Source organism: Lytechinus pictus, chromosome 19, assembly GCF_037042905.1.
Source record: "Lytechinus pictus isolate F3 Inbred chromosome 19, Lp3.0, whole genome shotgun sequence".
Classification (NCBI taxonomy): domain Eukaryota; kingdom Metazoa; phylum Echinodermata; class Echinoidea; order Temnopleuroida; family Toxopneustidae; genus Lytechinus; species Lytechinus pictus.
The window spans coordinates 12,784,887-12,856,975 of NC_087263.1; the positions used below are offsets into that span (position 1 = coordinate 12,784,887).

The window sequence follows — 72,089 nt, forward strand, 5'->3', positions numbered from 1 at the left end:
CAGTGTCTTACTAACAAACTATTTGTTAGTAAGAGTAGTAGGTCCACGGTAAGAGAAGGTGAAGATTGGGAGAACTGGTGTATTGGTATGTACTGTTTTCCAAACAAATATCTATATACTAACGTCCAGTACTGACCGCACAGAACCATTGTTAGCGCTAGCAATGCGCTAACAGAGGCCCTGTTACAACCGGTATATTGTGGCAGTGATGCCTAATGTTACAACAATGCATTTGGCCTACTTACACATTGAAATAAATATTTTGACTTCATAATCCGAAAGATGTGACTATATGTTTACTGTTAGCGGTCTTTCCGGCTCACAACATTTTTTGTGCGGCCAGCACAGGTCTAAACTAACACCGTATATGAAAAGGACGTGTGGCATGGTTGTCGATCCGCTCGCGCTTTCTATCCATAGGGGGGGGGGGTGGCGTTTGTATTATTACGCAATAATATCCCCCCCCCCCGGATGAATAGAACTTTCTGCGGGTCGACACCATTGACGTGTGGAGTAGTAACTTTGTTTCTTCATGGTAAGAACCCAAGTCAACCTGGATCCCGTACCATATGTATGTTGATATTTAGTTGAAAGTTTTGAATAATCATGTGACTTGTAAATAGACAGTCATGCTGATTTATATTACTCATAGACTTTCTTGGATTGTAATTTTGTAATGAGAAGCTTGATTAATTTTTTTTTAGAATTATTTTTGCAGATTTTAAATATGTAATTTAAAATTGTTAATCATTATGATCATTTATGTACATATTTGATACTACGAGCAAAGAATTCTCTGGTTATTTTTGTATTTTATTCTTAGTTGAGGTATCTAGCTATTGAGATATTTGTGTCAGTAAAGAAAGTTTGATTTAAATATGAAACAGGGAGTAACGCTCTTTATGACGGTAAAGGTGTTTCTTTAAGAGAAAGATATTTGTACAACTTTCCATCATATACAATGTAGTATGGTTGATATTTAAATCATTTGGAATTAACTTCAATTCAAATAAAAAAAATAGTTTTAGATTGTCCATATCTAATTAGTTAATTTCACCGTCCTAATATTGTAAATATTGTATGTAAAGGATTTGTATTCATATAATAAAATGAAGCGCCTTGAAGCAGTTGTATCAAATGGTATATGCATATTGCATTCTTATCATAATAATAATATTGTTTTGACTACCATCATTTGTATAGGCTTTATCATTATTATAACTGGCACCAATAATTATATTTTGCACCATCATGGAAATTAGAATCAGTATGATGATTGTGATTATCATTTTTTTTGTGTTATTATTACAAATGTTGTTGTTTTGCTATCAATGTTATCATTAGTATTATTTCAATTTTTATTGTAGTATTTTTTTCGTCGTTGTAAACATTTTTAAGATTATCAACTTTAATGCTATTGATCCAGGTATGCTATAAACATAACTGACTGATTGATGCTTGGTATAAATGTTCTTGTCCTATACTTAAGGTAATACAATAAATTATATTCGTGATATGCACATTTAATAATGTATACTTTCTGGAAGAAAATGAAGGGCCAAGGGGGGGGGGGTACTATGCCACAAATTTGAGGGTAGATCAATACCTTTCTGATAGTTTGTTAGAACATCTGTATCAGTTATCATATAAGAATGATACGATGATATACTCGTGTCAATTTTTTGTGAAGTGCCTTGTAATTGCTAATAAATGGGCGTTGGCTCACGTAGATATTTCTGATTATAATATTGTATAGCATCACTGTATTTCCTCAGCTTTTCTTGTGTTATTGTCATTTCATTTTAAACTGACCAATTCATCATTCCTGAAATATAGCACCAGAAAGTACAAAGGAAACACACAATGGAATACAAATATATATTTCCGAATTTCTGAAGAATATCAGTATTCCATTTAAGTTGATTAATTTCACTTGAACGTGGTAAAAATCCCATTCAATCAGCCGGTTGCAGATTTCAACGTTTTGATATCTCAATGGCTACACAGAAATTGAGTATAATACGGTGGAGGTATTATTCCTGATTTATATACTAGCTAATGAAGTATAAATCTTACCATTTTATAAACAATCCTCGAGTGGAAAGAGGGTGGGGGAAGAGAGAGAGAGAGAGGGAGAGAGAGAAAGAGAGAGAGAGAGCGGATGGATTGAGGGTTAAAACACCTTTTCTGCTTTTGAACTTTAGATCCACATGCCATCAGATTTTTTTGTATCCTTTCTTCCATCTTGCGCAAGAAAAAAGGTAACTGACTTGTGAAAAAAATTTATCTCTTTTGAAATAAAATGGTCAAAAAAGAGAAACGAAAAAGCAGTATAACAAAATGGTGAAAGTCTTCCAGCTTCAACCGATGACTAAATATATATATATATTTATACACATAGTGCTTATAAAAGAAAAGTTCACACTTAGAAGTAAACCTGCAATGGAAACATTGGTGCAGATCTCTTTAAGCAAATGACAATATAACTGTCGAAAAATCTTTTCGTTTGAGTAAGCACCACTTACTTTTGAAACGTTCGTGAAAAGGATTTGCGCAGAGCTAGGAAATAGTTAAAAAAGTATACGTTAATCATGAAGAACACATGGACTTTAACTAGGAAGATTGATTTGAAGATATCTTTTACCCTTTTAACTTGTTTCTTGCCCAAAACACTTCATAGATCACCATTATTAGTTTCATGTGGACAGTATGTTGCCCAGGGTTGGTAAAAATTTTGGCATTTTTTGCTTAACTATTTTTAGAGTGTGAGACCAAACCCGAAGAATATACGTGAAAATATTATCCCCGTGTTGTTTATTTTTCAATTCCCGGGACTTTTTCAAACCTCTTCCACGTCAAACTCTTTATTGATACTGTATATATACATATATATATATATATATATATATATATATATATATAGTGATGACAATATATGCAGTGTTGACAGTAGAAGTAATGATGGTGAATAATGATAATTCTAATAATGATAAAATTATGAATGGTAAAAACAATGTTATTCATCTGCTGTAATCTTCAAAGGGCTCTGCAGCCTATCTCGAAGATGAAATTAAACTTGGACGCACGTTATGAGGAGGAGTGAGGGATATTTTCAAGGTGATTTTGCAGAAGCTTTTGGAAGCTGTCAAGCGAAACTGCATGAACTATTTGAAGAGGGAGTTTATTCCATTCAGGTACAAATCGTTGGGTAGAGGCAAATTTGTCAATATTGCCTCTTGGACGATATGTCTGAAAACACTTGTTGTGATTTCTCCTATTGACAGTGGTGGTTAAGGAAAAGAATTTGTCTTGGGGTATTGCAGCAAGGTCATTCACAATCATATACACCATGCTGAGTCTGCTTACAGTGCGTCGAGAAGACAGACTAGGCCACTTCAGCTTGGTGAGCATGCTGGTTACGCTGCTGGTTCTACGGTAATCAGCTAAAACATAGCAAGCCGCTTGCCTTTGTATTCTTTCCAAAATCTGTGTATCCATGATAGAGTGAGGATCCCAAACACTGCAGAAGTACTCTAAGTGAGGGCGTATAAGGGACTTGTATGCTGCCTCTCTGAATGATTGGGGCAGAAACCTTGTATTACGCCTGACAAAGCCTAGCTGTTGGGTAGCTTTCTTGCAGATCAGTGAGACATGGGTTGACCATTTGAAGTCGTTGGATAGGGTAATTCCGAGATATTTTCCACTCTTACAAAATTGAAGAGCAGTGTCGTGGATGAAGTAACTGTAGTTCACTGAAGACCGAGAAGGGCAGAACCTCAGTACAAAGCATTTTCCAGGGTTGAATGACATTAGCCAGGTGTTGTCCCACTTCTGGAGTGCATCATGATCTTTCTGTAACATCCGAGCATCAGAACTACTTGAGATTTCTCAATACAACATGCAATCGTCGGCAAAGAGCCGGGTTGCAGATGAGACTTGTTGGGGAAGATCATTAACATACAGCAGAAAGAGTGTGGGGCCGAGGACAGTCCCCCGGGGGACGCCCGATGCAACGGTACATGCTTTAGATACAACGCCTTCAAGAACTACCGACTGCTCACGATCAGTTAAGAAGCTCTGTATCCACTTGAGGTTGCGATCTTGGATCCCATAATGTCTCAAAGTCAGGATGAGACGGTTATGTGGGACCTTGTCAAAGGCTTTGCTAAAGTCCATCATAATCCTGTCAACTTGCCTTTTACCCCTGTACGATTCAGCAAGGTCATGGGATGTTAGCAACAGTTGCATCTCACAAGAGTGTTTTCTTCTAAATCCATGTTGGCAGGGGGACAAGATGGAGTGAGAGTCAAGGTGCTTCATCACTGACGACACAACTATGTGCTCCAGTGTCTTGGAGATTATACTGGTTAAAGAGATAGGACGGTAATTTTCAGCTAACGTCTTGTCGCCCTTCTTGAAGACCGGAGCTATATGGGCTTTTTCGAATCCTTTGGAAGAACTCCAGATTTCAATGATTGGTTAAAGATGAAGGTGAGAATAGAAACTACTTCTGAGGCCGTCTCTTTCAAAAGGCTGGCTGGGATGTTATCCGGACCAGTGGCTTTGGATGCGTCTAGTCCCCTCAGAAGCTTCTCAACACCATTGACATGGACTGAAATATCTTCCATTGATGGATATCGAGAAGGAAGAATGTTAGGCAGAAGGACATTATCCGGTTCTGTAGTGAAAACCGATTCAAACTGACGACTAAGGATGTCTGCATTTTCTTGGCTGCAAGATTTCAGGCATCCTTCAGAAAGAAGTTGCTGAATAGCTGTCTTACTAGGGATATACTTCTCCTTTAGGTATGTCAATTTACATTTCAATGATTCCCAGTTCAAATTGACAGACTTGGCGCCAGGACTGTTGATAAAGAATTCTTCAGAGAAGGACCGAAGCTCAGATCTGATCTGAGCAAAGTCTGCTTTCTTATAATTGTAGACTCTGTGAGCTTTACTTTTTTGATGTTTGACAGTACCGGTGAAGTCAATCTGTACAACAAAATCATGATCGGTGATCCCCGGAATCGGCTTGACAGAGTCAATCAATGTAGGGTTAGTAGTAAATAAAATATCTAGCATATTCTGTTGTCTCGTTGGGAAGTTCACGACCTGTTGGTGATTATGGTGGCTAGCAATATTAAGAAGAAGGGTACATGGTTGGGCACTACTTTTGTAGACTCTTGCAGGGCAAGGCTTGACTTAATCAGAGTCCTAATCAATGTCCGGCATGTTAAAATCACCAGCAAGTACCTTGTTAGCATCAGGAGGAAGTTTACCAAAGGAAACATTCAGGAAGTTTACCCAAGGAAACTTCAAGCCCAGGAAGGCCATTAGGATCATTATAATGAGGGTTGTAAAACACTCCGAGATATACATCTTTCTGGCCGTGGGACCTCAGCTTAGTCCATAGTACTTCGAAATCAGCGTCATATTCAGGAAGAGCTACTGCGAGCAGCGTTTTCCTAATAACTTCAATGAGGACACCCCCATGACCATCATTGCGGTCTTTCCGCCATATGTCATACGTATCAAGATGTGCTGGAAAAAGCTCAGAGTTAGTAATAGTATCGTTTCCCCAAGTTTCAATATTATATCTGGATGAACAGAATTGATAAGATTGGTTAGGGATTCGACTTTGTTTCTGAGACCTTGGAAATTGATGACTACAGCTCTCAGTTTCCTATTACCAGATTGCGGAGACTTCTTACAAGAAGGTGAAGGAGGCTTGCCACCACTCGTACTCGTTGGTGAGGACATATCAATTGGTGCGAAGAGACTTGTCCTCAAGTAGAGATGAAAAACTGTTCGAACATTCAATCTCAGAGGAGCTATCGAATAAGGACGATGCAAAGTTTGGCATGCCGCATGAATAGGAGATCCAACTAACATTCGATGCCTGAAGGCCTTCTTACGACGATGTGTGCATGTTCAGACATTTTACATAGTACCAAATATCATAAGAATCACAGCATATACCACGTTGATTCAATCTTACCGATTTCTTGCACAGACCACATGGATATTTAATAGGGCCTGGATTAATCTGAACATCATTAGATAATGTCAAGGCAAGAAGCAGGACACAGGATGGAAGCTTAGCTTTATCAATCTTTACATAAATATCAGGATTATGACAGAGTGTAACCTTGATCAGATTTCCACACTTCAAGTTAAGCACACACAACTCTCTAATTTGAGATTGCAGAAATAATGGAAAGTTTTTACTTGAGATTTGTTGATAACTAGTATGAGACTGGTTGAATTTGATGTGACCGGTGACAGTGTCATAGCTGGAAAATTCTGTAGATGTAGGAAGCAGGCTGGAAATGATGAGTATGAATGTGAGCAGAAACAAAGCTGGTGTAAAATAAATCATGATGACCAAGTCCCAAAATTGCAGAAACAGATGAAGAAAATTAAAGTATATAGTCCGCCAGGTCCTTGTATTGAAGCAAAAACAATGTCCAAACTGGATTCAAAATGGCAGAATTCCCGCCGGGAAGTGCATACGTCATAGATGGAGGGAGACGCACAAAACATTAGAAGTTATGGATGGGACTGTAGCATTCCATTGCACACATCGGGCTGGTAGGATCAAATTTTGAAAGTCTATTTTACACTATATCCTTGGACTCAAAAGGGCTAAAATGTGCTCCAATATCATGACGAAACGTAATCCAACAAAAAGATGAGTCCATTAAATTAACAAAAAATTAAAAATAAAGACAATTAAACAAAAAACGGGCAGTGCCCGCAGCACGTCCTCCTCACACGCGCGTCCGTCTAACCTTAACAGTAATGATGATTTTATAAACAAGGGTGACTACGATGAATTAATATACCTTTATACGTGTACATAGTTCTAAGTAATAAATTTAGGCTATCATATTGTATTCTTTGCTTTATGCTTACGGTCCCGATGAAGATCGAAAGCTAGACTACTAACAAAGGAGGACTTTATATAAACTACGACAGTCTCATAGCCAATTTATTGCATTTACACACACTTACACACACTTTCAGCTTTCAATCGTATCTCATTTAATGGTTAGCTTTTGGCCAGTTCGGCCTTCATCAGGCATTTATGTATTCAAACAAAACAGAACAGAATAAAACCATACAAACAAAATCGTAATATCAACAAAGTAAATAAAGGGTAACAAAAAGTACAGAACAGAAGGGTAACAGTAAAATAACAAAAATAATAACAAAAGAGGGTGTAATGAATTAAACGAGATGGTTGTGTACAATTGAAAGCGTTTTGGTAACTTAAACTGTGAAGAAAGACAAGGTATTTACCGGCAAAGGAGATTAACTGGGGTTTCTGGGCATCTGTAAGGGTGGTTAGTCTTGTGTAGTATGTACTGAAATTAAAATAAAGGATAACGAATCATGTGAAATGACATCTAGTTTCAGTATTACATATTTAAACACATAAATATATATATTGATATATTTATACGTTTACATAATATTCAAATAATCAAGATATATATATAAAGGAAGAGGGCCCTTTGCACAACGTATGTTGCAGCGCGTCATGTTCTATGTATAGGCGTAAAATAACCCAGGCATTAGACACTAGACGTAGCTTTCATGGTTTAATCTCATTTAATGCTAGCCTTCGGCCAATAGGGCCTTCATCAGGCCGGCAAAGGAGATTAACTTGGGTTTCTGGGCATCTGGAGGGGTTAGTCTTGTGTAGTATGTACTAATATTCCAGTGCAGGAGAGAGTGTGTCAAAGGTCGACAGCGGAGTCCCGGGGTCAGGCGGGCACGCTGTGATGAGCAGTCGTACGTACGTGAAAGCACGGGATTTTCTCATGTCACAACTTGCGAATGACATTCATGGTGTCGCATGCGTTGATCTAGACATGTCGCTGTATCTGTCCCCAAAGATAGGGGGACTAGGGGCTGGAAACGTTTAAAAGCAAAAAAAAAAAAAGGTTTCCACTCAAAATGTAAGGTCATTTAGTCCAAAATAAGAGCTCACTTGCAAAAGGGGTTACGTCCATTTTTCATCAAATTTTATGTTGATGTCTTATTGTATATACATTTTTAGTAGCTTTATAAGATTATACAAAAAAAATTGAAATTCCTATTAAAAAGTGAACTAAAATGGCAAACAAAAATCACTTTTTTTCAAAAGGGGTTAGGTCACTCTGATGATACCAAAGACAATTTGAGATTCAAATGAAAACGTGAATGAAAGTGGCAAAGAAAATTCCCTTTTTTAATCAAAAGAGATTGGATTCATTTCAGTTTACTTGCAAAAGGGGTTAGGTCCACAATGATAATTAATTTTTAATATATAGAAAAAAATTGAAGACAGGTAGATTTCTTTTATACCCAATTTTATGGTCACATGATAGGGTAGTACATCATGACAATTTAGTTTCTCATAAGAATATTGCAATAAGTGAAAATAAAAAACATGGTTTTTCTCAGAATGGTCCAAAGTGGTCCTTTTGCAACTAAACTCTTCGATTGTGAATGATGTATTTTTCTCCATCATAAAAGACCAAAAATAGTATAGAGGACATTTGATATTGTATCCCCGTACTACTTTTGGTAGGGGGGACGCGTCCCCCTGTCCCCCATGGGATTTCCGCCCATGATACCATATATGTAGTATCAACAAAAAATTATGCACACGAACCGCAGATCTAATGTTGCCGTACTCGAGGTTGCTGAAAGTGTCCAGTTGTCGCTCTGCGACGTACGGATACCGTAAATGTATTGAAAACGTCCGACAAAGAAAAGCTATGAGGTCTTTGCCAAAAATGGGTAAACCGAAACAACAGTTTCATCCTAAATTCCAGAACTGAAGTAAAATTGCAAAATGTCGTTTGTCCAGAGTCAAGGGCGAGACTGCGGTTTTGAATCACCATTTTTGTGAAAAGACCTCATAGTTGTCCCTTGTCATGAATGGCATTTGACAATATATTGTCTCTGTTCTTGAACCGTCCTTAATACGTCACGGAGCGAAAACTCTCTAGTGCACTGTGACGTAAACCGTTTATACGATACCCTCTTTATAGCTCATCTCCTTTATGTATAACTCTGGCGGGAAAACCCCTTCCGGAGCAAAATAAACACGTTTTTACGATTGAGACATCCGCAAGAATATACCTGGGGAATCGATAGATATGGAAAGTTTCCGTCTCATTAATGGTTGTGAGAATCGAAATATGGAATTCTTCACTAGCGCCGGAAGAGGGCAAATGAAATGTATACTACACCAGTAAATTTATTCAAGTATAATCGAAATGTAACTGGTGACTGATCGAGTTTTTCATTGAGGGTCGAAATAATAAAACTTTTCATGCTTGTATTGCATGATAAAAGATACATAGAAAGCAAGTAATAATTAATTGTCACTGGCAGCGTAACAAAGTTGAGCTTAGCTAACAATGTGTGTGTGGCTGTATGTCTGACAATTTCGTCAATTTCTCTCATTTTGGGACTGGCCTTTTTTATTCAATTCAATTCAGTTATTGACAAAAGTCTCAATAAAAAAAAATCACACCAAACATGCACAATTATCAATCAAAGATAACTGAAAGAAACGATCAAAATAAATGCCTACAATAACGATGGATAAACAAAATACGCAACCTTAACAAAATGTTGAAAAGTGGAGGGAAAAACAAGGTCCGGCGGTCATGGAAGTTTCCCTTATCTTCAAGGTCTACATGCGTATTGTGTAACCCTCACGTATAAAAAAATACAATTTTGATAGCTTTTCAAAGAAATGTTACGTTTTTAGACGCACGGTTAAAAAACGAAGCACCGGACATAACTTAATTACCTGATAACGACAAAACCTATGTTTATATAAACAAATCTTAAACCTAGGCAGGGTCAGCCAAACAATCAACAACTCTGCGATGAAAACTTACATAAACCGAACAATGAATGCGAAATTACAAAACAAGTACAAATAACAAGAAAACACAAAATAATCCCTCTTTCCGGCGGCTGGTTTAATATCTACATAAGATTTGTGGTGATGGATGGGTACAACTGCCATTTGATTTTTGTTTTTGAATAGGAATTTCAATTTTATAGAAGGAGAACTGGAAGTAATGTATTACCTTTCAGGAGAATAATAGTATTCGGAAACTATACATCTTAAAAGTTGCGCCCACACTGATTGCAAACTTGGGGAACGTTTATAATTTTCCATAAATTCTGTATACCTACATGTGAATTAAGCGTATAACCTCATTGGCGTTTCCGAATACACACTTATCAGCCATACACACTTATCGGTCACGGAGTTGCCCTAAATAATATACAATAACAATATTTCTCATTTCCTAGTTAGTGTATTTTAACTTAGCTTCGAATATTTCTTTTGTTTTGTTTTTTATTGTTTGTGACTGTGTTTCTCCTTCTTTGTAAATGGTGCTGACACACAGCCAGGGCCAGTGTCATTAAACTTGTTATAATAAACTCGCAATAACAGTTAAAAACCGACATCCCTCTGATCTGATTGGCTGATGGTTAATGTTTTATAGAAACTGTGCATTTGTTACTATGACAAGTCTTTACGGAACCCTTGGGATCTTTGACAGATGTTTGATTGTGACTTGTAAGTCATGCTTAAATGCTGACGCGCATGATGTAACGCGCGTTCTCTTACTATTACCGTGTTTACACTTAATCGGCATTTGCTTCTGAACCAATTGCTGATGCAGAATCGGCATTTGGATTGCGTTTACATGTTGTTACAGCTCGCGGTTCAGAACCGCGATCCGATGCAAAAACTTGAAATGATACGCATACCTACAATATACGTCATAATAAAGACAATGCTGGATCAGTGCGCTAACAATTACGTCACAATGGTAAAGTAATTGAAATGCGCACAAATTGCCGGTGCAGAATCGGCTTTCTGTTTACACGTAGTAAAAAAGCCGATTCTGCATCGGCTCGCGGTTCAGAACCTACTACTTTGGTGGTGCAAATTGCCGGTTCTGAACCGCGAGCCGATTCAAGTTGCTCGCGTTTACACGCTATGAAAAAGCCGATGCTGAATCGGCTCGCGGTTCAGAACCGCGAGCCGATTCAAATGCCGATTAAGTGTAAACACGGTATATGATTCAACCAAATGCGGTGATGCCTTTTATACCACGCGCAACTTGGAATTTAATTGCGATTTGCAATTGATTGCAAATCGATTTCAGGTCCACAAATCACTTGAAATCCATGCCTTCCTCCATTCCTTTCATTGCCATTTTGCAATAGCTTGGCCTCTTGCGTCAACAAATATAAATTGATTTGTTTCAGTTAAAATTGATCTATCACTTGTAAATTTGCACCGGAAATTGGCAATGGAATGCAAAATTTTTCTTGCAATACCCACTAGGTCACATCTTACTCTGCATTTTGTGGGACCACCCCTGGGGCGGTATTCTGAAGAAAAAAAATCTTAATAAATTTAATGTTAATTTTCATGTTATCTCTCTGATTAAACATGCCCCTAACATACCCACGAACATTTTTGTCACCGTAGCCCAACGTTCTGTCCCATTTATTTATATCAATGTTTTGCATAATTGATATCAAGAAATGCATTTTGTTAACAGCAAAAGTGATTCTTCATAATTATAAGGGATTTGAATCATCTATATGTGATCAGGTGATGAGCCATCCCAGTACCAACAATACGTCGCCAAAAATGAAGTTTGACATTTTCATTAACCTAAAAAGAAACGCGGACTAAGCTTCAAAATGATACAAAATGATTCAACAACGACCCACACAATCATTTGATTGGATATAGAAGAAACTTAGGAAAAACAGGATGTAGAAGAAACTTAGAAAAAAAGAGGAAACTTAGAAAAAACAAATGATAATGTATACAATATCATTCTTGTTCACTCTAAAATGATATTGTATACATTATGTAGTCTTTGTGAAACTCCCAATCATCTCGGAACCTTGTGTCAAAGAAACTCTTGTATCTTGTTTTCGCTTAAACAATAAAACTTCAAATATAGACAGTCTCAAGACGAGGAATTTCTCTTTCAAATAAGCTACTTCTCTCATTTTCATTTTTAAAGACCAAATTACGAGTTTTGGTTATTTACAGCGAACCCTCCCTCAGCAACTTACTGTTGGTATTAGGTTGGCTGCTCACAATATTCTTGTCTTGATATGAAAAAAAAATAGAAAAAGGACACAGCTAGCGATATCCTCCGTCCGTAGGCATACAGTGGACAAACGGTTCTGGCGTGGCAACCCTATCATATTCAAAGAAGAGAAAATCTCTCAAACAAATGAACAAAAATTGTAAGCCTAGATTTATTGGGGACTAACGATCTCTTGGATATTGATGAGCGCATCTAATTAGCATAAAGCCAATAATAGTTCATGATTATTTCCAAGAAACTGAGAACTATCGTAAACAAGATTTGAAGTCAACACCTTGCTTTTTAGGGGTCGTTGAACGGATAACCAAATAAAGAAATATAGCGATTTTAGAAAATATTTGTTTCAATTATTTCATCTTTTAAAAGTTCAATCTTATTAATAGCTAGAAGTTTTATATCGCGCCTTTCGCATAACGGCTCAAACCGCTTTACAGCATATCATTACCCCGGTCATTGGATTCATTTCAATCCTGTACGAAAAGTGCACAATTTCCTTCCCCTGAGGAACATTCCTTGCATTCATTGCACGCTTACACGCTTAGAGGGAAATTGGTGCAACAGAAAACAAAAAAGCACGCTATAAAACTGACACCATTTTCTATCATACCTAACATTGCTGTTGTTTCCATCTTATTTCATTATTTTGTCTTCCGTCCGGCATCCGTAATGCAATCAAAAGCTGCAATTAAAAATAAGTTTTCAAATTTTTAGGTAAAAGGAACATGCATGTTTGTTGGGGGGAAAACCAAAGCATAATTCTGTGCGAGTTTCACGCAATAGTGTGTTGAAATTACCAATGATAATTGTTTTTTGTTACCCGGCCAACAAACATAGAATGTTTCCTTTTCAGTTAATGCCAAGTAACATTTTACGAACCTTTTTTCAGCTTGGGCAATCGATATCTTTGTTGCAAGCCCAGTTTGCTCGAAACTTCCCAAAACCTATCAAAATTCTACTTTCATATTTGCACCCTGATCACATTTTTATTTGAAAAAAAACCCCAGCAACCAAAATCAACAATGTGGTAGAAAAAAGTCCAACAACATAACCGTGTTATTTTGTACGCATTCTTTTCTTTTAATTTACGTAGATGTACCATACTAGTTTCCCTGAAAAAAATAATAACATTTGCTTCAAAGTTCCACAACCAGGCGCGGATCCAGGGGGGGGGGGGCACAGGGGGCAATTTTTAATGTACAAATGCCATTAAAACAGAGGTGTGTCCCCCTTTTTTTTTTTTTGCTTGTCAAATTTTTCCGGATACGAAATATCGTTAATTTGTGGTTGAAAACCTTTTTTTTTGCTCGTCAAAATTTTCCTCCAAAAAATTTGCCCCCCCCAATCATACAAATCGCAACATCTGATGTATAATGGCAAGTCGATGAAGAAGTAGCATTCAATTTATCCTGACTTTTTTTCTTTCGTCTTCGTCTCTGCTTGAAAGATCATTCGGTGGAATCACTTAGCTTAATTGATGAAAATTATTTAAGAAGGAGAGAGAGTGAGAGAGACGGGGTGGGGGCATGCTAGGCTTTCGAACAGTTTCCGGTCGTCGGGGATGATGAACGAGCGCTGAGTTTAAAAAGGGTTACGATGATATTTGGAAACAAGTTATGAACACATTGTGTAGCGCGTGACCAATTATTGAAGGTTGTTTTATCAAATTCATATTCTGGAGTTGTCTATTAGAAAAAAAAAGTTTCCAAGTTTCAGAGTCTTAAAATAGCATTAAATTAAATGGTGGCATGACCGAATGGATGAGGCACTTGAATAACGGTGGACATACTGATAAATAATCAGAGGAGTGATATGCTATTTCTCATTACATTTCTTCTTTTATGATTTCCAACTAAAGAAATGAAAGATCCACAATATTACATGGTGGAGAACCCGGGCATCGGTCCCAGTACCTCTCGCAACATGAAAGGATAACAGAAAGGTATATACATACTACATAAACACTATCGACGCTACATGCATTGCACCCATCTTCCAACCATTGTGGGATCGTGACGAAGAACGAAGAACGTCATTATCCGTACATGGGTCTGCAGATTACCAAGCTCAACAAAATTTGCAGGTAGGCAACAAGAATTCAAAATTGCATTCACTAACAAAAAGTTAGCTGAAGGGATAACAATTCACTGAAACTTGCTGGGGAAAAAAAAATCTGGTGAAACCAAAAACTTATCACCAAAGTTGCTTTCTTCCATCTACATTAAACCCCCAAACTTGGAAAAGTAGGTTTTCTACCCTTCGCCTTCGAAGGGTTATTACTCGTTGACTCATGACATTTTACGCAAGCATTTCAGTATAGAACTTAACCGGGTATTCGTGATGTAACTGAAATTCGAACTATCGGTTACCCTTTTTAGGACACATCCTGTAGTATTAATTTGAGCTAATTACGTTTTTTTCTCGACATGCTTGGAAGTATGGCACATGCCAACTGGAGCTTCATTTACTCTTGCTCTCGAAAGGATACGAGAGTGGAAAGGGGATTTTTTTCCCGATCTACGAAATTCTGTAATTTCTGGGGTTTTGAACGTAAATTATCATTAGGTAGGAAAATGGTTGTGATGGTTGTATTCGCATTTTATGTTCCAGAAGTTCACAAAAGGTTGGCAGATGTTTTTTACTGACGTCAGCTATCTTCTTTTACCTCAAAGTGCATTTCAAGGTTTACGCAACTTCTAATCCCTCACGCACGGTGACACACCTTTTCATTATCTCGTATTTGTAATCTTTTTAACCCATTCAGCGGGAGCGCAGGTGTCCAGACATTCATGTAGCGATACAAGATTCCATTTAATTAAGTGCCGAAATTTACATTACAACGAAATAATTATCTATGAATAAGTTTGTGGCCTCAGCTGTCCGCCTACGTGTGGTTCAATCAGCATCGGAAACACCGAAACGTTGCTTGCGTTGGATGAAGAAAAAAGTGAAGTCATAATGGAAAAGATATGAAAAAACAATTAAGATAATAATAATCGATAGATATGTCCATACAACATCATTATCTCATACATGTATTATATTTTGCTGCATGCTAATAAACACACGTAGGCATTTTTATATTTGGTTTATCATATTTCATATTAAAAAGAATGTGATTTTAATTTCATGACACACTGCAAAATACTCTTCAAAACGACATAATTACTTATAAACTTTTCCATGAATTAATTGCGGGTGGATTTATGATTATGTAGAGTGTATTCATACATGAAATCTTAAGGTATTATTTGGGTCTACTTCTTTTGAGATATATATCGTTCAGTAGGATAATAAAAGGCATGTCCAGGCAGGCCTATATAAAAAATATTTTGTTTTATACGATCGGATGATTTAATCATTACCCCCGCCACCTGTTTTTATGATCTCTTAGAAGGTATTTCAAATAAAATACATGCTTTCATAATATACTTTCATGCTCTATTTTCTATTAAATTGCACGCTTCCTAAAAATGGCAGAAAGTGGGGCGAGGCAACAGATTTCTGTCCGTCATGACAACAAGCAGTGTTGTGGAAATTCATTACGTGCACTGTAAAAAAAAACCTGATTTTACAGAAAAAAAGAAGATTTCGCAGAAAGCAATAACAGAATCATTCTATAAATTCATAAAACAGGAATTTTCTGCAATTTAATAGAACAGGTCTCTTTAAAAAGGGGAAAATGGTGATTTATTCAAGAAAATTTGTAAGGTTCCAAACACAAAATACCAATTTCCTGTAATTTTACATGATATAATGTAAGATTACGTTCTGGTAAGATTACAGGTGTTCTCGGGACTCTGCTGCAGGAACTTCTTTTATTTTAAGGATACATTTTCTAACAGTGTGTGACTTTTCCAAATTAAGAAAATATTTTGAAGTATTTCTTTTTCTCGAAATAACAAGGGATGGGGGAGGGGTCGATTGCAAAAGAAAAAAAAAAAACCGGTGTGCAGTACAAAGTTTCACGTGTGTTACCAATAATGACAACTTCAGAAAGTTATAAAATACTCTGCGAGAATTTGTTTTTGTAATCTTACTACTTTGGCTGACATGCCTTTAATTAGGAGAGTAGAAATAATGATTTCATTTAAATGAAAATAGTGTTTTTTACAAGACCTAAATAACCGCTATTTCAACTTTTAGTCTTAGTAACAAATGAATAACTTCCTGTAAAAAAACAATATTCCGATTATTGTCGTTACCCTTCCGATGGTTTAAATACGTTTGCCATTTTACATATGACATATTCTGCGATGATTGTAGAATACACAAATAAAATAATTTCCAGGTATTATTTGCTGCTCAAGTCAATCTATTCAGAGCGTGACCGCTAGTTGTGTGTCATAAACACCTCGTCACATTTAGCGTTGGTGATGGATCTGAGAAGTGGTTTAGTTTGGGAAACCGATTTGATTCTTATTGAAATAAAATAATTGCTTATTATATCTGCTTTGAAATTCCTTTTAAGAGATCATAAAAGACAGGTGGCGGGGGTGATGAATAAATCAATCGGGAGAACGGCAATGCATTTGAAGAAATACACCCCTCCAGCCAAGATAATTAGATTGAGTATTAAAGAAGTAGCGATTCTTATCCATTAACGTCCCCCTGTTATCAATAAAATCTTGACTCTTAAAAAAAACAACCTTAAAACAAAACTTCCTCCTACTATTGAGTAAGCCTTGAATAGCAATTATCCCCCAATCAAACGTAGTTTCATTCGAAAATAAAAGAAAACATGAATAAGATGGATCTTAGAACCCTTTTTTACTCGGATTCTGTCAATTGAATTTGAAATTTTAGTAGGTAAGGATGTGAGAATTACAAATGGTTTCGTTGATCTACTAATGTAAAGGGAATATTTTAAACCTTACTAGTGATTCATCGATGTTAGTGCAGGATTGTCATTGTCGACAGCATGAATTTGTGGCTGGCCCTACAGATCGTTATACTTTTCTTCATAACTGAGTCAAAAGGTATGTAACTATTACACATTTAGTTGCCCTGTATTGTTCTTATTCTTCTATTTTAACGATGGCCTAGAAATTTCGAACCCGTACAAAAAGTTTCAATCAATTATCAGCAAAGCTTAAATGATATATTTTGATCTGCGAATGAACGAGTGAAAATTATTGATGACATTTCTTTCAAAGTTTATCCTGCCTGTATAACCATTAAAAAAATATCCTGATATATGTGCATCAATTGCTGAAATATGATTCTTTTGTACTTTTAATCTTGATTTAAAAAAAAATTCTTTATAGCCTTTATAATAACAAACGAAAGATATTTCGAGATGTCACGTCGCGCACAAAATGAGAACTGCCCCACCTTGCAAGAAAGTATATAGTGTATACATTGATATTCATGATCCAAAACGCGATTATCCATGGCCCTATGAAGTGGAATGCTGGGTATTCTATACAACACAGGCAGCACTGGTGGGGTGAAATATTGAAATTTTTACCCAAATCACTTTTATTTTGGAGCAATTTCCCTTTCTTACTTGTAATTTATTTTCCAAACCAGCGCAGCATCTCCATAATCGTTCCCCGGCAGCTGCGATAAACCATTTATTTTTCAGGGTTAAGGGTTATATTCATATTTTTAAAGAAAATTTCAAGTGAATGAACATTATTTTATTAATCATGAATGAAACAAAAACACAAAAAAAGATACTTGAAAAAGAAGAACCTGCGCAATATGAGAAGAAAAAAATATCGAGGAACAATATACTATATGTAAGGTGTTACGTGATATAGGAAAGTCTTAGATCTACCAACCAAGAAATTCACATCCTACTTAAAATGCTATCCTGAACCAAATAAATATATGTATCTATATTATTTAGTTTTTTCCCATCCTAAATGTTGTAAAGGGAGTGAATTGAAACAGGAAACATGTCTTTCGTAAAAAGAATCTCTCAATAAAACAGTAATTCGGGATTGCATACGTTTTATTAACAAGGTAATTTTTGTCCGAGAAATAGGCGTATATTATTTTGTTGATTGATTTTAGACAAAGCTGCATGCCACCCCCCCTCTTTAAGAAACTTAATCCCTTTTTTAAAGGAAAGAATGCATTTAAGTTATTGTGCATATGTGTTTTACCACTGTCGTATTTTAAGAGATTCTGGGTAGCTATACATACATCATTTAAAGTAGATACGAAACCCAAATGGAAATTGAGTAATAGTTCCTAAGGTTTGAAGCTACAACAACCCGAAAAACCCCGTAAAACGTTCCCCATATAGCAAATGGAAAATAAAATGTAAAAGGGTCAAGCATTTTCGTGATTCATTATTCATGTATAAGGGGTTAATGTTGTTTAAATGTAATAAATCTTTGGTCTGTCATGTTCATAACCTTTGATAAAAAGAATAAAAAAAAAACACCTTACAATTCCGTGTGTTACAATGTTTGTTACTATTGCACCGTAATGTGGGGCAATAGTAATGCTTGAACTCTTGTTTTGAAATGATAATGGCTTCTAGATTAAGTGTTTGACTTAACCCAAACTTATTCGTATGCCAAGCCGAGATGTGAAAAATCGTTTTAATTAATGTTTAGGAATTAAGATTTAATAAAGTTGATAAGTGAAATTCTGAAAATTGTGTTACAATTGTCCCCGGTCTCCCCGCCTTTCTAAAGCGTACAGCTGAGTATAGGGTGAAAAGATGGACACACACACTCAAAGTCTTTAGTGTGGCGTTTGGATAGCGCGCATTTGAACTCCTTTTTCATGTCGTGTAAACGTGGCGAAGAATAATTGCTCAGTTTTGGAAATGCAATATCTATTTAATCTGAATAAGATTTGATTAGGGCACTCTTGCAAAGTCTACTCCAAGTGTTGTAATTACTCACGAAAAAAAAGTTTTGATTGTGATCTTATTAAACAAACGTGCATGTCCCTTTTGATTAGTCTAACAGAGGTGCATAATTCTCTAAGAAAAGACAGGGTTTTAGTGCATTAATATGATTATCAAAAATTAAAGCTAAGAAGAAAAATATAATTATTGCCGGTACTATTTATCTCTTCACAAAATACAAATTGTTCTCTTTGCTTGCTATCAGGGGATTATTCTATTCATTCATCTGCAATGCATATACACATGATTTAGTTTACAATGGAAGACGTATTTCATAAAGTACTTTTGATTGCAAGATACAGTATCATTGATAATGATTCTTAAAATCTCGTAACGTACTCATTACCTGTAAGGCATGAACAACAAAATAAGTTGATTTTTTCATCGTTGTTTATGAATTTTGTTTTGATATTTCAGCAAGGAATCATCGAAAGAAATACTGGAAATATGCGTTATCAAGTCAGGTAAGTTTAAGCGTACATGCTTTTGTACTCTTTCCCCATGAATTCATTATCGGGCATTATATCATATAAATATAAGTGTCCGTGTGGGAGTTTGTTTTCCAGTGTGGTCCAGTGGTCAGAGCATTGGACTCATCATCGCAAGGTTGTGAGTTCGAATCCCCTCTCTGCCATTGTCTTCACTTTAAAAAAAAGGCCCAAGAGTAATATCTTTCGTCTATATGGTCAGCCACTATGACTGATTAACATAGACGTAAAATGTTTCATAGGTAATTGGTTATATACCAGCTTGGCGTTAACCAGCAAAATGCTGTCCACGCCGAGTTCCTACGGGAGTTGCCATAAACAGAAACAGAATCTATATGACATACAATATCAGTGCCTGACCGAACATATTGCTATTATATTCCAGTTATACCCACATATTCACATATGCACACATGTACACCCACACGCGCACACAGCCTCAAAGTCCCACACTAACACAAACACAGTCATACGCACGCATTTTCAAATATATGCTCCTAAATCACCCCTTTCATCTCTTTATCTCTCTAAATCTAATTTATTTAAACCATACTTTATTTATGCCTCTTCAAAAATAAAGAAATATATCACAATACAGCATCCAATCTATAAATATATGAATATCAAATTATACAAGGATTTTTGCCATACACTGAGAAAAATAAAACGGAACTTGACAAAGTTACCTTTACAATCAAACACTAAAAATAAATCAATTCAAAACTACATTTTTTCTGCTTATTTCCATAAAGACATTCATTAATTGTAATTATCAAAATAATAACATGATAAAAAAGAGGAAGATTAATAAAAATCACATCAAATCTAACACTTTTCCCCATTTTCTCTGCATTCCCCACGATACCGCTGCCACACCCCTAAAATAACATTCATACACACCACTTAAAGTAAGCACCCGATATAAACTCCTCAAAAAAAGTTTAGAAATCTGATTTTGATCGATAATCCCTCTTCGGTTTTAGTAAATATTAATGTATTATGGATATTAATGAATAGATCATTTAATTTTCTTTAAAATGATACCCTACATGATATGATTATGGTTCACATGGAGGTGCAGTGCCTTTAAATGTGGGGCAAGGTCAAAATTCAAAAGTTGCACAATGACACAATATTGAAGTCACTGTTCTCTTTTTCCGTGGTGATCAGTGAGTTTCTCAGCGGTTTCTTTTGTTTTCATGCACCTTAACAGCAACATTAACATGGAATCAAACACACCTCTGCACAAGCAAACACATAACAAACAAACAAACAAACATGCATGGGTATTTCAAACCATGTTATCTCACAGAACCATCACTACATAAACCACAACAAAAACATTAAAAATGAAGAAGCAGGGGCTTGATTTGAATGGATTTTCATCTCTATTGACACAGACAAAAGAATCATGTTCTTTATTGACCCTTCATGACTATTTCTGCTCGTTTTGCAGCTTTTCAATTCAGACCTCATCCAACACTTTTAAATCCTGCTCTTTTCGTAATGGCATGACCATAACAAGCATGGTATCATTTTAAAGAGAATTAAATGATCTTTTGAATTATATTGTGTAAAATTGGGAGTTGGGAGTAATTGATGGCCAAACTCAGATTTCCAATTTTTTGTGAGGGGTTTACATACATTTGCACAAAAATGCACATTCAATTCAATTCAGTTCAATTTATTTATTCAACCATCATCATTCATCAGGTATAAACAATTACATAAATACATACAAATATAACAATAGAATGATGGTTTGGTGACCCCGGAGAAAGCAGAGCTTATAAAAAGGGGCCACCGAGTTAAAATGGACACTGAAAAAATACAATAAATAATGATAATTACACTAAGTACACCGATGCAACAGCCAAAAAAAGGGGGGGGGGGAGGGGGGACTTTGAAAGAGATGAAACAAATGATTGACTGAAGGTTTTTTAAACACAGGTTGATAATTTTCTAATAAGTCTCTTGAACCTAGAAAGAGTTGAACTGGATTTTATATCAGAGCGAAGGTTATTCCATAACTTAGGAAAACAAGTTTTAAAGGAATAAAAAAAAATCATAACATACACAGACCAACACTCGAACACATATTTGGAAACACACATGTCTAATAATTGGAATGAAAAACTAAAGGTAAAGATAAAGACACTACAAGGCTTGGCATGTTTTACTACAAATTATTTTTAGACAAAATATGTCTTTTTGTGGTAATAATTTTCTGTTTGAAATAATTGACCGTATACTTGGTGTATATGAATATCTAAAAAAACGAATATTATTTTTAAACAAATGCAAAATGGCATATTATCATTTAACAATTCTTTATCTACGTTGAACATTCATTGCTCCGTTGAAAACTAATACATTTATGCTAAAAATAACAAAGTCGAAGCAGATGGAAGAACATAATTTCGCTGTAGATTGATTTTATAACTACTGATAGAAATATTGTGTATATAATATTTTGCTACGGTCGCAATGTATTATGAAATAAATGATATTTCACATGTTTGATGAAGAAAAAAAAATCGTTAAGTTTAGTTTTTTGGTCAGATGCATATGTATAACAAAGTATCAGCTTTAATCTGCAGCGAATCACAAAGTTATGAAACTATAAAGGCAAAGTTTCAATATGATGATTTACTACTTAAATGATTAAGTTAAAGGAAGGTATTTTTTCCCAAATTGCATATGTCAAATTATTTTGTATTTCTTGTACATAACTTTTAAATCTTTCCGTAATGATCATGGGCTGAGGGGGTCATATTTGAGAGACATATGTCCGTATTCCGAACTCGGGTTTAAATCTAACTCTGGTCTAAAGTTGTGGTTTAACTACGGATAGCCATCTGTTACACAAATCATTTAGAGTGTCTTTAAGAGGTTCGATTTATCAGCTCATTTGTTACTCGGATCATTCAAAACTATCTGGATATAATAACCATGATACCTGAATTAGTTACAGTCGACATTATAGCCTTATAAAATAACACCTCCAATGAACATAAGAACCATATAATGTTACAAAATTTTGAAATAATCGGAAATGAATAATTTTAGTACAGGGTTAGAGCATGGTCGAAGTTAAAGGTCAAGTCCACCCCCCAAAAAAAGAAAGAAAGATGATTTGAATAAATAGAGAAAAATCCAACTAGCAAAACGCTAAAAATTTCATCAAAATCGGTGTAAAATAGGGAAAGTTATGACATTTTAAAGTTTCGCCTATTTTTCACAAAACAGTTATATGCACATCTCAGTGACATGCAGATGAGACAATCGATGATGTCCATCACTCACTATTTCATTTGTTTTTTTATTGTTTGAATTATACAATATTTCATTTTGTACAGATTTGACAATAAGGATCAACTTGACTGAACCATATAGTATTAATACAATGCTAATTCCATATGTTCAGGGAGGAATTAATCTTTTTTTCACTTGACAATGAGGAGGAAATTAGAATAATTCATATTTCATATAATGAAATACAAAAGAAATAGTGAGTGGATGAGGTCATCAGTCTCATCATTTGCATACCGACCAGGATATTAAGCGAACCTCTAAAATGTCATAACTTTCTGACTTTACATCCGATTTTGATGAAGTTTTCAGTGTTATGCTTGCTGGATTTGTCTCTTTTTCATTCAAATGAACTTATGATTGGGATGGACTTGTCCTTTAAGCTCGAATTTGAATACTGCCTATATGCTCTGATAAACGCCACTTATTCATCACAAGATTATTATTTCTAATATTCATATGATGGATACATACAAACATCATCAGTTAATTCAGTAAGTCGAGAAATTGCCTAGAAGAGGAGAATATGAAATTGTGACCAGGCATGAGAAAGCCCATGAACAGTCTCCAGACATGATATCTTTTTTAAATATCCCTATTCCAAGATAAGGTTCTTTGCTTTAAAAATTAGATAACTCACCACTATTGAATAACCATACCCTTCATCATAAAAAAAAATAATGTTCACTCCCGAAGAAATTTACGTTTTGCAGTAAGAGGGGTTAAAGTTGACGAGTCTTAGCACAATTACCCTCAACCCATTGTGAAAAAATAGTAAAAATTACGATCACGATTAATCAAAATTTTCCTGAAACAGAAGGGGAATCAATTTAGTCATATCCTGTTTTTTTTATAACAAGTTCACACCTAGTTACCAATAATGCATACAGCATTTCCATTTATTATAAAGCAGGATAAAAGAGCATTGTAGAATAAATGCCTTGCTCACGGGCATAGCTGCCGCGGCGGGGGATCGAACCCGGACTTTTTCATGTATAGCCAGGCGCCTTAGTCCACTCGGCCACGGCACCTCCACTAGTCATATCCTGTTCATGATAACAATATTGATACAATAGCTAATTCATTTTTCAATTTATTAGCGTTCAAAGTAGGAGGAAGACTTTTTAGGGAGAACAAATTGCAACATAATAAAAAAAGTCATCGGTCGAATTAAAGATGTCGGAACAGCCCTTTCGATTCCTTTTCATACTTCGAGTTTTCACTGTGTATAGAAAAGAGTATACCCTTTTCAGAAATAATAAAAACTGAAGTTGACCATTCAAAACGAAAACAACTCTTAATATTATCTTACTGGAAATGTAACGATGCGACTTTTTGGGTTTTTTGACATGACTGGTCACAATGGCTCTTATTCTGAAATCTAATGCTATATATTATATATATATATGTTTGATACAAATAAATGAACACATCTTTTTGTCATTAATGGTACTTGTATTGACAGGGTGACATGAACCCGAATACGTATGACTTCCGGCAACCATATTTTCTACAAGGAGGGAAATTATTAGACCAGGATGCTTCCGCCGGCGACATCGTAAACCACGGAGCTAACCAATTCAAAAGGACCTATGTAAGTATTGCTCCTATCACGAAAACATCATTTTCAAACGAAATTAGGTGATCCCTGGGGGTGTTTTACAAAGTGATAAATGTGACATGAGATTCATGCTTTAGGGTTGCACGGGCCTAATCACAACTGGCAGGCAAAAGATATTCATTCGAGCCAACCCATTGCTCAATTTTTTAATTTGATATTGCTGATTGACAAAAATGAATGAATATGACTGACAATCTAACACTGATTCTAGGGAGGGTACCTACTAAACTTTCTTTTTCCAAATTGGAAATATATATCACCACTGTGGAACTATATTTTTACTGGCGGAAGAACTAGGGCCATTTTACTCTCTCAAGTGATGAATTTGATCCCGTCAGGTGTAGTCTTCATAAATGCTGATTTATTTTTAAAATGAGCCGGTCGAGGTACCCTTTTCTGGTCAGATATGGAATGTCAGACATTTATCCTATCCACTGGTAGTAAACATTCAACCCTCGAATTTTCTCCTTATTTTTTATGAATTTTTTTTAAGTGCCACTTTAACACACGAGTATATGGGAAATGAATTAGGGCTGTGAGCACTTAGACGCCAACGGGGTCATGCTATTAATACACTTTATCCGATTGATGAATAGGCGGCAGTGCGGTGATGCGTTGTGTACCGCACGCAACTAAAATCGAAGTACAACTTTTAAGTCATAATACAGGTGTACTTAAATCTTTGTGAAACACCCGTGGGTTAGTAGAGTCCCAGGTTCTCGCGATACGGGCAAGGGAAAAAACTGAAGGAATTCAGGGAGAACACGGAATCCACAGATTTTCACGGAAAAGGCAAGTTTTTAGCCGCTCCGCAAATAAGAATAGGAATATGGGATCACGCAAAATACAGTGAAAATCACGAAAATCAAAAGAAATCCCGACACCACAAAACCGTGCATAGGTTGCCCATCAAACCCGCCTGCGTTGTTCAGCATGTGTTTGCTATGCTTTGTATGCATGGAAACCTAATGTCTCTATAGGCTGCATGCTCTAAAGATAAATAATGATAATAGTTATACTTGCTTCACATACGTCTTTATCAGAAGTCTCAAAGGGCTCAACAATTAATGAAGCGTTATTACCTTGGCTTTATCCGAGCCACTGTAACACGCTCACCGTTTCAAGGAATAAATTCTCGACAATATCTCACCTCCGTTGAGGGCAGCAGATTGTGGATTATTTTCTTCCCGAAGGAAAATATGCCATGGCTTGGATTCGAACCCACGACTCGTTTTCTGTTACAAACTCCGAAGATTAACCAACTGGGACTAAACGCTCCATATACATGTATAATAATGATTTTAAGCCACACCGACTAAAACAGGAAAACACGATTCTGTGTGTAAATCTGCCATATTTATCATGATGAAGGTGATGATGATGATGACCATGATGATGATACTATCATCACCACCTTCATCATCAACATCGGTGCAACCATAAAGATAATTCATTTGTCATTCTTATCCTTATTACGAGCGTGGGCTTATCGTGAGCTTTTGTTATACTTTGGCCAGAAACCGATTATATCTGGACACAAAAGTGTATTTGGCAAAGGCTTTCAATTCTTGCTCTATTGATTCATCAGATGACAGCCGCCTGGCATCCTTAAACCTAAGTGGTGTGCGTGGGATTTCAATGAGTTATTACCTTATTGGTCTTTCTTTATATTTTAAAAGAGAACATAGGGGTCATACCTAATGGCCAAAACTCGGGATTTGCTTCGCTTTTGATACAAATCTCTGTATCTGTAGGATTCTGAGGGTCAAACAATAGAGAGGTCATGAGTCAGTGGGCGGACGAGTCGTTGTTAGATATGAAATGATAAGCGGCATAAGGAGCTAAAACGTAACGTTTGTTGACAAGATGATAATAGAAGGTGCAGAGAGAATGGAAAAATGCCCCCCCCCAAAAAAAAAAAAAAAAAAATAATAATAAAATTAATTAATAAAAATTTAAAAATAAAGGCTGACCAGAGTAAAAATTAAGTTATTGAATTTCACCGGCGGATCCAGGATTTTCCAAAAGGGGGGGGGGGCACATTTTCCCGACGAAAAATTCACAAGCAAAAAAGAAGAAAAAAAAAAGAAAAAAGTTTTCAACAAAAATAAGGACATTTCGACCACGAAAAAATCTAGACAAGCGCAAAAAAGGTCTTCACTTTCAAAGGGGGGGGGGGGGACACTTCGGTTTTAACGTCATTTTTACATTACATTTTTTTACGGCACGGGCCGGCTTTGCCTCCCCCCCTGGATCCACCAGTGATCGAATTGTACGCTTCGCTTACCTTTTTAGAAGAAAACACTTGCGGGATTTTCTTTGTAGGCCTAAAAATAATACTCTCCTTTGTCTGGCACTATGTTTCTCACACAAAATAGGTTTCGACAATGTGTTTTAACAAATAATTTGTTCATTTCTTTTTGTTTGAGAAATAGAATTCAATAACTAAGTATGCTCTTTCGTTAAAGGGAAAGTTCAACCCAATAAAAGGGTGATTTAAATAGAAACAGGAAATTCAAACAGCATATTATAAATGCTGACGACTTGATCAAAATCGGGTGTATGGTATTAAAAATAATGTAAAATTTACAATTTTGCACACCGCGATGATGAGAGAGTTGAAGAGTTGAAGTGATTTGATGGAGGATATTAAAGAAAACAACGCAGTGATCGTGGTGTTATGCGAATGAGAGATTTGAAGATGTCAGACATTCAGTGTTTCATTTGTAGTTTATTGTATAAATAATATTTATTCAGATTTGACGATAAGGAAGTTAATTATTGAAGCGTAATTTCAACAGGAGCAACTATTCTTGATCAGGTAAAACTGTTTTACATTACAATGAGGAAAACGGAAAACATTTCATTTGATAAGAAACAAATAAAAAACTGTGTAAGACGTTTTAAATGAGTTTTCTGTGCTGAACATAATTACTAAGCCAAATACTGAAAATTTCATCTAAACTGATAACCGATATCGACGTTATTGAATTTTAAAGTTAAACAATATTTGTGAAACAGTTGTGTTATCTCAAGAAATTTCATTTTTGTTTCCCCTGCATTACAGAGCGAAACTATAGGCGCCACATTTCCGACGGCGGCGGCGGCGGCGTCGTCAACATTGAAATCTTAACCAAGTATTAAGTTTTTGAAATGTCATCATAACTTAGGAAGTATGTAGACCCATTTCATAAGAATTAAACAAAAACGGTAATAAAGTATTACTGAAACTCCTGCCTGAGTTTCAGGTCACATGACCAAGGTCGAAGGTCATTTAGGGTCAACGAACTTAGACCATGTTGGGAGTTTCAACATGTAAATCTTAACCAACTTTAAGTTTTTGAAATGTCAACATAACTTTGAAATGAACTAGTTCATGAAACTTAGACATAAGGGTAATAGTATACAAATAATGCACGTAAGCGCGTGCATGCAGGGCCAAATAATTAACGATGTGCGAGAAGAGCCAAAGGATATACTGCACCGAGGTCCGCAGGACCGAGTGCGGTATATCCATTTGGCGAGTCGAGCACAGAGTTCATTATTTAGGTCCTCTATGCACAAGAATGCGTGCATTGTTTGTTTTATACAACCCCCCATGTTACTGAGTTGCCCCAAATGCTATATTTTATCTAAATTCTAGATGATTCCAGACCTCGCACTATCCTGCACTCTGACGTCAGATTGCAGGATAGTGCGTTTTGGATGCAATAGTGCAATTCGCTGAATATCATGTGATCCGATTTGGACCAATCAGATTACAGAACATTCTTGGGATTTGTATAATTTATCATTGAACATCCTGCGTAAGTTTCAGGTCACATGATCAAGGTCAAAGCTGATTTACGGTCCACGAACGTTGGCAATGTTGGGGGAATTTGTTGAATTGCCATAAAAACTACCGGGTACCCATTTAATTCCTGGGTGAAGAATGGAAAGATGTACATTAACGTCTTGCCAAAGGACGCTAGGCCATGGTGGGATGCGAACACACCACCCTTTAATTACAAGGCGAGAGTCAGAACCGCTACACGAACATACCACACCCTTGTTTCAATCGGATATAATGATAAACTTTTGGGAATCAACTTTTGAATCAGGTTGTAACCTAAACATGCAGATGACAAGTTAACGCCACAACTTCATTGCAAGTTTTCGCATTTGCAGCGGGGCCGGATTCTACAACATAGTAAATCGATTGAAAATGCCTGCCAAGTAGCAAAGAACAGCTTAGAGGCCTTTGTCGGAAATTGGTGAACCGGAAGAGCAGATCTGCTTAAGATTCGGAGCTGACGAAAAATCGCAAATATTTCGCTTGTCCAGAGTCCAGGACGAAGCTGTTTCATCGATTTTCGATAAAGACTGCTTTGTCATGAATGGTTATTGACAATAGATTTTCAACGCTCCAGAAAGTGACTGCGTAGAGGTTGCCAAAATCCATTGATGTCGCGTCGCAACATTTACAAAACATGGTATCCGAGTTTTATTCAGTAGGCTTATTAATATGCCTATCACACCTCACCACGTTACCAGGTGGGTGTTTCATAAAGCTGTTCGTAAGTTAAGAGCGACTTTAAGAACGACTGGTGACCCTTTCTTACGTGCTTAACCATCGCCAATAAATATACCATTTACCACAAGAAAGGATCACCAGTCGTTCTTAACTTACGAACAGCTTTATGAAACACCCACCAGACATGGTGGCTAAGTGGTGATTGATTGATTAATTGGATTTCAAGTTCATCATAAGAACGGTATCAACGGGGTGTCATGGGCGCGTTCCCTGACCGAGTCAAAGCAACGACTTTTAGAAATGGGGCCTTCTGCCTTCTAGCAAGGCACCGGGCTTATTATGAAAAGGGGATAGTCCCTGCTAAATGACATCACCGTTTCCCAAAAAGTGGAAATTTGTGAGCTATATCCTTGAAATAAACTATTATTACGTAACAGAACGATAAATATCATGGACTCCCCCCCAAAAAAAAGGGGGGGGGCAACAAAATAAAGCCTTTTAACTTACATCCAGTGAGTGACGTCATCGACTCTGATCTGCATATCACTGAGTCGTGCTCATATCTGTTTTGTGAAAAATAAGCAAATCTTTAAAATTTATAAACTTTTATATCTAAGTCAAATCTGAATTTTCGGTGTTGTGATTGTTTCGTTTTTGTACTGATCCAGATAAGCTTTGGGGGTTTGGACTAGATCCGTTTGAACTTCTGCTCTGCCTTTCTTTTGGCGATAGTGACGGGATAGCTAGAGTGCTCTTAACAACGTCAAATGGCATCCTACCAGAAATACTGTGTGTGACTATCCTCCGTCAGTTGGAACAAGTTGGCAATGAATATTCGGCTCTCAAAGCCTCTTCACTTCTAAAATATACGCATATGAGGACAGATGTGGTTGTCTTTTTATAATCTTGAATTGTACATTTATATAATATCTTTTTACTTTTCCCATGCGTCATTGTACCTCCAGACGTCATGACACAATGTATATGACATAGGCAGTATACACACAATTTGATTATTGTTTTCCTTGAACACCCTAGGCTACTTTTATTTATTTGAAAACTAAACTAATACTTCATCTCTCGTTCTCTCCTTCTCTGAATATTAAAATTTGCTTCTTTTAGTTTGTACTTATAGCAATATCGATTTTTGCTCCAATGCAACGTATTAACCCCGCCGCGCAACTTACGATTTGCCTGTGACTCGACTTTGAAATAAAACCCTATATACAACAATTTTTGTGAATATCAAATCATGGAACAACAAGAGTAGAACTCTCTAACTCGATAAAAAAAGCCTTATGTTTTTTCCATTAATCTCTACAAAGGTAATAACTAATTCAGTTCAGAGTTGTATTGACGTGCCCATCTGAAGATTAGCTGCCATTTTAGCCCATAGGACCTATGACCATTACTGTGAACCAGAAAGCTTGCAGTATTTCAAATTTGTTTAAAAACTATCCTGAACCTTGAATGAGATAATTCTTTATGCAATGTTACCATCATAAAGAAAAAATGTTCAGCCTCCTGTTTCTTCCCAAATCGTACGCCAGTCGTGAAGTGGCGTCAGGCCTTAAGGATAAAAACGGCGCAACCAATATTTTAATTTTATTAGTCTATTATATTTAAAAATGATTTCCCTTTACATCAACTTCAAATCATCACTTAATGGGCTACCGCACACCGCCGCGGCGAGCGGGTATAGATGGATGTTCATGGTGCGGCGGTTTGCTTATGAATTCGGATGAAGTCAGGGCCTTGCAGACTTTGTCATATTCGTTTTCAGTTGGCTACAGCAAGGCGCATATTGCCATATCAAGCAAGCACGATTCAAACGAAAATTTGCAACGTTGTGACCCCCACCCCTGAAAGAAAATTGGACGAACAACTACAATATAGGGCTCTGATTGCGTCCAACTGTAGAGGTATTGTGGCTCAGCAGTAGAGAAGTCTTCAATTTTGAACCAGAAGATCCGGGGTTCGTTTCCCACGTCGACACTCGCGTCCTTTGCCATGGCATTTATCTTCATTTGGCACTCTCCACCTAGGTGTAGATGGAGAGTAGGTACCCGGAAGGAAAGAATCCCTTAAATGCTCGAGCACGTGAGCAGGGAATGTTACATATTATTATTCATTATTATCCAACTCCGTTAGCGTTCATTATGAACCACCACCAAAACGCGATTGTATGATCCCCCCTAAAGCGGAGTCCTCGGTTTCTTTCTCAAAAGTGCATGCCCAATTTTTATTTTAAAAATGTAAATATAATGCTCTCCTATTTTATCTCTTCTCACCCCCCCCCCAAAAAAAAAAGGATGCACAAGTACACGCAGCCTGTGAGGACGTTATCACTTGGACTAAACCTCTGGTAGGTCGCAATCAGTCGGATTATATCCGCATTTTGAAGGAGAATACGACGATCATGAGCCGAACTTGTGTCGACAGTACAGCGCCTTGCAACGGTTATACTCCTTGTAAGTATATACATAAATAGATAAATAAATAAATGATGATGATAATAATGATGATGATAATGATAATAATAATAATAATAATGATAATATATCACGAATAAAATACTATTACTACTACTTCTATCACTAATTACTACTACTACTACTACTACTACTACTACTACTACTACTACTACTACTACTACTTCTACTACTATAATAATTATAAAAATAAAGTAATCAAGAGTGCCAAATATTCATAATCTCCATATGTGTTCAAAATGTATAGGCCCTAAATTCAAAAGAATTTGTGGGGGCGTCGTGATCTCGTCTTTCTATCTAAGGGACGTGGGTTCGAATCCTAGCCATGGCACGTATTCCTTCAGCACGAGATTAACCCATATTGTGCTACACTCAACCAAGGTGAAGTGAATGGGTACCCGAGAGGAAAATATTCCTCGAATACTCGAGCACCCGTTCGAATTAGCCATGCCAAAGCCGGGGTAATAACATTTATAATGTTAAGCAGGGCCTGCTGGGAGAACAGTTTTCGGAACTGAAGTGGTTACCCGGGTAAAGGATAACAATATTATTATTAAGAATTATCGAGTAATATTTGATTGATCTTTTTCATCGGGAGGATTGTTTTTAATTTGTAAAGACATAATATGACAACTGCAATCCTCGACAGAAACTTTCATATCTAACAAAGATATCAGTGACAAATGTATTCTTGTAATATCGAGATATCGATATTTCGCAATGAGATATCGGAAAGAAAATTATAACACATTCATACGTTATGAAAATGATGCGTGGGCGCGTCGTGGTCTAGTGGTTCTGACTCTGGCCTTTCAAACAGAGGGTCGTGGGCAGTAGCGTACCGTGAACCGCAGGAGACAAAGCATTGGGGGGGGGGGGCACTGCATTGTCTGTGAACAATGCTTTGCCCCCCCCAACGCTTTGTCTCCTCCGAGTCACGGTACGCTACTGGTCGTGGGTTCGAATCCTAGCCATGTTTTCTTTCAGCAAAAAATTATCTACACTGTGCTGCACTCGACCCAGGTGAGGTGAATGAGTACCCGGCAAGATTAATTCCTTAAATGCACGAGTGCTGAATAACAAGATTTATGAATAACTGGTCATTGCAACATCTAACATGTTATGTTGATTGAAAAGATATACTGCAAAAACTCCGGTGTTGATTTAACACCAGCCCGGGATCTATATATGTCCACACCAGAATAGAATTGAAACAACACCAGTTTGGAATACTAATTGGTGTTGTATAAACACCTATCTGGTGTTAGACCAAAACGAAACTGGTGTGGACATATATAGACTTCTCCGGCCTGGTGTTAAATCAACACCACATGTTTTGCAGTGTAGGTTTTGAGTCGATTTTTAAATACATTGATTGTAGGAGAATTCTGAATGTGGACGGGGAGATTATTGGCTTACTATCCTCGCACTAAAATAGAGCATACATGTATTTGACATTAGATATTATTTTTTACTTTTCGAGGGAGTGTGTGGCGACCAAGCAAAAAAATTTCGAATTTGAAAAGAAACACCTTTAATTTTAGAGCACTTGACGACATGAATTCTCAATAGGATTGTATTATGATTTGATTGTATTATGTAATAATATATATTATGTATATAAGACCTACATGCATGTGTACATTTTTGGGAGGGCATTTTTTTTTAGGGGGCGGGGGTGGTTGCTGTGGAACCACGCCCCATACTGCTATAGATTCTGAAATCTGTAAATAACATCCCATTAGCACGTACAGAACTTTCCAAGCAGTGCATGTGACAACAGAGCTTGACCAGTTAAAATGTACCATCGAACCCTGAATATCCGGCACGAATTATGTCATTCATATAAGCACTTGGCGAACTTTTTAATTATCCTCCAACATCCAAGCCCCATTACGTGCAAGGCTTCTTGTCCTCCAAGTACCCATTGCCTTTTACCGTCAAGAGCCGACAATCCCACAATTGACTTTATCCTGTGACTCGGAATTTTGAGAGAGTTCATTAGTGCATATATAAAGCAGATCGTCAATGTCTTTACGATTTTAGGATCTACGATTCTGATGAATAGATTGAAGGAACAAAAGGAAAACGCAGAAAAATAGTAATATTGAGTTGCGGTAGTGTTTAGCATCACAACAAATCCTAAGAAAATCAAACAATTTACGAAGTGCCTTACGTTCACAGAAAGAAAATATGAGCATAGGTTTACTTAACATGTATTTTGTAGAATATTATGAGGCGCCGATTGTACCAATATTATATAGAACAATTATTTATTAAATAATCATTATTTATTAAATAATAACTATTATTTATATATAATTTACATTTTATTTGTAAATAAATACTATTATATAAAACAACATTTCTTATTATTTATATATAATTCCAAGTAATACTTCATTATTTGTAAATGATAATAGTTCGACATTCCATTATTTATAAATAATGATTATTTGTTTTTCATTATTTATAAATAATGATTATTTGTTTTTCATTATTTACAAATAATATTTATTTGTTTTTCATTATTTATGAATAATGATTATTTGTTTTTCATTATTTGTAAATAATGATTATTTGTTTTTCATTTTATATCAATAATGATTATTTGTTTTTCATTATTTATAAATAATGATTATTTGTTTTTTATTATTTATAAATAATGATTTTCGTTTTTCATTATTTTTAAATAATGACACTACATACTTCATTATTTATAAATAATTGCAATTCGTTTTTCCATTATTTATAAATAAGTTTTCTATTATTTATAAATAATAATTATTTATTAACAATGCCAGTGCACATTTCTTTCTTTATAAATAATTTGTTGAGTTTTCCATTATTTATAAATAATGATTATTTGTTAAATAATGAAAACGTCTACTTCATTATTTATAAATAATTTTTTCGAGTGCACCATTATTCTCATTATTTATAAATAATCATTATTTAATGTTCGAGTTTTCCATTATTTATAAATAAAGATTATTTGTTAAATAATGACTTATTTTTATTTATTTATTTTTTTATTTATTTATTTACCACTTGTGGGATGGAACACCCTATCAGCAAGTGCTGTTTTTCGTAGGGGTCCATACACACAACAATAAAAAATGTACAATATACAATCAACCATGGTAATGACAAAAGCACAAGCACAAAATCATATGACATAAATCATAAGAACATACAATAATGGCGAAAGAAACAAAATACAATATGATAATAAAAGCAAAATATATATAAAAGCAAAATGGGACTAAAAGAAAAAAAAAGTGTAAACCAATAGAAAAATAACTTAAAGAAAACCTAAACTCAAGCAGGGGCAAAGGGATTAAAATGAGGAGGGAAAATGATGCAGGCGTTGCTAACAACAATAATCAGGATGAGGGGGGATGAGCATGTTTTTAAGATGTGTTTTAAAGGAATATAAAGTGATACAAGGGGGAATTTTCTTTTCAATAGAGTTCCATATTTGGGCACCTCGGTAGACGAAGCATCTTTTACCATAATTCGTCTTTGGATGTATTAACCTTAATTGGGTTTTTCCAGATCTGGTATTATAGGGTGTGTTACGAATGGAAAATGTATTGCAAATATAATCAGGAGCAAGTTTGTAGACGGCACGATACATAGAAATTCATTATTTATAAATAATGAAAATTCATCGTGTTTCATTATTTATAAATAACAATTTTGTTTCAATATCCCATTATTTATAAATAATCATTATTTATAAACAATTTTTACAGTTTGCCATTATATAAAAATAATCATTATTTATATACAAATAACCATTATTTATAAATAATGGAAAACTCGCTATAACATGCAAATATGGGACCGCCCATGATATGAATATTCATGATACGATTTCCTTTTTCGTGATTTTTCTTCACAAATTTTTGTCCATTTCCTCTTCATAATGACATTTCTTGAAGCAATTTTCTAGGGATATGGTCTGATTGTAATATTCTTCATTTTCTATATAACTTCGTCTTCGTAGAAATATCAAAAAGTGTAATTTTATACGATTTTTCCTACAGTTCACATCCCCATAGGCGCGCGTGTAATTCACCTTTTCCATCGTAGGGACAACCGGTGAATCGACGGAGTGCTCTTCATCGAAATACTACGTTGGTTGGTCCCCGGAAGTGGCGGGCGGAATTTAGCCCGAATCCTCGATGGAAGTGGATCAAGTGCATATGAGCTGAGAGAGTGAAATATCAGTGTACGTGCATCAGTCCCTTCTACTTTTTATAAATATTTCTTGTTGCTCTTTTTGTTAAGTTAATTTTTCCTGGTGTAGAGATAAGTTTCAGTTCTAATAATGCACTTCAAATACATTTTGGAGTGTCTTTTTGTGGCGTTTGGGGCGATTCCACCCTGGCCCCAAAATGCTCACAATGACAATACGGGGGCATGATGACCCCTAAATTTTTAAAAACTTAGTTTTCTATAGAAAATTATCACAAAATTCACCAAAAGTGTGCACGAAATTTGCCTTCGTATTTCACTTTTAAAACTAAAAAAAGTGCCCAAATGACAAGCTTGGTCGCTTCGCTGTGTCGCTTTCAACTTGAGAACGTTTACGCGTCTGCCCTCCCCCCCCTCCTCCGAAAGAAATTCTTTATACGGCCATGCTCTAAAGAGCCTGGCACATTGATTTATGTATACTTTCATTTTCATTATTTTTATCTCAATATCATCATGGCCTAACGCAAATTTTTTTCCGGGGGGGGGGGGGGGGGAGCATGACGCGCGTAAACTTTCTAAAAAAAAATATTGAAAGCGAGAAAGCCATGCGACCAAGCACAAGTATTTCGATGAAGAGCACTCCGTCGATTCACCGGTTGTCCCTACGATGGAAAAGGTGAAATACACGCACGCCTATGGGGATTGTGAACTGTAGGAAAAATCGTATAAAATTACACTTTTTGATATTTCTACGAAGACGAAGTTTTATAGAAAATGAAGAATATTACAGTCAGACCATATCCCTAGAAAATTGCTTCAAGAAATGTCATTATGAAGAGGAAATGGACAAAAAATTTGTGAAGAAAAATCACGAAAAAGGAAATCGTATCATGAATATTCATATCATGGGCGGTCCCACATTTGCATGTTATAGCGAGTTTTCCATTATTTATAAATAATGATTATTTGTATATAATGGCAAACTGTAAAAATTGTTTATAAATAATGATTATTTATAAAATATGGGATATTGAAACTAAATTGTTATTTATAAATAATGAAACACGATGAATTTTCATTATTTATAAATAATGAGGTAGATAATTCATTATTTAACAAATAATCTTTATTTATAAATAATGGAAAACTCGAACATTAAATAATGATTATTTATAAATAATGAGAATGATGGTGCACTCGAAAAAAATATTTATAAATAATGAAGTAGACGTTTTCATTATTTAACAAATAATCATTATTTATAAATAATGGAAAACTCAACAAATTACTTATAAATAAAGAAATGTGCACTGGCATTGTTAATAAATAATTATTATTTATAAATAATAGAAAAATTATTTATAAATAATGGAAAAACGAATTGCAATTGTTAATAAATAATGAAGTATGGAGTGTCATTATTTGTAAATAATGAAAAACGAAAATTAATCATTATTTATAAATAATAAAAATCAAATAATCATTATTTATAAATAATGAAAACAAATAATCATTATTTATATATAATGAAAAAAAAAATCATTATTTATATATAATGAAAAACAAATAATCATTATTTACAAATAATGAAAAACAAATAATCATTATTTGTAAATAATGAAAACAAATAATCATTATTTATAAATAATGAAAAAACAAATAATCATTATTTATAAATAATGAAAAACAAATAATCATTATTTATAAATAATGGAATGTCGAACTATTATCATTTACAAATAATGAAGCATAACTTGGAATTATATATAAATAATTAGAAATTTTATTTTTTATAATAGTAGTTATTTACAAATAAAATGTAAATTATATATAAATAATAGTTATTATTTAATAAATAATGATTATATAACAAATAATTGTTCTATATAATATTGGTACAATCGGCGTCTCATAGAATATAAGTCTATTATTCATCATGTTTATAATAATTTGTTAAACTATTCATTCCAGAGAGCTATCATAAAACACGACAGACTTTGCTTTACTTAGTGATTTTTATGATTTTCACATATTGAAAACAGAATGAAGAAAATGTGTATATGTGTACTGAAATGTAAAATATGATCATATTAGAAAGTTAGTAATACCTATTTATTTCATGAATTGTAAATAGGTAAGACATTCTGAAAAAAAAGTGAAAACTATTACTTATACCATCATTTAACTAAACAACTGTCTCTCAAAATTTTTACTCCCATTATAATCGCAACATGGTTTAATTCCTTTCCGTTCTCTATTGTTTAGTAAATGAGATTACTTAAGTTTCGATTTCTTAAGTTACAGTCTGTTAATTTTATTTTCATTGGTGCGCGGTGCATGCAGTGGGTTGCTGGCTGCTGTTCCAGTATGTAATAGATCTCGTATGCGAGCTGTGTTTGTGTGCTACATCTAATTCTTCTGAATGTCACGTGACTCACATTCATCCAATCAGGTGTCAAGGATGTACGTGTTGTATAGGATGTAATAAACCACATATGATAAAACATTTCATTACACAATATTAACAACTTTATATCAGTATTATTAATCAAATTGATAATATTTATTCGTATTCTTTGAAATACAGGTAGACCACTTAGGCCTATGTATCCATGGGAACGGAGGGTGGAATCACGCTGTCAGCAATTGTATGGATATGTACTAGTCCCGGTCGTAAAGTCAGCCACCAGAAACGGCATCCAGTACGATTACGACTACATAAAGTATAACATGGCATGTAGTTGCGCCATACTATAGGATATTGTTAACACCTTGTTCCCACTGTCACAATTCGCGTTACCAATGTAATATGGGTGTTAATCGTGGAATAACCGTAGAAATCGTATCAGATCGTATGTCAGATCAGTCGTGGCAATCGTATTGATCGTATAAATTTTTTGAAAGGTTCAAGTTTTTCAAGATCTGCTACGACAAGCCAATAGTGGCGTTCGTTACGGATCGCATGGCAATGAGAACGGGGTATTACATGTGACTTTGCCTGAGCATGTCAAGATATACATTTGGTCTTTAAAATGGTCTGTTAAATGCAATATATATACATATATATATCTATATGTGTATGGGTGTGTGTGTGTGTGTATATTTCAACGTTTGAGAAACTTTTTTCGGATGCATAATAGCTCCAGTGTAGCACTTTTTTCCTTCTGCATGTACATATTGTGGTATATCAAACACTCTAAAAAACGAATAGCTAATTAAAAAGCGTGTATAGTGACTGCACTTCGGAGTGCTGATTTGTCTAGCTCAAATTTGAACGCGGAAAATCAACACAATGAAGTGCAGTCACTATACACGGTCTTTAAAAGCTAAACTAGCTCTTCGTAGCTCTTCGTTTTTTAGAGTGTGTATTTTGATTATCTGAAGGTTTGAACGTAAAAATATACACAAGTTATAAAACGCAGTAAACACAAAATAATATTTGCAAAATAAAAGGCAATATAATTTCGGTGGCAGTTCAATTATGCTAATTATATTTGCCTCTTTACATCCTCTCTTTCAAAAATGTAGTGATCGTTATATCAATTATTTTCTTTTATTCTTAAAGGGGAATCCAGCCTTGGTCATAAATGTTGTGTTCGAAAGAAGGAAAATAAATAAAACAGAATGGTAAGAGTTAGTAAGAAATCGGACAAGCAATAAGAAAGTTGTGGCTGCTTTGAAATTGAATGAGATCTCTGAGACTATGCAAATTTCAAATTGGCAACTGGGTAAGTACATTGTGGTAAGAAGTAAGGATAACTTTATCATAATCCATGTACTTAGTTGTCAAGGATTTGTGGTTTTATCCTATTAAAAAGTAATCATTCCCCTGGGGCAGTAATATAACACAGGTAGTATATTGCTTTATGTCATCATGAAAGAAAAATATAATTTATAGTAAATCTTTTTAAAAAGATGACATTTTAGCCATTTTATGCATTGGAGTACATGAAAGAGTAGTCATTGCCATACATCACTATGACATCACATATGCGGCCAATTTGAAGTCTCCATTGGTATAGTGATTACCAATTAAAGATTATAACTTTCTAATTGTTTGTCCAATATTGTTCAAACTTTCATTTATCAACTTGTCTGTATTTTCTTTTTCCTCTAGTTTTTATTTGGGTAGGATTCCCCTTTAAAAATAGAGTGATTTTTTTTTTACTCATAGAAATCGCAAGGAAAAACTTTTATTGTTCTTAATGAAAGTTCTCGAATTCCTATAAACATGTAGTAATTGAATGTTAGAAGACCTGAAATTTAAGCCCTATACAATACATAAAAAAGATATTATATGTATTATGTACATGTAATTTAGATAGATTAAATGTACATTCTACCCATTTTGTCGATCAGATTAATGGCATGATGTACGATGGTATATACTTAAAAATTAGTGAACCCCACTAGAAAAAGGAATATATTTATAATAAAATTGTTCAAGTTCTACCAAGTTTTAGGTATTTAATTGCGAAGTCAATTGGTTAAATATTACTTTCAATAGAGTTTGTTTCTCTGGCCTCGTCGATCATTGTAGGGCCAATGTCACCATTCCACACCAGCATGGAGGCGTGTATTTGTGGTGGGGTTTACTACCTTTTGGGCACAACTGGTACATGATTGAAAATGCAGAGGGTTACTTTGTTTTTCGTGTACCGCTTAATGGTAATCATCCATCCTTTTCATTATAATTTTTGAGATGAAAGAGACAAAAAAAAAGAGCGGGTTTCCCATTTAGAGATGCATGTAATTATAACTTCATTCAGATGAAATGACGTCAGTGGCCCTAATAGCCACTCTTGAGGCTCGTAGATAAGAGACAGAATCAAATATTCTACTTCTAAAATAATGAAACTTGCATGGATCCCGCGGAATTTGTATTTTGTAGCTTATAAGGTTTCGAGTAGGGTATATTTTATCATTTTTATAATTATTTAGTTCCAGTAAAATTAGGTTTCGAGTAGGGTATATTTTATAATTTTTCATAATTATTTAGTTCCAGTAAGATCATTAAGTATGCTTTATGAACTTGATAAAGTTTTTTCAACTCTAAAGACCTCTTGCGTTTAGATTTTTGTCCATACTTAAGAGATACAATTGCCGATATTGCTCTTCATATAATTGATAAATTTTGTTTCTCATTTCGGTGTCGGAAATGGTGACATTTTAATGGTCCTCTGTGTGTCTGGCTAGAGCTCTTGATGCTATCACTTAAGTATTCAATGTATTGATAAATAAAAAAAAGGATAGCAAGGAAATTAATATCGTTAGCAAAGTGAATGGGACAAAGTATTACCTATGGCGGGATCATGATGTACGTCACTTTCAAGAGCGAATGTAAAAGGTGGAGGTGATCTTAAATGTGCCTGAACAAAATCAAAATGCGGTTCTTCTGTTTGTAGTTTGCATTTATATGGACTTTTCAAATTATTTGATTTATTATGAAAATTCAATCACAGTTGAAAAGGTGCGCAGCCCCTTCACCTCGTATATGATTATCACTTTGAATTAAATGAACGTGCTTTCTGATGCTATCGGAAATACTTAAAGGTAAAGTCCACCCCAGAAAATTGTTAATTGAATTGATGAAGAAAAATCAAACATACATAACGCTGCAAGTTTCATCGAAATCGGATGTAAAATAAGAAAGTTATGTCATTTTAAAGTTTCGCTTATTTTTCACAAAACAGTTAAATGCACAACTTAGCGATATGCAAAGAAGATTCAATTCAATTCAATTCAATTCATTTATTCAACCATCATCATGTACAAACAATTTCATAAATACATACCAATATAGATAATATACAAATACTAAACTTAATAGAATGATGAGAGTCGATGATGTCCATCACTCACTATTCCTTTTGTTATCTATTGTTTGAATTATACAATACTTAAATTTTTACAATTTTAACAATAAGAACCAACTTAAGTTAACCATAAACTGTTAAAATAATGGCAATTCCACATATTCAGGAAGAAATACAACTTTGTTTCACTTGACAGGGGAGAAAATGAGAATTTTTCATATGTTTTCCTTTAAGGTCGTGTGTGTGAAGTTACACAACGAACTCCATCCATTTTCTTTTTGTCACCGATTAGTATTACCGACCTGACAGAAACATTAGAGGCATCTACTTCTTTCACCAAGGAAAGTAACATTTGAATCGCGATCCAAATATCTGGGGTTTTCTCCACATTTACAAACACCGAAAAAGGCACGATGTGAATTCCAAGAGAGAAATTCCTGAAACTTACATGGCATGATACTTGGTATTAACATTATGACACTATGGTGCCAAGAGCCTTATTACAACAGGAAGGCAAAATATATTAATTCGACCCAAGGCACCCTACTCATTTGAATTTTTTTTTTGGATATTGCTGATTGACAGAAGTGTATGAATATGATTTACCATCTAACACAGATTATATGTAGGGCAACTACTGGTCTTCCTTTGCCCAAACTACGACGAAATATTGATGACTTTGGTACGATTTTGGGGGGCTGGCAGAAGAATTAGGGCAAATTTGCCGGGCTAATTTGCTGTTTTAGGTGAGGAATTTGATCCTGTGAGGAGATATCTTCATGAATGCCAATTTATTTTTTAAATGAGCTGGCTAAGGTAGCCTTTTCTGGTCTGATATGGAATGCCTGATATACAGTGCGTATAAAAAAAGTTTACACTTTGAAAAAGCTCTGGGAATTAACAAATATACAACATGTGGGTAATTTTTTCACGTATATTCTTGGGTGTGGGTCTCATCCATCCAATGAAAGTAAAATTTTTGACAGAATATTACACTTGAGTGAGTACTGTCCATTTTTGTAAAGTTCGCAGAAATCTGTTTGCGCAGAAATGCTCGTTTTCACGCTGTGTCAAGGGGAAAAGGCGAAATAAAACTTACCCTACGAAACATTTATCATACTTTTCCCTTGCACTTTAAGTTAATCGATATAAAACGGATTTATTCAAGCATTTTGTTACAATTTTGCCACCCAAATTAAATTTTAACACTTAGTAAGCACAACCTTTACCCTTTTTGTGCCAGCTGGATCTGAGGACATAACTGAATCTAAACAAAAAATTATATCAGACATCTCCAGCATTTTTTTTACTAAGTTTGTATCATTTAACGTGGGTTTACATTTCATTTTTCATTTAATACTTGTTTCTCCAAACTTTTCCCAAGCTTGACAAATGACAATGCTTAACAAAATGAAAATCAAGCCTAAGCCATTTTATGTAAATCACAGCTCAGTGTAAAGCAAATATCGTCACGATGGCTTCGGTGTGTGGAGGAATGGGGTGGGGCGCAATGGCACTCTTCAAAGTGTTTTGGGCAATGAAACAAATTCAAAAAAGGTAAAAGATATTTTCATATCAATTTCACTAGCTAACTTCCATGTGTTATTCATGGTAAAGGTCTACTTTTAATCGTGTAACTATTCAAAAGTTCTGCGCAAATCATTTTTCACTAACTTTTCAAAAGTAAGTGGTGCTCACTCAAGCGGAAATATTTTTTGACAGTTATATCGTCATTTGCTTAAATGGATCTGTGCCATTGTTAAAATGTGGAAAAATCTTCAGGATATTACAAATGTATAATTTTAGAGGATTTTTTCTAAGTGTAAACTTTTTTTTTTCATGCGCACTGTATATCCTCTCCACTGGTAGTAAACATTGTACCCTCTAATTTCCAAACTTGTTTGTTATGAAATGTTTTTAACAGTGTCATTTCAGCACGCGAATCTATGGGAAATGTTTTACGCGTGTGATCCCTTATAATGTAGACGAAACGGAATGTATGCAGGTACAAATACATCAATGTTTAGAATTATGAGCTGTGCATCGTGGCAGTGGCGTATTAGTGAGCCAAACATTTCAAGGGGGCTCGATATTGCGTATCGCGTAAAATTAAAATAAATTAAAAACTATGAAATTGTCGACATTTCTATTTCAAAAATCCACCCTATCCCTTTCCTTTTCTCTGTTTTTTTTCTTGGTCGTGAAAAGCCCCCCCCCCCCCCTAAATCTGTACGTCAGCGCATCGTGGGATTAAAAAAAATCAAACCGCGAGAGGATTCAAACTCTTATCGCTGAGCAAAAATAACAATTACTCCGTAGACAAAAAAAAACCAAAACTATCTGGGCGTGGAATTACAAACTGATGTCGAGCTTCGAGCCCTTGTCACGTCTTTCGGATGGTGAAGTTAAAGGTCTGTCCCAGACGTAAATAATCATTTATAATTGATACACGTCTTCAAAACCTAATTACACAAATAACATTTCGAATTGAATCACGCGTGTTGTTAAACCTTCATGTTCACACCCTACAAATTTAAAAATAGGTTTAAATTTTTCACTGTTTGCATTTTGTGTATGAATGCTTTTGAGTCTGAACGAGAAATATGTTATTAAGTTGTATTGTGAATTGTATTATTTACTTCTAATATGATCATGACGTAAACGGATTAATAAAATAGTATGATAATATTCTATCACCAGTTCGTTTGAGGGTCATATTTATTTATGGCAGAGACACCATATTCTCTGTCGATTTTGGAATTAATTTCATTCCCCACATCCCTGTAAAAAAAGAAGAGAAACCCGCAACCAATCAAAATTTATTTACATGTTATCATAAATGTATTTTGCACACACACTCCACACATACAACACACACACAATCGAAAGCCCACTGATACAGTCGCGCGATAAGACGTGGTTAAGGTCGCTAACCTCTACTCGAGTTCGTCGAATACAATTGGCGATAGGATACTTGTGATCCCTACTTCATGATCACTGGCGGGTTCTTCCCCAGTGTGAACCATTCAGAATAATGCATTAATAACGGCTACTTAACGTTATACCCCCAAGCGATCAATACAAAGTAAGTATTTGTGACTATGCTGACAACAACAAAAGGTTCGTAGGATCTGCTGCCTATTTCATCGAACGTAGAGGGGCTACAACATTACGGAAATTCGTTAGAAACAATTAAAATATGCGAAAGTGTAGAAAGGTGAGTAAGCAGAATAACTTTAGAGGAGAGGCGCGTTGATTTCCAATGAAGAGAAAATGAATTTGTTTTTTTTACATGGTATGGTATGTCATAGACATAGAGGGTGGTGGTGAGAATGGGAGGGATTTGTATGTGTGTGTGTGGGGTGGTGTGGTATGTCATAGAGGGTAGTGGTGAGAGTTCGAGGGATTTGTGTGTGTGTGTGGGGTGGTATGGTATGTCATAGAGGGTGTGGTGAGTGTGGGTGGGTTTTCAGGTGTGTGGGGCGGTATAGTATGTCATCGAGGGTGTGGTAGGAGTGGGATGATTTCCACGTGTGTGTGGGGTGGTATGGTATGTCATAGAGGGTGTGGTGAGAGTGTGAGGGTTTTTAGGTGTGTGAGGTGGTATGGTCCCAGGTAACAATACAGCGTTGGACCAACGTTGGATCAACGTTGGGAATTTTTTTCCCAACGTTGCCTCAACGTTGGCAGGCCAACGTTGCATCATCGATAGAAGTGCACGCGCATACATCGTCAGACCAACAACATTTCCAACGTCAGTTCAACGTTGTCCAGCAACAATGTTTCAACGTTGTCTGGCAACGTTGATCCAATGTTGGCTAAATAGTCAAATACAACATTGCTACAACGTTGGTAAGCAACGTTGCATCATCGATAGAAGTGCACGTCCATACATCGTCAGACCAACAACATTTCCAACGTCAGTTCAACGTTGTCCACCATCAATGCTCCAACGTTGGTATAATGTCGGCTGAGTCATCAATAACAGCGTTGCTGCAACGTTGATGGGCAACGTTGAAGCAGCGATGGACGTGCACTTGCATACATCGTCATTCCAACTATGTTTACAACGTTGGTTCAACGCTGTCCAGCAACAATGCTCCAACGTTGTCTGGCAACATTGCTCCAACATTGTTACAACGTTGTCACAACGTTGCTCCAACATCGCTCCAACGTTATTCCAACGTATGGCAGTAATTAACAAAACATTAATTGGTTTCAAGGTGAAGTCCACCATTACAACTCTACACTCTAATCTTTATCATCATGTCTTATCCTATCCTAAAATCCTACATCCTAATCCTATATCCTATTCCTATCACCCTATACCTATCACTGTATCCTGTCATTGACTCCTATATATAGAGCAACTTTGCTATACTTGGCAGAATACAGTTAATATAATTTTCCACACTTAACCTTGAATATTTCACTTAGAATAATATGTTTTGATTATAAATGATATGGTAATGGAGCCACATACTTTTCTGAAACTTTTCATGGTGGAAATATTGAATAAACATAAATACTCTAATTATTATAGCAATATTACCTAAAATTTTGGTCATTTACTGATGTAATGAATATTCATGAGTGCATAATCATTGTCCAGATGAGGCAGGTATGGCAGCGTTGGTCCAATGTTGGTACAACGTTGGGTGACGTTGATCCAACGTTGGTATAATGTTGGTCCAATGTTGATGGAAAGTTTATTCAACTTTAGTCCAATGTTAGTCCAACGTTGGCGTAAACGTTGATTCAATGTTTGTCTAATATCGGTTAAATGTTGTTGTAACGTTGATTCTTTGTTGGTCTAATTTTAAACAAATCCAACGATGCGCCATCTCCATTTCCATCAAACAGTTTTCAACACTGTGCCATCATCATCTGTCACCTGTTCATGATTCTATCAAAAAACATTACAACTATTATTACAGCTATTCATTTCTTTTCATTCTTTCTGTTACAAGTCTCTTCACATAATTAAGAGGAATCAAGAGAATTACGTGTGATATTTATTGAGGTCTTTGTAGCATTCAAACTTTTTTGACATCCTCTTTTTCTCAAACAAGACTAATACCAAAAAAACATATGCATATGTAATAAGAATTAAGATGTATTACATTTTCTTGCGAGTTGCAATCTCTGTTTCTGTCTACAATTGTTTGATGACTCGGTATGCAATGCCAATTGCAACGTCAGTAATCATCACAAAAACTCACATGTGTAATTGCAGTCTCTCAGTATTTACAAAATCTAAAAAGGAGGTCGCGTAACTTGGCCTCACTCAGAGTAAGGTAGCTACTGCCTACTGTAACTAAAGAGTGCCTCTTTTTGATTAAGATAGAAGTCAACTGATATCTCAATATGCATGGCCATGGCCTAGTCTCACTCGTGCCATAACTATTAAATGATATTTCAGCGTCAAGTGTAGCATGCCTCACATAGCAACTACAGGTTTGACTGCAGTTGGAAAACACTCAGTCCAGGCTAGGCCAGGCAGGACCGACCAGGTCAATTCAAGGCAACGTATAATAAATAAGGCAGGAATGCCAGGTAGCAAGTCATTGGGTGATTTCAAGTACGGTGTACGGTGTTGAGAGCGTGAAAGGGCTGCTGAACTGAGCTCCAACACCAAGCGTAATATTATTTTTCATTGAAATGTATTAAAACTCTAATGATTTGCTCTCATCTTAAATGTAAAAGATAATTTTACGGAGATGGTTCGTCGTGTTCGCCCCCTGTTCGTGAGCTACAGTTCATCAACACCAACACTGAACTTTAAATCACGATTTTCCCAATCCCTGGGGGTCGGTGTTGCTGAATGGGGAAATTGCTTGTAGATCATCAACACCATGCAGCCACAGTGCAGTGTTGGGTTCAGCAGATGACAATCAACACCAGCCTTCAACACAAACTGCCGGAAATACACCATATTTTCCGAGGTCAATCTCAACACCAGCCTGATTCAAATACGGTGTTGTCACAACACCAACACTAACCCAGGGAGCTCCGGCCCTCTCAGCGGGCCGGAGCCCAGGGGCTTACCGTGTAATTCACCATACCCACGGTAGTAGCGTGAAGTATGGTCTAAATAATTATCCGAATAAATAGTTAAAACAGAAATTAAGCACTTACCACGATTATATGGATGAAGGTCTAACGAGTGGCAGCTTCCTGACATCGAAGCACAGACTGGAACCTCTAAAAACAAAAAGTTCTGTCGCGGTAGCTCTCCTTCTTTCAGAATTCATAGCAAAATGGCAGTTCGAGACCGGTACCGAGGGTGTAGGGCGCATGCACGAATTTGACAAAGTCTATATGCGCTAGTGCTATTAGCCTCGGTCTCAATCGGCCATTTTGTTTTGAATTCTGAAAGAGGAGAGCTACCGCGACAGAACTTTTCGTTTTTTGAGGTTCCAGTCTGTGCCACTCTAGGCGACACCCCAATACTTACCCGTGCTAATAAACTGGGACTCCACTCACGCGCGTTTGGGCCTCCCTAGCTTAGAACTAAGCACTAATATCACCTTAAAAACTAAATCTACAAGGTATGTATAATCTATTTATAACTTTAATAATGTTTAATCGGTACTCACCGGTTCTTTTGTTGCATTTTCAGACCATTTCTCACAATTCTTCGTAAATATTTGCGGCAAATTTTGTCGCCATAGACAGCTTAGCGTCCATCTTTATTGATAAATGGAGCGCCCTTTACGATAGTTGTTAATGCCGCGGATAAATCGTTAGGCATTTTGGCCTGTGTTCAAGGCGTTCTTTCTGTTTTTATTTTTTATATTGAAGATTGTGCATTTGTTGAATAGCGCCGTCTACGTCAGGTATGAGATCGAGTGTATAAATACACTCTTCCAAAATAATTATGATTCCGACCTGGCGCTGTTTAACTTCAATCTCTTTCACCTAAATTAGCGATGAATGCTAGCATTATAAAATATATATTATTAACGTCTGACGAAAAGAATAACCAACCGATCAGCTGACGAGAACGCGAATCACGTGATCTTCATATCAGCTTCGATCGCGAGTCAGAAGAGAAGAGCAGCTGCCCAGAAAATCAGGAAAAAGCCGTGAAAATGTAAGTTCCCCTTCATTTCTTTCATTTTTTGTTGTTGCTAACGATGCATTTACACTATAAAATTATAATTTAAATAAGAGAAAGGAATATAGCTTGTACTTGTGATATAATTGCCTAAATATCCTGTTCTCAGAGATTTCTAACCAAAAATACTACTGATGTCGCCTATGAGGTCCATACATGTAATGTTGGACCTCATTGGTACTAGGAGTGGTCTGTGCCTCGATGTCAGGAAGCTGCCACTCGTTAGACCTTCATCCATATAATCGTGGTAAGTGCTTAATTTCTGTTTTAACTATTTATTCGGATAATTATTTAGACCATACTTCACACTACTACCGTGGGTATGGTGAATTACACGGTAAGCTCCTGGGCTCCGGCCCGCTGCGCGGGCCGGAGCTCCCTGGCCTGGGTTACACCAACACCAGATTTCAACACTGTACTTGAACATCATCCAATGACTGTTGCCTTGCCCTTGGTATCTCATACTCGTTACCACTCACACGTATTGCGAGGTTAGTATTAGTCACTCACACAAGCTAATTACGAGGTTAGTTAGTATGTTATACTGTGCAGTGACTGGTGTTAAGTACTACTTTACTACTACTTACATCAATATACTAGCGTCGGACTGTACGCGCACAGAATCTGACGCCGGGATCTTTCGGAGGGGATCAATGGTTGCAGTTACCGATTATCTGCAAGTGCAAAGAAAATTCCACTGTAGATTGTAGGTCCTAAATATGCAGCTTATAAGTACTGTTCCCGATCACTAGATATTCTGGAATTTAATTGTCTACATCCACTATCCAGTCCAAATTCTGCCAGATTCTTCAAGTTCAAAATTGAAGGAAGCAGACTACACACACATGAGAGAGGGAGTCCGACGTCGCGACTAATTCTGCGCATCAGAATAGTATGGTATTTTTAAATAGGCACATTTGATGCTTGTATTTCCTTCTTCAATTTCTTCTAGTTATGTGACGGTAGGCCTATGACATATCTCGTACTTACTGTGAAAGGCCTAGCCAGCTGCAAAGGACGAGGGCGTTTCTGGAAATTCTGGTCTTGAACTACATTTTTTTCTTGTTTTTCTCCTTTTTTTCTACATTAATCGACATATTTGCACCCCCCGGTGCATGCAGCATCTATTCTACCCCATCTTTATTTTTGTTTTCCCCTTAGACTTAGTTTTAGTTCCTCTTTCCCTTCCCATTATTTTCCTTCTCTCTCGATTTCTTTTCCCCTTATTGCTGGGGGATACCAAGGGTGACATGGATAGACAAGCAAACTTACTTGATCGACCCCCCCCCCCTTGGCCCCATTGGAAATTATGCGAGTATAGTCGTCTGTATATCATTATCAATTCTCCAATGAACCAGTTTCTAACGTTCTCAACACTGTGTTTATTATGCCGGGATATTATGTTGACTGTCAAACAAATATCCAACAAACTATAGTTTCCAACATTGTGTCAATGTTAACTGTCAACAACTCTCCAATAAACTATTCCAATTACGCTGTCCACGTTGTGCCATTGTTCTTTGTTCAACAACTCTCCATCAAACTAGTTTCCAACTTTGTCAACGTTGTGCCATTGTCGACTGTCCAACAAATCTCCAAGAAAATAGTTTCCAACGTTGTTCCTTTGTCGGTTGTTCAGCAACTTTCCAGCGAACTAGTTTCCGACGTAGTCAACGCTGTGCCTTTGTTGGCTGTTCAACAACTATCCATTCAAACACGCGTTTCCAACGTTGTGACGTTGTTGGCCGTGTCCAACAAATCTCCAACACACTAGTTTCCAATGTTGTGCCATTGTCTGTTGTTCAACAACTTTCCAACGTTGCCAACGTTGTGTCATCGTCGACTATCCTACTGATCTCCAATCTACCAGTTTCCAACGTTGTACCAGTGTCAGTTGTTCAACAACCTCCCATCTAACTAGTTTCCAGCTTTATCAACGTTGTGTCATTGTATACTATCTAACTAATCTCCAATCTACCAGTTTCCAACGTTGTGCCATCGTCGACTATCCAACAAATCTCCATCGAACTAGTTTCTAGCTTTGACAATGTTGTGCCATAGTTGGTTGTTCAACAACTTTCCATCGAACTAGTTTCCAACGTTGCCAACCTTGTATCATCGTCGACTATCCAACTAATCTCCAACCTACTAGTTTCCATCGTTGTGCCATTGTCGACTGTCCAACAACTCTTCAAATAACAAGTTTCCAACGTTGCCAACGTTGTGTCATTGTTGATTGTTCAACAACTTTCCAGCGAGCTAGTTTCCAACGTTGCCAACGTTGTGCCTTTGCTGGTTGTCTACAACTATCCAATCAAACGTGTCTCCAACGTTGTGACATTGTCGACTGTCCAACAACTCTCCAACTTACTAGTCTCCAACGTTGTGCCATTGTCGACCGTCCAAAAAATCTCCAACAAACTAGTTTCCAACTTTGTCAACGTTGTGCCATTGTCGGTTGTTCAACAACTTTCCAGCGAACTAGTTTCCAACGTTGCCAACGTTGTGCCTTTGCTGGCTGTTCAACAACTATCCAATCAAACGTGTTTCCAACGTTGTGACATTGTCGACTGTCCAACAACTCTCCAGCGAACTAGTTTCCAATGTTGCCAACGTTGTGCCTTTGCTGGCTGTTCAACAACTATCCAATCGAACTAGTTTCCAACGTTGCCAACCTTGTGTCATCGTCGACTATCCAACTAATCTCCAACCTACTAGTTTCCAACGTTTTGCCATTGTCGACCGTCCAACAAATCTCCAACAAACTAGTTTCCAACTTTGTCAACGTTGTCTCATTGTCGGTTGATCAACAACTTTCCATCGAACTGGTTTCCAACGTTGCCAACGTTGTGCCTTTGCTGGCTGTTCAACAACTATCCAATCAAACGTGTTTCCAACGTTGTGACATTGTCGACTGTCCAACAACTCTCCAACTAACAAGTTTCCAACGTTGCCAACGTCGTGTCATTGTTGATTGTCCATCATCTTTCCATCAAACTAGTTTCCAACGTCGATTCAACGTTAATCCATCAAGTTTTTCCAACGTCCAACGACTTTCAAGTTTCCAACGTGGAGCCAACGTTGGCTTGTTACCTGGGGTATGTCATAGAGGGTGGTGGTGAGAGTGTGATGCTTTTATGTGTGTGTGTGTGTGTGGGGGGGGGTATAGTATGCCATAGAGGGTGTGGTGGGAGTGTGAGGGTTTTCAGGTGTGTGAGGTGGTATGGTATGTCATAGAGGGTGTGGTGAGAGTGTGACGGTTTTCAGGTGTATGTATGAGCGGTAAAGTATGTCATGCAGGGTGGTGGCGAGAGTGGGAGGGTTTTATTTGTGTGTGTGGGGTGGTATGGTATGGCATAGAGGGTGGTGGTGAGAGTGTGATGCTTTTATGCGTGTGTGTGGGGGTGGTATAGTATGCCATAGAGGGTGTGGTGGGAGTGTGAGGGTTTTCAGGTGTGTGAGGTGGTATGTTATGTCATAGAGGGTGTGGTGAGAGTGTGAGGGTTTTCAGGTGTGTGAGGTGGTATGGTATGTCATAGAGGGTGTGGTGAGAATGTGACGGTTTTCAGGTGTGTGTATGAGCGGTAAAGTTTGTCATACAGGGTGATGGCGAGAGTGGGAGGTTTTTATGTGTGTGTGTGTGTGGGGGGTGGTATGGTATGGCATAGAGGGTGGTGGTGAGGGTGGGAGGGTTAGGTGTGTGTGGGGCGGTATAGTATGTCATCGAGGGTGTGGTAGGAGTGGGAGGATTTCCACGTGTTTGTGGGGTGGTATGGTATGTCATAGAGAGTGGTGGTGAGAGTGTGATGTTTTTTATGTGTGGGGGTGGTGTGGTATGTCATTCAGGGTGGTGGAGAGAGTGGGGTGGGTAAGGTGTGTGTTGGAGCGGTATGGTATGTCATATACGGTGATGGTGAGAGTGGGAGGGTTTTATGTGTGTGTGTTGGGGTGGTATGGTATATCATTGATGATGGTGGAGAGAGTGGGGGGTTGGGTGTGTGTTGGAGCGGTATGGTATGTCATAGATGGTGGTGGAGAGAGTGGGAGGGTTTTATGTGTGTGTATTGGGTGGTATGGTATGTCATATACGGTGATGGTGAGAGTGGGAGGGTTTTGTGTGTGTGTGTGGAGCGGTATAGTATGCCATAGACGTTGTGGTGAGAGGGGGGGGGGTATGGGTGTGTATGAGAGAGAGAGGCAGTATGGTACAGTATGTCATTGAGGGTGATGGTGAGTGTTGGATGGTGTAAGGTGTGTGCGTATGTGTGTGTGTGTGTGTGGTGGCATGGTATGTCAGAGGGGGTGGTGGTGAGAGTGGGAAGCCGTTTATGCCCATATGTGTAAGATAGTGATTGTGTATTGCATGAGTGTGATGTTAGAGGGTGACGAGACGGGGGGGGGGGGTTATTGTGTGATGGTAAGTCTTATATGTCGATTGTAAAGGGGGAGGGGTGCGTAGGGTGAGTGTGTGTGTGTGTGCGCGCGCGCACGCGATGGTATGTAAGGTATAGTAGGGATGGAAACACAGAAAAAAAGGGAATGGCATGCAAGAAGGCTCACATTTTTTCACCAGTGTGATAATGACAGGAAAAAAAAAAGGAAATTTAAGCATTAAACTAATTTCATCTGGGGGGGGGCGCACATTTCAACCTACGATAAGGGGTATCACACTGCACCCTCCACTGTGGAAAATATAGCATACCTTCTCCTGGAAGGTGTATGGTACATAATTGTTTGCAAAGTTGCAGTTGAATTAAAAAAATACATCTATCGTTGAGTATGTGCAAAAGATAAGATGCATAATATACGTGGCTCCGTGTGACGTGTTCTGGGGTTACATTAGCATGTGTGACCTTTTCTGCAATAAGACTATACTCTCTCTTGATGTTTTCTTGGATTCAGCGACCTGATGCCTCCAACGATACTCCCTTAAATAGCTAGAATAAATATGGCGAGAAAAGACAATCTTGAGATATTCCCCAATTCATATTGAAACGCTTTGTCAAGTATTTATCAATAATTTTATGACTAAATCTAATTATTATTTTGATACTTCTCATAACTAATTTTGAACTGAATGTGCTAAGGGGAGGGGAAGTACTTCATGCATCTATATTCATGAGAAATCAGGGTCTTGGTACGAACTAAGAGGGTGAAGGAGAAACTGGACTATGCGTACCCTAGGGCGGGCACAAACATCACGTAAACAACTATTACCGAAGTTAATATATTCATATTTTCATCCATCATTTTGCTTCCGCGGTGATCGAGCATTTCAAAGGAAGGAAGAACATCCACTAGGTGGGCGGATATATAGCCCTTACATTCGAATCTCGGTATTCAACCAAATTGCTTAAATGATCGCTCAAGACATGCCGTTTAGGGAGGGCAATGGCGGTGGGCACTGAAACAATAATTGTTTTTTATTCTGTTTGATTGGCATATTAACGCCAATGTCAATTTGGTTTACGGCATTGTTCTCTTTCTTTATCAATTGGTCAGATAGCCGAAAGATATTTTAAGCAAGGTGTGACAGATGACAGTCGGACGCACAGGCCTGCGTTTCAACGATCTTTGGAAGAAGAAAATAGATAGAAAATTGTGGTTCAATAATGCAATAAAAACGGTGACCCCCGACTCTTGCATCAAACCGATTAAGCTTCCGGTTTCTTTATTATGTTATGATTTAAATGACACTTCATGAAGTAAACACAAATGTGATATACGCTTTTCCACCACTCAGCTGACAAAGACAGTTAACAAATTAGTGATATGTAATTTTTTTTCTCTACTGCAGGGCGTGAAATAATTATAAACTGCACTGTTATCCCAAACAAGACATTGGGTAATATTCTAAAAATTGTCTTAACTTTTCTTGGAAATACTGTGCTAAAGTAAAAATACACGTGGCTGTTCTCCCAGTCATATTTTCCCAAATAAAATCGTCATCTCGAATACCACTTTTTGATTGCCCTTCGGAATGTCCCCATTTGTAATATTCTTGCGGGATGCAGCAGGAACTTTTACCAATGAATATCGCATGCGCCATAAAGTTACAATAACCACCTACCTCTTGTAGATTTTCTTTTATTTTGCGAGGAAGTTAACAGAACGCAAAGATAAGAGGATTTTCAGAATACCTTTTATGTGCCCTTTTTAATTTTACCCATCACTATAGCTCTGATACAAGAATTTTCATAATACGGATTTTATTGAACTCGGATGATCCAAGAATATTTCTCTCAAGACAATTTTCAGAATACGGCCTATGGTTGTACTAGTAAATATGTGACTCGAAGCATATACCTTTTGGTTTTCTTACCACTGCACAATGGAATCGTTGCATTCATGGCTAGGAGAGTCGAAAGGTTATTTTGATAGCTGACGCAAGGAGACCCATTTTTTCTTTAACGTAACTTAACTTAAACATTAATTTTGTTTCCTTCTCGCTCCCCTTTTCTTGATATTGTCTTTTCTTTTCACCAGCCTTTTTAGGCACTTGAAAAATCAAGGGGGGTGGGTGCGGTCACCACTGCCCTTGCGGCGCCTCCCGGCTCTTGTTTAAGGAACCTCATATTCAGGGCTCGCGCTTGTACTAAGCAAGGCGGTTGTGGTATATTGTCTTGACGAGACTAATGGGGTGTTGCAAGAAAATTGCGATTGAACGCAAATCGAACGCAACTCCCAAAATTGAGCGTAAGTCCTCCGATTAAACCCAAACCTGCAATTGAACGCAAGTTACGTTCAATCCTGTTGCAAGAACAAGTTGCGTTTGATCAATTAAACGTAGATCACGCGCAAGCTTTGCAATTGATTGGAACGTAACTTATGTAAGATTCTGGAGGACGCGCAAAAATTGCGCTCGATTTACGTTCAATTGATTGTCCATAGGCTTGTGTACTAATTCTGCAAAAAAAAAAAGTATTTTGTTTTGAAAACTTGTGTAAATTATGCCATTTTCAATTTTCCATAGTAGTAGACTTGTTAAGAGGTTGAACGCTGCATTTTGAGTACAAATTTCCCACTTGGCACAAATGTTCCTTGAGTCAAAAGAAAAAGATTCATCCAAAGAGACACGCTGTATCTATGCAAATAAGCAAGTAATTTGCATAAATTTGCATATTATGTCGATATAGTAAAAACAAGTATTTCAGAATATATATTTAACCAGAACTGTCCTAAAATTGGAAATAAAGACTTAGGGTAAGAAAGGGAAGAAAATTGTCATAAAATAATTGGGATATCCTTGTTTATTATTACCTAATTTAAATAAATTATGCAAATTATAATTTAAAACATAGTATTTTTTCATGAATCCTGAACTGTTTTAAAAGAACAGCAACTAATACACAGTGTCAACATTCTACATGAAAGAGAATATATTAGCGAAAACATTGATATGCTTCATGACAGTATTAGTGTCTTAATTTGCTTAGAAAGAGGGCAAATATGTCAAAATGTATGACGTGATATTGCGCTAAAACGAGACCAAAACAACCTCTATGTCACAGTCACACTCACGAATCGGACAAAAAGCGATCAATGGTATGTCATTCGAGATAACACAATCCCAACACAATAGCTTCCATCGGCTTCTCGTATCGCTTTTGTTGGTGTGACTGCCACACCGTAATCTATGATACATACGGACAAAATGCATTTCGGTATCGGTAAAACACTATTAATTTTGTTTTATTTGTTTCTCTTGGAAAATTTACAGGAAACATTACTGCTTTAATGAAACTCTGGCACATGAATCATGACGAATGTATCCTACCTCAATCCATATTTTAACTTTATTAAAATAAAATCTTTTGGAGACCCCGAAGTGGCAAAACTGCACCCCCCCCCCGGCATTCCCGCCACTTTACAAAACCAGTTTGACTTGTATAATCGACTTGGAAAAGACATATGTATAAGGCATCAGTCAACATGTTTCCTGAAGAAAGTTTTTTGTTTATTTAAGCCTACGCCCACGGGGGCCATCCGAATTCACCCCATCCCCTCTCTGTATTTCGACTTTAAATAAAAAAAATATCGTGTTTTAAAGCCATCGGCAAGGCAAATTGCGTTTTTTGGTATAATAAAAAATCTTTTATATCTATATTTTTATATTTACATTCATCATTATTGATATTATTATTGATATTGTTATTATTATTATTATTACTATTATTATTATTATCATTATTATTACTATTATTATTATTGTTCTGCCATTTGTAATACTAGTAGTGCTCTAGCACAGTAAAGGCTATAACCCAACAGGAGCATGCCTATGATACCTTTTCCCTTTTTGGTTTTATGTATTAAAAAATAGTTTATTGTCTTTAGAACTCTTAAAAGATTACTTTTGTTTGTATTGATGTCTTGGAATAGATTGAGGAGAAAATACTCTACAACTGACATGTAGAAGAGCTGTGGTACATTGAAGAAAAGCCACACGTAAGCTCTAAAATACTCAAACCCCTTTATTGACTCCACTATATGTTAAATTTAAATATTTTTAGAGTCCATTCGGAAGAAAGATACATTTCTACTACACACTGTAAAGCCTCTTTACTTACTCCTCTTGAAATTTTGGTCCCAAGAAATTTAACAAGCTTCAGCCCCCGCTTCCAAGTACCAGGGCCTCCTCTATATAATGTAGATGTTGCCTTTAATATGTGCCCTTTTCCAGATGAGGAAGCGTCGTGGTGTAGCGGTTCTGATTCTCGCCTTGTAATCAGAGGGTCGTGTGTTCGAATCCCACCATGGCCTAGCGTCCTTTGGCAAGGCGTTAATCCACACTTTGCCACTCTCCACCCAGGTGTTAAATGGGTACCCGGTAGGATGTGAAAGCCTATATGTATTATGCCTAGCAATTGAGTCTTGGAACTCTTGTTGGAATGCTCCCCAGGGAGTGGAGAAGGTGCATACATTGTATGCGGGCATGCAAGGATCCGATGACCGGGGTAATAATATGTCTGTAAAGCGCTTAGAGACGTCGTTCCGATGTATTAAGCGCTATATAAATGCGGAATATTATTATATTATTATTCATTTAGACGATATTCTAAATATATATTGTCAAAACAAAATAAAGGATTGGGCAACTTCGACAGGCCACCGTCATGTACACGAACTTATTCTATGCGATATAAAGCAATGCCTTCTATGTTTTTTTTTTTTGAAGAGGAGAAAGTAAAGAGGCTTTACTGTGTGTAGTAGAAATGTATCTTTCTTCCGAATGGACTCTAAAAATATTTAAATTTAACATATAGTGGAGTCAATAAAGGGGTTTGAGTATTTTAGAACTCACGTGTGGCTTTTCTTCAATGTACCACAGCTCTTCTACATGTCAGTTGTAGAGTATTTTCTCCTCAATCTATTCCAAGACATCAATACAAACAAAAGTAATCTTTTAAGAGTTCTAAAGACAATAAACTATTTTTTTTAATACATAAAACCAAAAGGGGAAAGGGTATCCTAGGCATGCTCATGTTGAGTTATAGCCTTTACAGTGCTAGAGCATTATTACAAACTGCAAAACAACAACAATGATAATAATAATAATAATAATAACAATAATAATAATGATAATAATATTAATACTAATAATAATACTAATGTAGATAAATATGAAATATACTATATAAAAGTTGCTCTATTATACCAAAAACGCAATTTACCTTGCCGGTGGCTTTAAAACACGATATTTTTTTTTTTTAGTGTCGAAATACAGAGAGGGGATGGGGTAAATTCGGAGGGCTCCCGTGGACGTAGGCTTAAATAAACAAAAAAAAACTTCAGGAAACATGTTAACTGATGTCTCATACATCTGTCTTTTCCAAGTCGATAATACAGGTCAAACTGGTTTTGTAAAGTAGCGGGAATGCCGCGGGGAATGTAGTTTTGCCACTTCGAGGTCTCCAAAAGATATATATTTTAACAAAGTTAAAATATGGATTGAGGTGGGGGTACATTCGCCATGATTCATGTGCCAGAGCTTTATTAGAGCAGTAACCTGCAAAGCAATGTCTCCTGTAAATTTTCCAAGAGAAACAAATTAGAAACAAATAAAACAAAATTAATAGTGTTTTACCGATACCGAAATGCATTTTTCCCGTATATACCATAGATTACGGTGTGGCAGACACACCAACAAAAGCGATACGAGAAGCCGATGGAAGCTATTGTGTTGAGACTGTGTTATCTCGATTGACATACTGTCCGATTCGTGAGTGTGACTGTGACATAGAGGTTGTTTTGGTCTCGTTTTAATAGCGCAATATCACGTCATACATTTTGACATATTTGCCCTCTTTCTAAGCAAATTCAGACACTAATACTGTCATGAAGCATATCGATGTTTTCGCTAATATATTCTCTTTCATGTAGAATGTTGACATTGTGTATTAATTGCTGTTATTTATAAAACTGTCATGAAGCATATCGATGTTTTCGCTAATATATTCTCTTTCATGTAGAATGTTGACATTGTGTATTAATTGCTGTTATTTATAAAACAGTTCAGGATTCACGAAAAAATACTCTGTTTCAAATTATAATTTGCATAATTCATGTAAATTAGGTAATAATAAACAAGGATATCCCAATCATTTTATGTCAGTTTTCTTCCCTTTCTTACCCTAAGTCTTTATTTCCAATTTTAGGGCAGTTCTGGTTAAATATATATTCTTAAATACTTGTTTTCACTATATCGACCTAATATGCAAATTTATGCAAATTACTTGCTTATTTGCATAGATACAGCGTGTCTCTTTGGATGAATCCTTTTCTTTTGACTCAAGGAACATTTGTGCCAAGTGGGACATTTGTACTAAAAAATGCAGCGTTCACCCCTTTTTTGGCAGTTAACAAGTCTACTATAGGTTTTTTTCAAGAAAAACTTAAAATACTGTTATTTTCAATCTTCATAGGCATCTACAGCAATTATGCCATTATTTTTACACAACTTCACTACATTCTCTCCTAATATCATTTTAAAGTGTGTCATTAACCACAAATATTCTGCTCTTGTTATCAGAGGTCATGGAATATTCAAATTGTGATTTCTGAAAAAATTTGTATGAAGAAATGTTGAAGAAATAATAACTCTCCATAGGCACAAAAGCCACTCTTTATCAAAACACTTCATGCACTGGCAAATGCTTATCAATATTTATGAGGGTTTGCAGTAAACACAATTCAGAATTTGTTTTGCAAGAGCACCAAATTGCTTCAATGCTTTCATTTATAAATATCATAATGAATAACATGCCTAATTAAGTTATTTTAGTTTGATTTTCAAATAAGTTATTTTAGTTTGATTTTCAAATAAAACATAAATTTCAGGAGATTGCTACACTTCAAAATCTGAAGCTCTCTTGTTTCTCTCTCTTTAATCATGAGATTGCATCGTAGATATATATCACATTTGCATACAGGGACGAGGTCGAGGCTGATTCTTCCGAGTCATGAGGCAGCTTGAGAGATCTTCCCATAGATTCTGTACAGTGACTCGGACCAAGGCCAGCAAAATGTTGCCTCGAGGTCAGCATTGACTACATCCCTGCTTGGAATTGAAATGATCCATTGATTTGTGCACAAAAAAAGAACACTGCCCAAGACATTCACTATTGATTGACCTTTTATTTTTAATTGTTTCTTGCTCCCGAGGAATTACTTCTGAGATTGAGTTATATCAAATAAAATTTCATATCATCTACATCAAGTGTTTCAGCACAGAATGTCTTGTTTGAAATTGACGTGTATCATGCAGAAGACCACAGTCCTTAAGGTTGGCATGAACAATCCATAGAAGTCCAGTCAGGAAAGGAACTTGATGGAACAAATCTGGTTTCCAGAAGCAGTCTAATTTGAGATGAATTTAGAGAGCTCCATGGAGTGAAGTTTTTAAACCAGCAACACCCTCATTCTGAAGTCCACTCTAATAATGATGTTTCTACAGACAGGAGCAGCTCTGAATTCAGTTCTGATAATCAACCTGTTCATAAAAAAATAATATAGGAAATAATGCAAGCCCATAACTATACATAGCTTGGGTAAGTTCCATTTTGTCCTTTCATTGCAAGAACGCCCTTAGCAGAACAGTTTTGTGTACCCCATCGGTGCAGTAATGCCCTTATGCCTGCTGCTAAGGGCGTTGTTTGCACCGACATGATGATATGATAGAGGGATAGTGGCTTACTTCTGAGACCATTATAATTGGCAAGTTGCCATGATGTCATCTAAAAAAATGTGAACTGATTGTTTTTCCCCAAATCAATGAATCATGAAATTAAATATGCAATAAATTAAATCAATGAAAGCAAAATATACACTTAAATACAGTACACCTTGGACGATGAGCATAGCAACCACCCCCTCCCCCCATCAATGAGGTGTCTTCATTGCTGAGAAATGTCCAGTCAAGATAGGGATTTGTTTTTGCCTTTTTCATTTTGCATTATCCTTGGTACAGAATTCACCCCCATCCCCATTTCGATCATGAATTATTAATAATAATACCGTATACATTTAACCTACCTTTTGATAAAATGAATCAATCAGCTGGTTGCAAGAACATACATTGTAGCAGACACAGTTATGGATGTTCTGAGGTTTCTTGTTTATTCCAGACTTCTTTGTCATCGTATTCATTAAACCGTAGTAAGCAATTAAAAGCAAAAAGCAAAGAGATAAAACATGTTCATGAAATTAATATAAAAGTTAAGCTCAGTTGCCAGTGTGTTAATCATTATAGTAGTCACAGGGTGTTTTGAGTATAGTCACCTCTGGCCTGGGGAGGGGCACTGTGGTTCCTCAGCCATGGGTGGCGCAATTAAATAATTTATGAAATCATACCCTCTGCTTTAATTTACTAAAATAAGCTCGCAATAGAATGCTAAACTTTGGTGTACATATTCGTTTCTAGAGCATTCCTAACAACTTTACTTTAAAAATCTGGTATCAAAATAAATTCCTTTCATGTTTTTTTTATATATTTTTTTAATTTCTTAAATGTATTTTTCTATTTTTTCTTTTAATTATAATTTTTTTAGAACAAAGTTCATCAGTGACATTGAATTACTATTGTCAATGAAATGTTGCAAAATTTCCTGACCCTGTACCTGGGCAATGCAAATTTGGTCTCAAAAGTTGTGCGAGACTTGAAAGTAAAACATCAGTCAGCGGTGCGGTAAAAAAAATTTGAGTGGCAGATTTATTCTGCAAAATGTCAAGGGGGACCATAAGCCCCCCCCACCCCCGAGTATTATGCTTGATGCAAAAGGATGTAAAAGAATTATTATGCATTCAATATTAATTATGATGCACCATATGAGAGACACCCTTTTACTGAAAGCACCTGGAAAAGCATTGTAACCATCCATTAAAGTGGAAAAAAATCAGTCATCTTTATAGCACCTCATGTGCTTGTATTAAAATCAATTTAAGAGTCAGCTACATAGTAGCCCGGGGGGGGGGGTACTCACAAAATAAGGCATACGGGGATGTGCTGCTCGAATGGGTCGCTTTTTTGGAAGAAATTCCTAAACATGGGGTATGGTTTTATGCTGAAAAATCCCTAACATAGGCTCAATTTTAGATATTGGCCTTAAACATTGGTCCATATTCTACTCCAATGTCTTAGGTGCAAATACAAAATGACCTTACATTTTGGGTGATAACCTTTTTTTTAGTTGCTTGTCAAATTTTCCAGGGGAAAATGTGCCCCCCCCCCCTTTGGAAATCCTGGATCCGCCCTGTAATGAATCCCCAATATGGGTACTTTTTTAGCCAAAATGACCTGTAAATATGGGCATGGGTTTTGAACTTTCAGCCGCACACCTTTGTCCAAACCAAATCTAAGTACCCCTCCCCCGGCATAGTAGATCTACATATTAAATCTAAAAAAAAATGTACTTAAATGTATATCTTTTTATGTGATGGATATTAAAAATTTGACTCATACCGCACATCATTACAAATCAACGACACAAATAGACTGTCCTTGCAAAGAACCTCTTGTGCAATCTGTCCAATCTGGCAACCCCCTATTTCAATGTTAACATTTCCCCAAGAATGTTGCAGATGTGGCTAATAGGTTCTGAAAAGTAGCCCAATAACATCTTTAAGAAATATACATGTAGACACTATACACTTGTTGTAGTTGTTTTTTTTTTGCCTGGCGAGATATGTGGAGAATCCCCCCCCCAAAAAAAAAAATCATAATAATAATAACTAGAATTTTAATTCGTCATGAGGACGAATTAGGTGATCTGTCTCTGATTTCATGATCACGAAGACAATCAGCATGTTTATTGACATCAATACGATGATCATATTGAAAACTAAACTTCTATTACAAAAAGAACATGATGAATACTCTTGAAAAGAGAGAAATGATAAACTTTGGAAAATAGATGTAAATGATACACATGGTACATGTACATGTTATATTAAAATGATTTTTTAAACTATTTTATTGTGCAATGTTTTAACTTATATACCTTGTAATGGTCATGAAGGACCATTTGTGAAATGTTGAAAAGAAAAGAAAAAAAAAAAAGCTACACTATTTCCCATAGACTTTTACACATAAGCACTATTTCCCATAGACTTTACACATAGCAAATTGAGAGGATCTCAAATCCAATTTTGCAAGTGAAATACGGGCATGATCTCGGCATCTGATTGGAAAATAAAGACCAAATTTGCGATAGCTTACAATCTCAGCTACAACACACTCCAAGCTCAGAGAAAACCGACAAAAATAAATGGAGATATGGCTCGCGAAATAGAAGGATGTAAAATCCAGTTTTTAGAAAAAGTCATTTCCCATGGAGATTGCACACAAAATGAGCGAAAATGACATGCCTCTATAACTTGCCATCTTTTAGGATGATCCATTCCTTCAAAATAAAATAAAGCCATAATTTTAAAAAGAGTATGTCCTCAGCTACAATATATTGAAAACTGAGCGAAAATTTGCCAATATTTGAGGAGTTAATGTCAAATTTGCATAACTATGATGACGTCATAGGTAGCAAAGTGGTAATTTTGAGTTTCGACGCCATTTTGATGACGTCATGATAAAATTAAGGGTCAAATGTGGCATGAAATCATATCTCCCATCTATACACTATTGGAATATTAAAAAAAATCGGGGGTCAACGGACTATCTAAAGAGCTATAATGAATTTTGTATAGGCATGTTTTTGCACATATATTGTCTATGGTTAGTGCGCGCGCGCGTGCGTGCTGTAAACTTTGATGGAGGCTTATTCCATTATTAGGTAAAAGGTTGATCAAGGTATCAAATTATTCAGAATTATATTATCAATGCATTGATATGAAGAAAATGGCGACCCTATGCTCTATAGTGCCGTTACGCGCGAAAACGCACGCGTCATAGTGCGCAAATTTTTGAAATGCCTAAAATGACGTGATTCGTACACTACTTTGGTCAAAAAGTGATTTTGAGCATTTTAAAATTTTGACGCGCGCGTCGTGACCTTTGCATGACCTTTTATGACATGGACAGTTGACCCCTGACCTGAAGTTAATGTGATGTAAATATTGTTAATTTTTGAAAATTGATAATGAAGATATGATTGATAACGTGATTTTACAAAATGGCGTCTAGATGACGTCATGATGACCTTTTGACCTTGAACATTGTTTTATACACATCACATGATACGTCCCCATATCTGATGATATTCTGAAGATAATTGATCATGTAGATTTGGAGATTTTGTGCTAACAAGAAAAGGGCGGAAAATAAAGAAAAATAATAAATAAATAAAAAAGAAAATTCGTACGAAATTAATAGTTGATCTGTCGATTGACAGATCGACAGATCACTTTATCCGAGGCCAGGCCAAGGAAAGTCATAAAAAGGGAGGTTAGACAGACTCTTCAAAAAAGATAGACAAATGGAGAGGATCTAATGGAAGTCTTTAATTTAAAGCCTAACGTTAAATTAAAAAGCCCTTTCTGTCGAGTGTTTCTCAAATTTCAAAAATTGTGACTTGTGGCCATTCAAATTGCATTGAATCCATTTACTGGATGGTTATTCGCCGTTTAAACCGATATAACTTAAATAAATCATTTCAAATATGGACAAAAATAATCTTTTCAGGTCATTTTCGATGTTTTATACATAATTAGAGCCTACAAATTTACTTGCTTCAGGGTGATTTTTAATAACAGCACTGCACCGGCAATGACCTGCCGTGTAGTTGATACAACCGTGCATTACCGACACAAAAAGTCAAGTGTGGGACTGAGATTAAAATTGTGCAGTATAAAATCTTTTGAAGGCGAAATTTCGACCGGCGATAAAGATTCATTTTCATTATATTGAAAATGATATTTTTTCCTGGCATAGGTCTTAAATACATATATTCTCTGAAAACATACATGATGGAGAAATAATACTCTGAAAAATGAATATTTTCTACTTAGTCTCTTCCACAATCAGGATTATCGCAAGCAACATTTCGGTTCATCAGCTAGTCTTGTGCTGCAGACCCTGTTTACAGCTGCAAATCGTCTGCAAATCAGCTGCAACTTGCGTTCAATCGCAAGCCTTTTTCTTGCAACGCAAATTGGCGATTGATTGCTAGTTGCAGTCGATCGGAATCGGCTGCAAAGTTGCAACGCCCCATTAGACACTCACGGATAGGGAAAGGCGGGGTAAGTTGAGCATAGGGGCAAGTTGAGCCACCACCCCCACGCCAATAATGAATGAGTCAGACATTGTGGTGGTGTCATGCATTCATGACCCATTACATAACCCTTAACCCCACCACATTGTTTTCAACTTTAAAACAAAAAGTACTTTTTTACAGGGAAAATACAAATTTTAGCCAAAAAAGTAAAAAAGAGTTAAATATAACTAGATTTTAATTCGTCATGAGGACGAATTATGTGGTCTATCATGATTTTTCATTCAGTGTCGGCTAATGTTGTATGAAATGAATCATTTAGATATGATTGATAATCTTGATAATAGACATCATAGGAATACTTTTTGACCATTGCTAAATGTGATTATTAATGTGGTGATGACAACCGTGATGATTATAATGATGGTGGTGATAATGCAATACGGTAAATACAAAATGAAGTTTGGAGCACGTAAAATGCCTTAAAAACTCCTCAGAAATTTCAGACGATTTACCGAAATTGGCTTTCCAAAATTGCGCAATGAAAGGCGCCTTCATTTTCAGAGCAGCTAATTTTTAATCGACAGTTTCATGTTTTTTATGCAAAATCTTTTTAAAATTTCTTTGTACTGTCAGCAATTTTTCTTTTAAGATTTCAAGCAAGAATTTTCACAATGTCAGTGGGTATCAATTTCACAGAATGCTTGAAAATTCATAGGTGATACTTTTGAAAACTAAAATATCGTAAATATTTTTATTCAAAATGTCTGCTAAATTTCAATTATTTTTAATGAGAAGTTTCGCAATGCTATAATTTCACAGCATTCACTTCAAAACTCATCAGTGATGTATTTGATAAAAGAATTAAGTAAAATTTTTTTGGGGGAAACGTTTGCAAAATTTCTGCAAATTCCTAAACATTTCACATAATATTTTACGTCAAGAATTTTCAATATCCATTTATTAATTGTGTATGACTTTAACATTTACTTGAAAATTCTTTCTTGATGATTTTACTGAAAAAGTCAGGTAAAATTTTCAAATACTGGCAATTTTCCCGCAAAATTTCGGGAAAATGTGTATTTAACTTAATTGCACAATTTTTTATTTCACAGAAGGTATCTGAAAATTTGTTATATGTTATATTTAGAGAAAATAACCAAATAGATAAAAATCAAGGATTTTCCGCAAAATGTCCGGAATGAAATTTATCAACCAAATAGCGTTTCAATATTGCAGCGTTTACCAAAAAATGCATAAATGATGTTTTACAATGTTAAAACTACCCCTTAAAAAGTTCCGGCAAAAAAAAAAAAAATGTCCTACATAAAAAACAGCAAGGCAAGTGAGCTTGAAATTTACAGCAAGACCGTACAATTGATTAATAAAGCATTTTCTTTAAAAAAAATTAAAAATTAGGTCCAGAAAAAATTTGCAATAAATTAAACAGGTAATAACACACTGATGCTGTGGTTGAAAGTGAAAATTATTCACACATTATTTGTAAAGAATTGTCTTCACTACATCATATCAAAATTTGAGAGAAAATTGACCAGTAATAACGAAGATACGGTCAAATATGCATAAATACGTTGACGTAATTGCGAAAATGTGTAATTTTCACTTCTAACGTAATTACACAATCTCCAGATGAGATTTTGACTATATCCAAGAGTGAGGAAAAATTGGGGGTCAACGGACTCCCTGAAGAGCTACAGTGAATTTTATATAGGCATATTTTTGCCCACTTATGACTTATTTTGCGAGTTTGCACGCGCGTGTAATGCAATTTTGAATGGACGCGCATTCCCGTATTATTGGTCGTAAGAGGTTGAATGAGGTATCAAATTAATCAGAAGATAATGGACAATGGACAGACATAATATAAATGACGACTCGAAGATGCATACCGATGGTAGGTGCAAGAACGCGCACGCATACCTGTGCGCGCGCAAATTCTTGACATGCTCAAAATGGTCTGAAACGTACCCAAACTTGACCACGGTCGATTTTGAGAATTTTAAAATTTTGACGCACGCGTACGTGCGCGTCGTGACCTTTGCATGACCTCTGATGACATGTCCTGATGACCTGTCACCTGAACTTGATATGATGCAAATATGGATTATTTTTTATGATTAGTTGCGATGATATGATCAATAATTTAATTTTACAAAATGGCGCCTAGATGACGTCATCATGATTTGATAACCTTGAAAAGTTTCGTTTCGCGATTCCATAATAATTTCCATACATGACATGAAAATCAAAAAATTTGACAAGCCCGATTTTGAGAGAAAGTGGGAACAAAATTTGGCAATAAAAATAAATAAAGTAAAATCTGACGAATATAAAAGGTGATCTGTCATATTCATGACAGACCACCTAATAAAGAAATAAGAAAAATATTGTTAGTCCAGGTATGGATTATCATTCTTGTCATAGTCTTTTACATGATGGATGCATAAGGAATGTGTGGATATGAAAATATCGCATTAAGTTTGGACTTGGGTAATTTGTGCCAGCCAACATGGGGCAAGTTGAGCCATGGTAATTCTGATGGTAATGTGTAATAAAAAACAAACAAACCTTAAAAATCCATTGATATGCAGGAAGAAAGGAGAAAATTCACATTACAGTTCTTTTACTTTTAGAGGATGTTAGTATTTATAGAGAATTAACAAATGAAAAGACTTTAAATAAAAATGGACATGCCGGTTCTTCCCGCATACATTTTGTGCATAGTTTTTGTGGCTCAACTTACCCCTGAAGGTGGCACAACTTACCCCACAGATGGGGCAAGTTGAGCCATTTGACATCATATTTTTCAAAGGTCACAATGACTTTTAGTGTGGGGGTAGAAAGTTATATATAGGTGAACAATATTTCCCAAGAATCAAATTTAAAGGCAAGGTACTTAACACTACAATAATATTAGTCATATCAATTCTAACATGCAAAATGCAAAAAGTGTCACAACTTACCCCGCCTTCCCCTAAATGTCAAATTGGCGATTCCATGCTAGATAAATCAACCATTTTCACACTTTTCAACCTGCTGTCCAAACAAACGAGGAACTTCAATTTGTTTTGTGGTAATAATAAAGTACTACTGGGTAGTCATGTAAAAATTGATAACCAATGATGTCCATGGGTATATTAAAGTTGAAAATGTTGAACATAATCCAATATTTTTGTTGGTTATCACTTTTTCGCATGACTACCCACAATAAATTTATCATTACGAAAATAAAATGTTATTGCTCAAGCAATCAGCTAAGAAAATAAGAGATTGATGTCTAAATGTCCCGTACGACACTATGGAATCGCCTAAATATATTCTGAGACAGTTTAAAAGTTGTTTTGTGAATAAAAAGATGTGTAGAAAGTACAAAATTCTATGACAACATTTGTTCCTCGTTCTTAATCAAAGTTCGTCCTTCCCACACCCCCTATGAGTCAAAATAATATTTGGTAAACAACATTCTCATGCTACTATACATACCGACCATGGTACTTTCAAACTTGTCCCATTATCAAATTAGTCATTCTATCAGTTTAAAGTTTTGGCAGTTGGCTAATAATAGCGTCGTTACGGAAAGCACCTCGATATGGAGCGATGCTTTTCACCATCACCCTCACAAACAGTCCATATGTGAATCGTATCAAATCACCGTTGTGGCCGAGTGGTCTAAGGCGCCTGGCTATACATGGAAAGTCTGGGGGTTCGATCCCTGGCCGCGGCACCTATGCCCGTGAGCAAGGCAATTAATCTACAATGCTATTTTATCCTGCTTTCAAATAAATGAAAATGCTACATGCATTATTGGTAACTAGGTGTGCGCTTGTAAGTTACAATAAGCAGGCCTTTAATATGTGTGGATTTTAAATTGACACGTGCTCCTTGTAGTCAGGTCCAGATTTGAGAAAAGTATACTGCCTTAGGCAAATCGTGTTAATGCTGAATTGAGAAGTGTTTTAGCATAATTTGAGGGCGCTGAGTCCAAATTTCATGTTTGCCAACCTTGATTTTGACGTTAAAATCCTCAAATTGGCAAAAACAATATGGCCGCCATTCTACACCCTTTTTTGCTCTATTCTTAACCCCAAAACTTGTAACAAAAATGTTTGCCAATGGTTTTTGGTAATATTTGATCTCAGGAATAACATACTAAAAATCTACCAAAACCAGGATCTGGGAAAATGGGTATTTTCAAGATGGCGTCTAAGATGGCCGCCATTAGCTGAAAATTAAAATAACCGACACTTTATCTACCCTAGACATCTTTTTCGGTGCATATATGTATTCAATGGTGTAGGCAGTAAAAGGAAAGAGTGAACATAAGCACTCCAGGGTACCTGAAAATCCAAGATTGCTTAAAAATCGCTGCCATGGCCTAAAAATCCACAATTCATCTATTCCCTATTTTAGTGTCTTTTATTTGGGTGTTATTCATTGGTGATTTCAAGGGTCAAGTTACAAAAGGGCAGTCAACGGTCCACTATGTCCAAAAATCCAAGATGGCTTTCAAAATTGGAGTCTAAAATAGCTGTTGTTATTTAAAAACTCTAAAACCCAACATAGTTTGATATCTGCCTTGGAGATATGATGTTGGTGTCTAAACCATGGTTTAATGGGTCAAGAAATACGTTGGGACAAGTAACAATGACAGTCTATGGTCCTCCATGTCCAAAAAATCCAAGATGGTTTACAAAAATGGAGTATAAAATGTCTGTCGTTAATTACAAACCGACACAGTTTGTTTAATAACCGCCTGGAGAATATGATTTTTTAGTATAACCGTAGTAGGTCCATGGTATAACCCATAGTTTAAAGGGTGAAGTATTATATTGGGACAAGTTACAAGGACAGTTAGTGGTTCCAGCATTTCTAAAAATCCACAATGGCTCCCCAAAATTGAGTCTATATAATGGCCGTTAATCTTACCGAAAACTGATAGTTTGTCTAATACCAGTCTGGGGTATATGATTTTGATGTTTAACCCGTGGTTTAAAGGGTCAAGTAATAAATTAGGACAAGTTACAAGGACAGTCAAATGTCCAGCATGTCCAAGAATCCAAAAGGCTTCCAAAATTTGATTCGAATATGGCAATTGTCACCTAAAAACTGACATAGTTTGTTTAATATGCGCCTGGGGTATATGATTATGTTGTCAACCCTTCGTTTAAATGGTCAAGTACTGCACTCGGATATTAAGTTACAAGGGCAATCAATGGTCTTGTATGTCTAAAAATCCAAGATGGTTTCAAATAAAGGAGTCTAAAATGGCTGCTGATACTTAAAAATTTACATAATCCATTTAGAATCCATATGGGAGATATGATTTTGGTGTCTACACTATGGTTTCAAGGCTTAAATAATACTTTTGGATTAGTTATACAATGGTATGAAGATGCCCATTTTGCCTATTATTCAAAGCTGGCTTTCAAAATGAGTCTAAAAAGACTTCAAAAGATCTACACCATTGTGGTTTGAGGCTAAAATAATAAAGCGGAACAAATAACAAGGATGGTCAGTTTTCCGTTTCGTCGTAAAAAGTCCGAAGCGACTTCTAAATTTGCGTAATAATGACTGCTGTCCCCTAATCATGAAACCATAGGATATTCCTAAGCACTTAAATGACGTGTCTTGAAATACTTATCAGTCAATTATGGAACTTTTTAGGTGAAAATGTACCTTATTTTTTAAAGCTTGTTTTCGGATGTTTAATTATCGTTGCACCACCATCTAATTATGTCACTAACTCTTGTAAAACATATTTTTTTATGAGTCTTAAAACAGAGACACCAAAATAATGGCGCTAGATGGGATATGAAGTATTGCCATTTTTTATCAATCGTGGCCACTTCGAATGTAACTTTTGGAGCGTTCTTAATTTTTTTGACAAAATGGACAACAGCGTATCCCTGTAATTCGTCTTCATCTATACTTTTTTACCCTTGAAATCATAACAAAGACACAAAAAAGCCTCTAGGTAGATAGTATATGCACTTTGCAGCCAAATTTTTAAGAAATAGCAGCTATTTTTTTAAGCCTGCCATCATCATTTTTAGGCAAAACTTGACCACTGATGAACCTTGAAATTTTTTCTATGTAATTTTCCATTTCGAACCATGACTTTTTTATGTTTTATTTTTTTCTCGGTAGACCCCAAAGTTATTTCTACCAGGTGGATATTATATCAATTTGGACAATTTCAAAGTTACAACGTCTATTATAGACGCCATTTTGGAAGGTTATCTTGGATGCTCTGACACACCCACTGACTATCTTGTTAACATGTCCTGATTCATTATTTGCCTTGAAAGCTTTTTGATGATTTTGATTTGGATGATTTACTTTAATTTTTGGAGTTGATGGTACAACGTCTGCCGTTTTGGACGCTATGTTGGATTTCCAGGTACCCTTCACGACCTTTTGTAACTATAACCTGTCTCAATTAACTTTTATAAATCCTAAGTTCATGAAATATACATCTATACCCTACAAGTTATGATATTTCAAAAACTTAACCTCGGTTAAGATTTGATGTTGACTTCGCCGCCACCATGGTCATCGCCGCCGTCGGAAAAGCGGCGTCCATATCTTGATTCCGCTATGCAGACGAGGAAAAATGGCGGACATGTTAAAGATATCACAATGTGATTATGCCAGCATCGCCCCAAAATTAACAAACATCTGGCCATATTATTAATCAATCAGCAGCTGTGAACCATGGCAGCCATCTTGGAATTAAATATGGCTGACGAATCAATCGCACACATATGTTTGCAACCATGGGTATAAAAAATAATGCATAGACCCAATTTCTGAA

At 36.2% G+C, this 72,089-nt stretch overlaps 1 protein-coding gene across 1 annotated transcript; it reads left to right on the forward strand.

Moving 5' to 3' along the window:
* Nucleotides 1-16,936: 16,936 nt before the first annotated feature.
* Nucleotides 16,937-41,032, forward strand: LOC129283231 (uncharacterized). Its single transcript, XM_064113925.1, has 5 exons — nucleotides 16,937-17,139; nucleotides 19,449-19,495; nucleotides 24,297-24,425; nucleotides 31,277-31,436; nucleotides 38,248-41,032. The coding sequence occupies exons 1-5, from the start codon at nucleotides 17,082-17,084 to the stop codon at nucleotides 38,415-38,417; spliced, it is 564 nt and encodes a 187-aa protein (XP_063969995.1). The 5' UTR covers nucleotides 16,937-17,081; the 3' UTR covers nucleotides 38,418-41,032.
* The last annotated feature ends 31,057 nt before the right edge of the window (nucleotides 41,033-72,089 follow it).

Excerpts from the sequence above, each read along its gene's own strand:
- LOC129283231 (XM_064113925.1), top strand. The coding sequence starts at position 17,082 with ATGAATTTGTGGCTGGCCCTACAGATCGTTATACTTTTCTTCATAACT. Across the intron at positions 17,140-19,448 it reads CTTCATAACTGAGTCAAAAG|CAAGGAATCATCGAAAGAAA; the intron begins GTATGTAACTAT and ends TTGATATTTCAG. Across the intron at positions 24,426-31,276 it reads ACCAATTCAAAAGGACCTAT|GATGCACAAGTACACGCAGC; the intron begins GTAAGTATTGCT and ends CAAAAAAAAAAG.